This window comes from Rutidosis leptorrhynchoides, chromosome 1, assembly GCF_046630445.1.
Source record: "Rutidosis leptorrhynchoides isolate AG116_Rl617_1_P2 chromosome 1, CSIRO_AGI_Rlap_v1, whole genome shotgun sequence".
Classification (NCBI taxonomy): domain Eukaryota; kingdom Viridiplantae; phylum Streptophyta; class Magnoliopsida; order Asterales; family Asteraceae; genus Rutidosis; species Rutidosis leptorrhynchoides.
The window spans coordinates 544,498,518-544,570,606 of NC_092333.1; the positions used below are offsets into that span (position 1 = coordinate 544,498,518).

General features: G+C 31.8%; 2 protein-coding genes across 3 annotated transcripts; one reads left to right on the forward strand and one right to left on the reverse strand.

The window, feature by feature from the left end:
- The first annotated feature begins 25,675 nt into the window (after nucleotides 1-25,675).
- LOC139878713 (probable phospholipase A2 homolog 1) lies at nucleotides 25,676-27,363 on the forward strand. The gene is made up of 4 exons (XM_071865384.1): nucleotides 25,676-25,768; nucleotides 25,860-25,899; nucleotides 25,993-26,112; nucleotides 26,949-27,363. Exons 1-4 carry the CDS (start codon nucleotides 25,676-25,678, stop codon nucleotides 27,125-27,127), a joined length of 432 nt encoding a protein of 143 aa, XP_071721485.1. The 3' UTR covers nucleotides 27,128-27,363.
- Nucleotides 27,364-35,169: 7,806 nt separating this feature from the next.
- On the reverse strand, nucleotides 35,170-38,129 carry LOC139878729 (deoxyhypusine synthase-like). 2 transcript variants are annotated; one of them, XM_071865385.1, is made up of 6 exons: nucleotides 37,916-38,129; nucleotides 37,311-37,478; nucleotides 36,894-37,199; nucleotides 36,598-36,703; nucleotides 35,598-35,833; nucleotides 35,170-35,496 (listed from the first exon to the last, which is right to left on the reverse strand). In XM_071865385.1, exons 1-6 carry the CDS (start codon nucleotides 38,126-38,128, stop codon nucleotides 35,407-35,409), a joined length of 1,119 nt encoding a protein of 372 aa, XP_071721486.1. In that variant the 5' UTR covers nucleotide 38,129; the 3' UTR covers nucleotides 35,170-35,406. The 2 variants fall into 2 exon arrangements, with proteins under 2 accessions (XP_071721486.1, XP_071721487.1); XM_071865386.1 differs by having other exon boundaries at nucleotides 37,311-37,474; nucleotides 37,916-38,025.
- Nucleotides 38,130-72,089: the final 33,960 nt, after the last annotated feature.

Below are 72,089 nucleotides of genomic sequence, written 5' to 3' on the forward strand. Positions count from 1 at the left end.
GCATACCCATGAACCATACCCATTACCTCCATAGCTATAACCCATAATTTCCTTAGCTTCGACTCATTCAAAAAAACTATTTTGAAATCACTCGGACAGCACTCCGTCGTAATATTTTATGTATACTAATAATATCTCGAAATAATACAGAGCAAATATATTAATATATATATATATATATATATATATATATATATATATATATATATATATATATATATATATATATATATATATATATAAATCGATTGAGAGAGTTTAGAGAAATATATTTTCAAGTTTCTATGAAATAATGAAACCTATTGAATTCTATTTATAATAGATTTTTGAATTATTAAAGTGAATTATTAAAGTATGAATTATTAAAGTGGATTATTAAAGTATGAATTATTAAAGTGAAATATTAAAGTTAAAGTAAAAGTAAAGTAAAGGTAAAGTTAAAGTATAGTAAAAGTATAAAACTATGTACGTATAATACGCGTATAAATATATTTAATATTAATTTAAATCGTTATATCATAAAACATTTTAGAAAAGTAGAATTATATATATTCATAATAGGTTTTAAGTTTTTAAATTACAGTCTGTTGGTGAAGCATGGGATAAAGTCCAAAGATTTAATAAACGTATGAAATCATCTTAATGAAAAATGTCGAGTTACTTAACTTGTTGATATCCAATATCTAAGTTATTTACATTCCACGTTCTTACTTATAAATTACTTTACCATTTTCCGAATATTGTCAAAAAGAATAGATTTCTTAAATCACAGTGGACCTCATAACATTGGCCCGTAATCATATCATAATGTATCTGATAATTCAATCATTTGATATTATCTCTTAATTCTGTCGATAAATATATCAAAACAAATACGTTCATGTAAAGTATCATATATCTAATACTTTGTTAATGTTTTCAGTTAATATTATATATTATATATACATATCTATATACACATAATTGTTCGTGAATCGTCGAACACGATCAAAGGGTAATTGATTACATGAATGTAGTTCCAAACTTTTTGAGATTCAACATTACAAATTCAGCTTATCGTGTTAGAAACATATAAAGGTTAGGTTTAAATTTAGTCGGAAATTTCCGGGTCGTCACACCACATCACAATTTTTATTATTAACATTATTAAATCATTCATTTTTTTATTATTTTTTTATAACATTAAAATTAACTAACTTACAGTAATGTTAATTATCATTAAAATATTGGATGTTAAGTGCCCATGAATATAATAGATAATGATAAATGAGTTGGTAGACATCAACATTTAGATTACTCTATAAATATTATCATTAGTAGTTGAAAAGTAATTAATATTCAAGTCGTTAGTGTTTGACAACACAAACAAAATAGGTGCACCATATTGGAACAAATTATATTTATTGCACCATAACTCTTCAACTAATACTGTAATGTATTGAAGAACAAATATTTTCCATTATAGAACAATTTATCAATTAACTTGTAAAGATTTCAATGACCGAAATCCTGTATTGGAACGTAATAGTTAGGCATTCCGAAGAGAGTCCCAACCTTTTATTTGATAAAAGTTAATGATATGGGTTAATTTCCGGACTTTATGTCAACTTTATGTCAAGTTAAATAATACACTTCAAATATTTTAGTTCTTTAATAATTAATACTAGTAAAGTAGTAAGCAGTACTACCTATATCTCAAATTATAGTGCGGAGTAATTGAATAGGCTCTCTGTATTGTTTTGAGTTCTTTAAGTGAACATTATAGTACAGTTTCAATTTGGTCATCGATAATATATAAAATAATATGTCTAGCTTTTCATATATATTTATACTAAATAACCCAAATCCTTCAAATATAAAACGTCATTTTAAGTCGTCCATGTGCATGATCAGGTTGATTGCAAATTAAACAAAAAATGAATATTATGCCAATATCTTACATGACACATAATGGATCATCATCATATATGTTTATCTAAAATATTGTTTTATTCAAGATCAGGAAAAAAAATTTCATGATCTAAAAAAAAAACATATAATATACATATTTCAGATATAATATAAATATATGTGATTTATTTGCTCTGATACCACATGTTAAACATATCATAATATTTCATCATGTAATTCATTAGATAAAGATTAAGACATGAAGATGTAAGGCTTACTTGAATGGAAAGATGATGAAGCCATAAGAACAAAACTAGGATGTTTGATCTTCTACTTGATCCTCTCCTTTAGTGATGGACTTAAGAGTAATTGTAATGTGTTGTTGTTATTGTGTACTTATAGGTGAAGAATGAGCCTCTATTTATAGGAGAGGTCAAGGAGGGATCAACTCCAAATATTAAAGATTATGTAACTTAATATCTCCCATCAAAATTAGTTTAGTGCATTCATTATGGTATTTAAGTATGATCATAAAAGACAACATGTAATCTCACCATATCAATAAGATGGTGACTTGTTATTAATAATGATACCTTGTGATCTCACCATATCAATAAGATGGTGACTTATTATTAATAGGTTACAACACATTAATGTAGGAGTAATAAATAAGTCTAACAACTCACACATGTCAAATACTAACACGAATATATACACTACGAAATATCCTAAGTAGGACTCGAACCCTCAACTTCAAAGTTGTAAGAGTGACCTCGATACCCCCAAATCATTGGTTCTTTGGCAACAAACCGGTAAATAAAACATTTACTTAATTACAATGGTCACTTGTAAGTAAATAGAAGATTAGTGTAATTTTTTAAACGTAGACATGGTTTGGCAAGGAAGTTACATTGTAATGTGGGATCATTCTTGTTCACTTATTTTGGTTTATCTGTTGGGGGTAAAATGAACAAAATGGAGAGTTGGAAACTGGTAGTGTGTAAATTCGAAAAGCGTCTCTCAGAGTGGAAAGCACGTTCGATGTCATATGGTGGACGTTTGACCTTAGTGAAGAAGGTGGTGAATAGCCTACCGTTGTACTTTTTCTCGCTCTTTCGTGCTCGCCATGTGTGATTAAATTCTTGAGAGTGTAAGACGTTCATTTTTTTGGGTGGGTCAGGAAACAAATCTATTTCTTGGGTCACGGGAAGAATTACTTTTACCTTACGGGTTGGGTGAGTTAAATTTGGGTTTGTTAAATAGTAATAATTTGGCCTTAATCGGTAAGTGATGGTGGGGGTTTAAACCAAAACCGACTCCTTATGGGATAAGGTCATCTCGAGTATTTATGGCACTTCGGGTGGTCTCCTTGGTGATGCAAATCACCATGGTAGATCACACAAATTTGTTTGGTCTAATGTTATTGATACAGGGGCGACATATTGACTTTCTTATTGTTCGATTAAGTGACTCGTTCGTTCGGAAAATTGGGGATGGGGATTCTACAAGTTTTTGGGGGATATTTGGCTCGGGGAGGTTGCGCTAAAGGACAAATTCGGAAGACTTGCAAGGCTTGAATCAAATTCGGGAGGAAGTAGTATAACTATTTGTATTTATCAGAGTTTGCGATTATAATAACTTTAACGACGAGAAGCAAACTTAATGGCGAGCCTTATTATTTATATCTCAAAAAATTGTGAACTGATTTATGGAGTAACTACTTTCCGTACTAACAAAAAAAACACAACTTGGCCATTCATAAGTTTGGACTATTCTTGACTAAACAAACCGGTAAATAAAACATTTCAAACTCAGAGGTAAATGGTCAAACGTTGTTCATGTGCGTTTTCCACTAAGAAATGTAATTAGACCCCGTCGTGGTCCTCATTTAATTATAACCCACAACTTTCGACACTGGTATCTAAGAAGCGACCATTACTTACAACGGTAGTGGTAAGAAAAACTGTCTTGCGCTTTTATAACTTGTTGATAGAAGGGACAATCATATGAACATAATTAATGCAATTTGTAACGCTCACTAATGGGAACTGGGTAGGACAAACAATGGTCACTTGTAAGTAAATCAAAGAGGATTGATGTAATTTTTTAAACGTAAACATGGTTTGTTTAATCGAAGTCTTGACTTGAGTGGTATGGGGCGGTGGTCCAATTTGCGATATTGCCAATTCAGGTTTGATTCTTACTCAAAATCGGGACTTTCCAACCTTTGATAGTACTGTCAACATTAATGTTATTTTGGAAAAGTCTCGGGGGGTTTTCGCAACCGTCGAAGGTACCGCCAACATCATCGCAAATTGAGTTTTCTCATAACATGTGTGTGGGTGGGTGATATATGATCATGAAGATGGTTAAATCCTCTCTGAATTTAGGGTTTAGGATTTAGGCCGTTTAAAAAAAAAAAAAAAAAAAAAAAGAAGCTATAAACTACAAGTTATGGATATGATTTATTCTTGAGATTATCACTAAAATGCCCATTTTTATTCACCTTCTTGCGTTGGAGCCAAAAAAAAAAAATGCCAAATTGCCCGCGCAAGGACGCAAGGTTCCTCTTGCGACCTTGCTCCTCGGTGGACGCAAGGACGCAAGGTGCCACTTGCGACCTTGCTTCCAGGGGACGCAAGGTACCTCTTGCTCCTGCCTGATCGTTTTCTTTCAAACATTTCATCCAACACCTTATGTGTATGCATATTTTTTCAAACTTGGTAAGTATCATACAACATTTATCAATCTCATGATCAATAATTACATTTTGGGTCAGTGATTTTTTAAAGGAAATTTAAGGTGACTAACCAACTTTATTTTTTAGCAACTTGTAAAGCAAGGTAATGGACTTTTAAGCCCCTCAGAAGATGGAAATCGGGAGATGATTGGTATGAATTGAGGTTACATTTTGTGAATTAAATTTGAAAAAGAAAGTAGTAGTATTTATTAGACTACACTGTATTGATTTTATGTGTAGGCTTACTTAATGAGGGACTTGTAGAGGATGGTGTTTTGTTTCCTGAGCGTAGAGGAGGAAGAAGAAATCGACGACATAAAAATGCAACAAGTTATTAAAAGAACAACAACTTGTGTCACATAGGAAAGAGACAATCGAATCTGGACAAATTACATACATTGACCATCTCCAAGGTGAGTTTTGAGTAGATGTATATAAAAAAAATATGCATGCACATAAGCTGTTCGATGAAATGTCTGAAGGAAAACGATCAGGCAGGAGCAAGAGGCACCTTGCGTCCCCGGGAAGCAAGGTCGAAAGAGGCACCTTGCGTACTTGCGTCCCCGGGAAGCAAGGTCGCAATAGGCACCCCCATGTGCAAGGACGCAAGGCGCATGTCACCTTGCGCCTTGCGCGGGCAATTTGGCGGAAAAAAAAATTTGGGCTCCAGCGCAAGAAGGTGAACAAAAATGAGCATTTCGGTGATAATCCCTTTATTCTTTTAATTGAGAATTCTGTTATAAAATATCTAGATTGGATGTTAATTTTATTATTATTATATTTCTTGCATAGTAATATTTTATGCTATAAATAGACATGTATGGTAGCCATTTAAGGTGCACCATTTCTCTTGAAATATCAATATCAATATTTCTTCTCTCCTTCTTCTCTCTTTTTCTCTCTTTGTTCTTATAACCATTAAAGGTAGTTATAAGCCTACTGAATTATAACACGTTATCAGCACGAAAAGCTTAGTGTAATTAAAAGATATCTCAAACGATCACGAATCACTAATCAAGGTATGAAATTATTAATAATTTTCAGACTCGAATATATCAAATTTTGGACTACTAACATTTATATTTATGTTATTTAAGTTATATATGGTCGGTTATACCACCTGAATTATATTTCTGTAATCTAACTTTTACTAACTTCACTAACATTTATATTTATGTTATTTAAGTTATATATGGTCGGTTATACCACCTGAATTATATTTCTGTAATCTAACTTTTACTAACTTCACTAACATTTATATTTATGTTATTTAAGTTATATATGGTCGGTTATACCGCCTGAATTATATTTTCTGTAATCTAACTCTTATTAACTTCACTAACATTTATATTTATGTTAATAAGACCTCATGATTGTACGCAACACGTCATTTGACAACACGGTACTTTATGTACGCAACACGTCATTTGACAACACGGTACCATGGGTCGAGATTAATTCCGATCAATACGAATACGACGGGGTCTTTATATGTTATCTAACATTTATGATTACTTATGCAATTAATCATTATTTATTTCATGCATACTAATGTTTATTCTTAAATTTATAATTTTAAAAGTTAAAATAAAAAAATAGTTTGTATTTTTATTAAAAGTAAATCTTAAAAGTTAAAATACAAAAAGTAGTTTGTATTTTTATTAAAAGTAAATCTTAAAAGTTAAAATAAGAAAAAGTAGTTTGTATTTTTATTAAAAGTATATCTTAAAAGTTAAAGTAAGAAAAAAAAGGGGATGGTAAAATGGAATAGTTTTTTGTCAAAAAATGAAGTATTGAAAATGAAGTGGTAAACATTATTTATTTAATAATATAATCCATTTTGCTATATAAGAATAAGTTCAAACGTGTAAAAATATACTGATGTCTAGGATAAAAGTAAGAAAGGTAAATCACCTAAAATTGACAAATTTCTGATTTCTTCAACTTTCTAGTAAATGGTAAACATTAAATAATACTCCAATGATTATTCAATTAAGTATACATTATTTTTTAGAAAAAACGTGTTGGGAAATATAAAAAGCTGAATAATAATGTATAGTGCAATATCTTTAGACTTTTTCAACACCTAATATGTTACCAGCACTAATCATTTACATATACTTTATTCATTGTGTTATCAAACCTCCCAAATATGGTCAATGTCATTTTTGGCCACCTACCCATATCAACAACTTTTTATCACCAAATACCATATCAAACATATGTAGCTAAACTTTATAGATATTCCAGTATAGATAAATAATACGGAGTACAATAATTGATCATAAGGAGATATGAAATCTCCATGAAAATGCACTTGAAGTGGTCTCCTTCTATAACTAAAAAAAATATATACTTTTATCAAATGAATTTTTTTGTGGCCGACAATTTCAAACACGAGTCCGTGTTTAGTTTATCAAGAATATCTCTTGCTTTGGTGAAAGGTCACGATCACGATATCAGGTGTTGTGAAAGAATTAAAAAATTGGTCAAGTGGCCTTTTAAAAACTAGAAAAAAAATTTAAACAAAAAGTTTTTTTTATATATTTATAATTTACGGGTAACGTAAAAAAAAAGGAAGTTTTTTTTAAAAAAAAAAAAAACAAAGAAAGTGTTTAAATGAGTTTTACAGAAAGGGGGAAAGCAAAGTAAAAAAAAAACTTTTTCCAAACAAAGGTAAATGAAAGTAGGACTTAATACAAGAAAAAAGTAAACATCTCCTAGACATGATAAAATCTATCAATGATAAGTATTAGACTTGATGAGCTAAATGTGACAAAAATGTTTCAACATGTCTTATGTTAATTTTCTAAAATAAGTTATTATTATTCCGAGTTTAACACATATACATATGTTAATTAAAAACAATCTTTTTGTTCTTATGTAGTGTTGGGTTGCAATTTTGGTTGTATGCCATAATTCCATCCAGTAGAGTGACAATAGAAAACTTTTGATGATAATCAATAAAAAACTTTTTTCCAAACTTGTCAAATGTTTTGTTAAAAACGTGACCGTTGAAAAAAGGAGGTTGAATAATAAAACTTAAAAAACAAATTATTTTTTTAAGAGTGTGCATCAAAATGGCCCGTTTAATAATGGGGAGTAAAAATATAGTCAAATTGTTTCAACGAACAAGGGTTCAATTGGATGTCTCTTAAAAAAAATCCGCGGGTACGGGTGATGGATCCAATGGATCCGCATCCACGACCCGCGGGTGCTATCCCTAATTGTGACAAGTACAAATCAACTAAAAGTCTAAAAAATAAATGCTCTTATAGGGACCAAATGTTCACAATAATTGCCTAAGCTAGATATGAAACAAATAGTTCATAAAAAAAAAAAAAGGTCGTTGTGCGTTTTCGGGATGATAGCCGAAATACACTTACAAAAGTAGGTCAGCCGTCAATTCTTTATGGCCATATCAACGTAGATCAATAAAATCATTTATGGTTTTGATAAAAGATTAATTAAAAATTAATTGTTTTTTTGGTCTTGAATTCTCGGTAACAAAAGCAAAGGTTGTTTTTGGTTGCCACAACAAACAAGACAGAGGTTGTTGACTTTTGTTGTTAAACATGGCACAAGTGAACTGTAGTGACCCGAACTTTTCCATGTTTATATATATTAATTGAGATTGATATTTACATGATTAAATGTTTCCAACATGTTAAGCAATCAAACTTGTTAAGACTTGATTAATTGAAATAGGTTTCATATAGACAATTGACCACCCAAGTTGACCGGTGATTCACGAACGTTAAAACTTGTAAAAAAACTATATGATGACATATATATGGTTATATGTATAGTTAACATGATATTATGATAAGTAAACATATCATTAATTATATTAACAATGAACTACATATGTAAAAACAAGACTACTAACTTAATGATTTTGAAACGAGACATATATGTAACGTTTATCGTTGTAACGACATTTAATGTATATATATCATATTAAGAGATATTCGTACATCATAATATCATGATAATATTATAATTTAAAATCTCTTTTGATATTATAAACATTGGGTTAACAACATTTAACAAGATCGTTAACCTAAAGGTTTCAAAACAACACTTACATGTAACGACTAACGATGACTTAACGACTCAGTTAAAATGTATATACATGTAGTGTTTTAATATGTATTTATACACTTTTGAAAGACTTCAATACACTTATCAAAATACTTCTACTTAACAAAAATGCTTACAATTACATTCTCGTTCAGTTTCATCAACAATTCTACTCGTATGCACCCGTATTCGTACTCGTACAATACACAGCTTTTAGATGTTTGTACTATTGGTATATACACTCCAATGATCAGCTCTTAGCAGCCCATGTGAGTCACCTAACACATGTGGGAACCATCATTTGGCAACTAGCATGAAATATCTCATAAGATTACAAAAATATGAGTAATCATTCATGACTTATTTACATGAAAACAAAATTACATATCCTTTATATCTAATCCATACACCAACGACCAAAAACACCTACAAACACTTTCATTCTTCAATTTTCTTCATCTAATTGAACTCTCTCAAGTTCTATCTTCAAGTTCTAAGTGTTCTTCATAAATTCCAAAAGTTCTAGTTTCATAAAATCAAGAATACTTTCAAGTTTGCTAGCTCACTTCCAATCTTGTAAGGTGATCATCCAACCTCAAGAAATCTTTGTTTCTTACAGTAGGTTATCATTCTAATACAAGGTAATAATCATATTCAAACTTTGGTTCAATTTCTATAACTATAACAATCTTATTTCAAGTGATGATCTTACTTGAACTTGTTTTCGTGTCATGATTTTGCTTCAAGAACTTTGAGCCATCCAAGGATCCATTGAAGCTAGATCCATTTTTCTCTTTTCCAGTAGGTTCATCCAAGGAACTTAAGGTAGTAATGATGTTCATAACATCATTCGATTCATACATATAAAGCTATCTTATTCGAAGGTTTAAACTTGTAATCACTAGAACATAGTTTAGTTAATTCTAAACTTGTTCGCAAACAAAAGTTAATCCTTCTAACTTGACTTTTAAAATCAACTAAACACATGTTCTATATCTATATGATATGCTAACTTAATGATTTAAAACCTGGAAACACGAAAAACACCGTAAAACCGGATTTACGCCGTCGTAGTAACACCGCGGGCTGTTTTGGGTTAGTTAATTAAAAACTATGATAAACTTTGATTTAAAAGTTGTTATTCTGAGAAAATGATTTTTATTATGAACATGAAACTATATCCAAAAATTATGGTTAAACTCAAAGTGGAAGTATGTTTTCTAAAATGGTCATCTAGACGTCGTTCTTTCGACTGAAATGACTACCTTTACAAAAACGACTTGTAACTTATTTTTCCGACTAGAAACCTATAATTTTTTTGTTTAGATTCATAAAATAGAGTTCAATATGAAACCATAGCAATTTGATTCACTCAAAACGGATTTAAAATGAAGAAGTTATGGGTAAAACAAGATTGGATAATTTTTCTCATTTTAGCTACGTGAAAATTGGTAACAAATCTATTCCAACCATAACTTAATCAACTTGTATTATATATTATGTAATCTTGAGATACCATAGACACGTATACAATGTTTCGACCTATCATGTCGACACATCTATATATATTTCGGAACAACCATAGACACTCTATATGTGAATGTTGGAGTTAGCTATACAGGGTTGAGGTTGATTCCAAAATATATATAGTTTGAGTTGTGATCAATACTGAGATACGTATACACTGGGTCGTGGATTGATTCAAGATAATATTTATCGATTTATTTCTGTACATCTAACTATGGACAACTAGTTGTAGGTTACTAACGAGGACAGCTGACTTAATAAACTTAAAACATCAAAATATATTAAAAGTGTTGTAAATATATTTTGAACATACTTTGATATATATGTATATATTGTTATAGGTTCGTGAATCAACCAGTGGCCAAGTCTTACTTCCCGACGAAGTAAAAATCTGTGAAAGTGAGTTATAGTCCCACTTTTAAAATCTAATATTTTTGGGATGAGAATACATGCAGGTTTTATAAATGATTTACAAAATAGACACAAGTACATGAAACTACATTCTATGGTTGAATTATCGAAATCGAATATGCCCCTTTTTATTAAGTCTGGTAATCTAAGAATTAGGGAACAGACACCCTAATTGACGCGAATCCTAAAGATAGATCTATTGGGCCTAACAAACCCCATCCAAAGTACCGGATGCTTTAGTACTTCGAAATTTATATCATATCCGAAGGGTGTCCCGGAATGATGGGGATATTCTTATATATGCATCTTGTTATTGTCGGTTACCAGGTGTTCACCATATGAATGATTTTTATCTCTATGTATGGGATGTGTATTGAAATATGAAATCTTGTGGTCTATTGTTACGATTTGATATATATAGGTTAAACCTATAACTCACCAACATTTTTGTTGACGTTTTAAGCATGTTTATTCTCAGGTGATTATTAAGAGCTTCCGCTGTCGCATACTTAAATAAGGACAAGATTTGGAGTCCATGCTTGTATGATATTGTGTAAAAACTGCATTCAAGGAACTTATTTTGTTGTAACATATTTGTATTGTAAACCATTATGTAATGGTCGTGTGTAAACAGGATATTTTAGATTATCATTATTTGATAATCTACGTAAAGCTTTTTAAACCTTTATTGATGAAATAAAGGTTATGGTTTGTTTAAAAATGAATGCAGTCTTTGAAAAACGTCTCATATAGAGGTCAAAACCTCGCAACGAAATCAATTAATATGGAACGTTTTTAATCAATAAGAACGGGACATTTCAGTTGGTATCCGAGCGTTGGTCTTAGAGAACCAGAAAATTTGCATTAGTGTGTCTTATCGAGTTTGTTAGGATGCATTAGTGAGTCTGGACTTCGACCGTGTTTTCTTTAAAAATGATTGCTTAACATTTTTGTTGGAAACTATATATTTTTAACATATGAATATTATGTGATATATTAATCTCTTAACGTGTTTGATATTATGTGATAGATGTCTACCTCTAGAACAAGTCCCATTGACTCACCTAATAATAATGAAGAGTCAAATGTAAATTGGAATGATTTGTGGACTGATTCACAAGTTCCCGAAGAGGAACCGGAAGAAGAGTCGGAACCGGAAGAAGAATCGGAACCGGAAGAAGAATCGGAACCGGATGAAGAAATAGAACCGGTGGGGGAAATAATAAAACGGTTAAGTAAAAGAAAATCCTCAACCAACCGACCAAAGTTAATTATGGTCAATGGTGTTTCCGCCAAGGAAGCAAAATATTGGGAGGATTACCAATTCTCCGATAAATCGGATTCCGACGAGAATTCCGATGATGTTATAGAAATTACCCCAACTGAATTTAAAAAGGCAAAAGAAAATAATAAGGGAAAGGGCATAAAAATAGAGAAATCTAATTCCAACCCCGATGAACTTTATATGTATCGTCAACCCCCGAAGTCCTTAAGTTGTAACAATGACCCGGGAACCTCTAAACCACCAGGTTTTTCTAAACCAATGTGGACAACGACGGCTCGTATTAGGGGAACATCATATATCCCTAGAAACTTGGCAAAACGAACCAAAACCGAAGAAGAAGAAACGAGCGAGTCGGAATAAGATAGTTGTATTCGTGTGGTGTAATATATGGAATATAGTGTTCTTATGCTTTATGATATATGTAAAAATTGCTTGTATTAATAAGTATTTTTTTATGAATCTAACTCTTGTCTATTTTACAGTTTAAAAACACAAAATGGATAGACAACCCAATATTTTAAGAGACCTACCCGGAGACATGATTGATGAAATCTTGTCTAGAGTCGGCCAGAATTCTTCGGCACAACTATTTAAGGCGAGATCAGTTTGTAAGACATTCGAAGAACGTTCCAAGAATGTCTTGGTTTATAAGAGACTTTCGTTTGAAAGATGGGGGATATCACATTGGGAAACCCATAAGTTACGATGTGTTTACTTTGACGCATATATTGCGGGGAACCCAAATGCTATTTTACGCAACGGGTTAAGAAATTATTTTGACTCAATATATCCGAATATTGGACTTCGTGATTTAGAAAAAGCGGCTAACATGCAACATAAAGAAGCATGTTATGCTTACGGATTAGTAATGTTCGCTTCTCACCAAAGTGAGAACAAGAACATCGGGCTACAACTATTAAACAAAACGTTTCCACAAGTGACGGAGTCGGTAATTGGGGTAAGAAATGAGGTTTTTAGATTATTACGGGACTGTTGGACATTACGTAACCCTCGTCCCTTTGATGACGTTACAACACGCTGTCTTATCAACAGCCATAACGGTTATGTTGCACAAGACCAAGGATGGGAAGTAGTCCTAGTAAAACCAGAATGCATGACTTGTTTCTGGACGTATGAATTACGTGTCTTTATTGCCTTTGCTGAACGACTTGTGTACTAGCTAGAATTGTCTTCACAACTATCTTGTATCAAAGTTATTGTGTGCTATATTTCATGCTTTATGTAAAATAAGCGGTATTGTAAGTTTGTAAAATATTGTATAAAAGTTTGAACGCGAAATATTATTATAATCAGTTTTTCATATAGAATTGTAGTAGTTGAATTGTATATTAGCTACTAAGTATGAACTTAACGGGTAGGTACTACCCGAATTTAAACTTATAAAACGCTAATATGAAGAAAAAGCTTTTATAAATGAGTTCATATTATGCTACGAAATACTATTAACTACTCTTAATATTCTGTATGATTAACTTGTTCCATTTAACTATTTTGAAGGAAATGGCACCGACTACTCGACACACCGTGAATATGAATGAAGAGGAATTCCGTACTTTTCTAGCTTCAAACATAGCCGCAGTACAGGCTGCGCTACATACCAACAATAACCTTGGATCTAGCAGTACAGGAAATCGTGTAGGATGCACCTATAAAGAATTCACTGCCTGCAAACCTTTGGAATTTGATGGAACCGAAGGACCGATCGGATTGAAACGGTGGACCGAGAAGGTTGAATCGGTGTTTGCCATAAGTAAGTGTACTGAAGAGGACAAAGTGAAGTACGCTACGCATACCTTCACAGGTTCTGCGTTAACATGGTGGAATACCTATCTAGAGCAAGTGGGACAAGATGATGCGTACGCACTACCGTGGTCAGCATTCAAGCACTTGATGAACGAGAAGTACCGTCCCAGAACCGAGGTCAATAAGCTCAAGACAGAACTTAGAGGGTTACGAACCCAAGGATTTGATATTACCACGTACGAAAGACGATTCACAGAATTGTGCCTATTGTGTCCGGGAGCATTCGAAGATGAGGAAGAGAAGATCGACGCGTTTGTGAAAGGATTACCGGAAAGAATCCAAGAAGATATAAGTTCACACGAGCCCGCCTCCATACAACAGGCATGTAGAATGGCTCACAAACTAGTGAACCAGATTGAAGAAAGAATTAAAGAACAGACTGCTGAAGAGGCCAATGTGAAGCAAGTCAAAAGAAAGTGGGAGGAAAACGGTGATAAGAATCACCAATACAACAACAACAGCAATTACAACAATAATCGCAACAATTATCCCAACAATCGCAACATCAATCGCAACTACAACAAACGGCCCAACAACAACAACAACAACAACAACAACAGCAACTACAACAATCATCCCAACAACAATAATAACCGCAACAACAACAACAATCAGAAGCAACTATGCCAAAGGTGTGAAAAGAATCACTCGGGGTTCTGCACCAAATTTTGCAACAAGTGTAAAAGAAATGGTCATAGCGCGGCGAAGTGTGAGGTCTACGGACCAGGGGTTAATAGAACGAAAGGAACAAATGGTGTCGGAACGAGTAATGGCGGAGCAAGTAGTGTCGGAGCAAGTTATGCCAATGTAGTTTGTTATAAATGTGGAAAACCAGGACACATTATTAGAAATTGCCCGAACCAGGAGAACACGAATGGACAAGGCCGTGGAAGAGTTTTCAATATTAATGCGGTAGAGGCACAGGAAGACCCGGAGCTTGTTACGGGTACGTTTCTTATTGACAATAAATCTGCTTACGTTTTATTTGATTCGGGTGCGGATAGAAGCTATATGAGTAGAGACTTTTGTGCTAAATTAAGTTGTCCATTGACGCCTTTGGATAGTAAATTTTTACTCGAATTAGCAAATGGTAAATTAATTTCAGCAGATAATATATGTCGAAATCGAGAAATTAAACTGGTTAGCGAAACATTTAAGATTGATTTGATACCAGTAGAGTTAGGGAGTTTTGATGTGATAATCGGTATGGACTGGTTGAAAGAAGTGAAAGCGGAGATCGTTTGTTACAAAAATGCAATTCGCATTATACGAGAAAAAGGAAAACCCTTAATGGTGTACAGAGAAAAGGGCAACACGAAGCTACATCTTATTAGTAATTTGAGGGCACAAAAACTAATAAGAAAAGGTTGCTATGCTGTTCTAGCACACGTCGAGAAAGTACAAACTGAAGAAAAGAGCATCAATGATGTTCCCATTGCAAAAGAATTTCCCGATGTATTTCCGAAAGAATTACCGGGATTACCCCCACATCGATCCGTTGAATTTCAAATAGATCTTGTACCAGGAGCTGCACCAATAGCTCGTGCTCCTTACAGACTCGCACCCAGCGAGATGAAAGAACTGCAAAGCCAATTACAAGAACTTTTAGAGCGTGGTTTCATTCGACCAAGCACATCACCGTGGGGAGCTCCTGTTTTGTTTGTCAAGAAGAAAGATGGTACATTCAGGTTGTGTATCGACTACCGAGAGTTGAACAAACTTACCATCAAGAACCGCTACCCACTACCGAGAATCGACGACTTATTTGATCAACTACAAGGCTCGTCTGTTTATTCAAAGATTGACTTACGTTCCGGGTATCATCAAATGCGGGTGAAAGAAGATGATATTCCAAAGACTGCTTTCAGAACACGTTACGGTCATTACGAGTTTATGGTCATGCCGTTTGGTTTAACTAATGCACCAGCTGTGTTCATGGACCTTATGAACCGAGTGTGTGGACCATACCTTGACAAGTTTGTCATTGTTTTCATTGATGACATACTTATTTACTCAAAGAATGACCAAGAACATGGTGAACATTTGAGAAAGGTGTTAGAAGTATTGAGGAAGGAAGAATTGTACGCTAAGTTTTCAAAGTGTGCATTTTGGTTGGAAGAAGTTCAATTCCTCGGTCACATAGTGAACAAAGAAGGTATTAAGGTGGATCCGGCAAAGATAGAAACTGTTGAAAAGTGGGAAACCCCGAAAACTCCGAAACACATACGCCAGTTTTTAGGACTAGCTGGTTACTACAGAAGGTTCATCCAAGACTTTTCCAGAATAACAAAACCCTTGACTGCATTAACGCATAAAGGGAAGAAATTTGAATGGAATGATGAACAAGAGAAAGCGTTTCAGTTATTGAAGAAAAAGCTAACTACGGCACCTATATTGTCATTGCCTGAAGGGAATGATGATTTTGTGATTTATTGTGACGCATCAAAGCAAGGTCTCGGTTGTGTATTAATGCAACGAACGAAGGTGATTGCTTATGCGTCTAGACAATTGAAGATTCACGAACAAAATTATACGACGCATGATTTGGAATTAGGCGCGGTTGTTTTTGCATTAAAGACTTGGAGGCACTACTTATATGGGGTCAAAAGTATTATATATACCGACCACAAAAGTCTTCAACACATATTTAATCAGAAACAACTGAATATGAGGCAGCGTAGGTGGATTGAATTATTGAATGATTACGATTTTGAGATTCGTTACCACCCGGGGAAGGCAAATGTGGTAGCCGATGCCTTGAGCAGGAAGGATAGAGAACCCATTCGAGTAAAATCTATGAATATAATGATTCATAATAACATTACTACTCAAATAAAGGAGGCGCAACAAGGAGTTTTAAAAGAGGGAAATTTAAAGGATGAAATACCCAAAGGATCGGAGAAGCATCTTAATATTCGGGAAGACGGAACCCGGTATAGGGCTGAAAGGATTTGGGTACCAAAATTTGGAGATATGAGAGAAATGGTACTTAGAGAAGCTCATAAAACCAGATACTCAATACATCCTGGAACGGGGAAGATGTACAAGGATCTCAAGAAACATTTTTGGTGGCCGGGTATGAAAGCCGATGTTGCTAAATACGTAGGAGAATGTTTGACGTGTTCAAAGGTCAAAGCTGAGCATCAGAAACCATCAGGTCTACTTCAACAACCCGAAATCCCGGAATGGAAATGGGAAAACATTACCATGGATTTCATCACTAAATTGCCAAGGACTGCAAGTGGTTTTGATACTATTTGGGTAATAGTTGATCGTCTCACCAAATCAGCACACTTCCTACCAATAAGAGAAGATGACAAGATGGAGAAGTTAGCACGACTGTATTTGAAGGAAGTCGTCTCCAGACATGGAATACCAATCTCTATTATCTCTGATAGGGATGGCAGATTTATTTCAAGATTCTGGCAGACATTACAACAAGCATTAGGAACTCGTCTAGACATGAGTACTGCCTATCATCCACAAACTGATGGGCAGAGCGAAAGGACGATACAAACGCTTGAAGACATGCTACGAGCATGTGTTATTGATTTCGGAAACAGTTGGGATCGACATCTACCGTTAGCAGAATTTTCCTACAACAACAGCTACCATTCAAGCATTGAGATGGCGCCGTTTGAAGCACTTTATGGTAGAAAGTGCAGGTCTCCGATTTGTTGGAGTGAAGTGGGGGATAGACAGATTACGGGTCCGGAGATTATACAAGAAACTACCGAGAAGATCATCCAAATTCAACAACGGTTGAAAACCGCCCAAAGTCGACAAAAGAGCTACGCTGACATTAAAAGAAAAGATATAGAATTTGAAATTGGAGAGATGGTCATGCTTAAAGTTGCACCTTGGAAAAGCGTTGTTCGATTTGGTAAACGAGGGAAATTAAATCCAAGGTATATTGGACCATTCAAGATTATTGATCGTGTCGGACCAGTAGCTTACCGACTAGAGTTACCTCAACAACTCGCGGCTGTACATAACACTTTCCACGTCTCGAATTTAAAGAAATGTTTTGCTAAAGAAGATCTCACTATTCCGTTAGATGAAATCCAAATCAACGAAAAACTTCAATTCATCGAAGAACCCGTCGAAATAATGGATCGTGAGGTTAAAAGACTTAAGCAAAACAAGATACCAATTGTTAAGGTTCGATGGAATGCTCGTAGAGGACCCGAGTTCACCTGGGAGCGTGAAGATCAGATGAAGAAGAAATACCCGCATCTATTTCCAGAAGATTCGTCAACACCTTCAACAGCTTAAAATTTCGGGACGAAATTTATTTAACGGGTAGGTACTGTAGTGACCCGAACTTTTCCATGTTTATATATATTAATTGAGATTGATATTTACATGATTAAATGTTTCCAACATGTTAAGCAATCAAACTTGTTAAGACTTGATTAATTGAAATAGGTTTCATATAGACAATTGACCACCCAAGTTGACCGGTGATTCACGAACGTTAAAACTTGTAAAAAAACTATATGATGACATATATATGGTTATATGTATAGTTAACATGATATTATGATAAGTAAACATATCATTAATTATATTAACAATGAACTACATATGTAAAAACAAGACTACTAACTTAATGATTTTGAAACGAGACATATATGTAACGTTTATCGTTGTAACGACATTTAATGTATATATATCATATTAAGAGATATTCGTACATCATAATATCATGATAATATTATAATTTAAAATCTCTTTTGATATTATAAACATTGGGTTAACAACATTTAACAAGATCGTTAACCTAAAGGTTTCAAAACAACACTTACATGTAACGACTAACGATGACTTAACGACTCAGTTAAAATGTATATACATGTAGTGTTTTAATATGTATTTATACACTTTTGAAAGACTTCAATACACTTATCAAAATACTTCTACTTAACAAAAATGCTTACAATTACATTCTCGTTCAGTTTCATCAACAATTCTACTCGTATGCACCCGTATTCGTACTCGTACAATACACAGCTTTTAGATGTTTGTACTATTGGTATATACACTCCAATGATCAGCTCTTAGCAGCCCATGTGAGTCACCTAACACATGTGGGAACCATCATTTGGCAACTAGCATGAAATATCTCATAAGATTACAAAAATATGAGTAATCATTCATGACTTATTTACATGAAAACAAAATTACATATCCTTTATATCTAATCCATACACCAACGACCAAAAACACCTACAAACACTTTCATTCTTCAATTTTCTTCATCTAATTGAACTCTCTCAAGTTCTATCTTCAAGTTCTAAGTGTTCTTCATAAATTCCAAAAGTTCTAGTTTCATAAAATCAAGAATACTTTCAAGTTTGCTAGCTCACTTCCAATCTTGTAAGGTGATCATCCAACCTCAAGAAATCTTTGTTTCTTACAGTAGGTTATCATTCTAATACAAGGTAATAATCATATTCAAACTTTGGTTCAATTTCTATAACTATAACAATCTTATTTCAAGTGATGATCTTACTTGAACTTGTTTTCGTGTCATGATTTTGCTTCAAGAACTTTGAGCCATCCAAGGATCCATTGAAGCTAGATCCATTTTTCTCTTTTCCAGTAGGTTCATCCAAGGAACTTAAGGTAGTAATGATGTTCATAACATCATTCGATTCATACATATAAAGCTATCTTATTCGAAGGTTTAAACTTGTAATCACTAGAACATAGTTTAGTTAATTCTAAACTTGTTCGCAAACAAAAGTTAATCCTTCTAACTTGACTTTTAAAATCAACTAAACACATGTTCTATATCTATATGATATGCTAACTTAATGATTTAAAACCTGGAAACACGAAAAACACCGTAAAACCGGATTTACGCCGTCGTAGTAACACCGCGGGCTGTTTTGGGTTAGTTAATTAAAAACTATGATAAACTTTGATTTAAAAGTTGTTATTCTGAGAAAATGATTTTTATTATGAACATGAAACTATATCCAAAAATTATGGTTAAACTCAAAGTGGAAGTATGTTTTCTAAAATGGTCATCTAGACGTCGTTCTTTCGACTGAAATGACTACCTTTACAAAAACGACTTGTAACTTATTTTTCCGACTAGAAACCTATAATTTTTTTGTTTAGATTCATAAAATAGAGTTCAATATGAAACCATAGCAATTTGATTCACTCAAAATGGATTTAAAATGAAGAAGTTATGGGTAAAACAAGATTGGATAATTTTTCTCATTTTAGCTACGTGAAAATTGGTAACAAATCTATTCCAACCATAACTTAATCAACTTGTATTATATATTATGTAATCTTGAGATACCATAGACACGTATACAATGTTTCGACCTATCATGTCGACACATCTATATATATTTCGGAACAACCATAGACACTCTATATGTGAATGTTGGAGTTAGCTATACAGGGTTGAGGTTGATTCCAAAATATATATAGTTTGAGTTGTGATCAATACTGAGATACGTATACACTGGGTCGTGGATTGATTCAAGATAATATTTATCGATTTATTTCTGTACATCTAACTATGGACAACTAGTTGTAGGTTACTAACGAGGACAGCTGACTTAATAAACTTAAAACATCAAAATATATTAAAAGTGTTGTAAATATATTTTGAACATACTTTGATATATATGTATATATTGTTATAGGTTCGTGAATCAACCAGTGGCCAAGTCTTACTTCCCGACGAAGTAAAAATCTGTGAAAGTGAGTTATAGTCCCACTTTTAAAATCTAATATTTTTGGGATGAGAATACATGCAGGTTTTATAAATGATTTACAAAATAGACACAAGTACATGAAACTACATTCTATGGTTGAATTATCGAAATCGAATATGCCCCTTTTTATTAAGTCTGGTAATCTAAAAATTAGGGAACAGACACCCTAATTGACGCGAATCCTAAAGATAGATCTATTGGGCCTAACAAACCCCATCCAAAGTACCGGATGCTTTAGTACTTCGAAATTTATATCATATCCGAAGGGTGTCCCGGAATGATGGGGATATTCTTATATATGCATCTTGTTATTGTCGGTTACCAGGTGTTCACCATATGAATGATTTTTATCTCTATGTATGGGATGTGTATTGAAATATGAAATCTTGTGGTCTATTGTTACGATTTGATATATATAGGTTAAACCTATAACTCACCAACATTTTTGTTGACGTTTTAAGCATGTTTATTCTCAGGTGATTATTAAGAGCTTCCGCTGTCGCATACTTAAATAAGGACAAGATTTGGAGTCCATGCTTGTATGATATTGTGTAAAAACTGCATTCAAGGAACTTATTTTGTTGTAACATATTTGTATTGTAAACCATTATGTAATGGTCGTGTGTAAACAGGATATTTTAGATTATCATTATTTGATAATCTACGTAAAGCTTTTTAAACCTTTATTGATGAAATAAAGGTTATGGTTTGTTTAAAAATGAATGCAGTCTTTGAAAAACGTCTCATATAGAGGTCAAAACCTCGCAACGAAATCAATTAATATGGAACGTTTTTAATCAATAAGAACGGGACATTTCATGAACAATAACAATAGATTATTGTTTTTGAAAAGAATAATGATGCGTTAATTTTATTGTATAAAATAAAATTAAAGAAAATGGTTTTCATTGATGACTATGAACAAACGCAAACAAAGTGTTTGTGGTATTTGGTGATTAAAAAAAAAGTGCATCTAAAGCTTCTACTGAAAATAATATGCATCTAAAGCTTCTACTGAAAATTAATGTGCAAGGTACAACGTATAACTATATGGTCAAATTCATTTGAGCCTTCGGAGTCACAAGTATATGATGTATATATATATTACTCAATTAACAAAATAGTAAATCTAAATTAATTCATATAAATAGTAAAACGAAATTAATTAATTTACTATTCACATAAAAAAGCGCATATGATAAAAAGCGCATCGCATATGATAAAAAGCGCATATGATGAAAAGCACAACGCATATGATGAAAATCGCATATGATTAAAAGCGCATATGGTGAAAAACACAGCGCATATGATTAAAAGCGTATATGGTGAAAAGGATATATGATAAAAAAAAACACATATGGTGATTTATAAAAAAAAAAAAACACATATGGTGATTAATGAAAAGCACATATGGTGATTAATGAAAAGTATATTGTGAAAAAGAATCACAAATGTTTCTTGAAAGAATTCAAGGTAAGATATATGAACCAATTCATCCATCATGTGAACCATTTTGATATTTCATGGTTCTAATAGACGCATCTAGCGGATGGTCTCATATTTGTATGTTATCAAGCCGTAATATGGCATTTGCAAAGTTTCTTGCACAAATTATTAAATTGAGAACACATTATTCTGATTACACCATTAAAAGGATGAGACTTGATAATGCTGGTGAGTTAACATCTCAAGCATTTAATGATCATTATATATCTACAGGGATTGTTGTTGAACATCCAGTTGCTCATGTGCATACACAAAATTGGTTTAGCTGAATCAATAGATAAACGCTTACAGCTAATAACTAGACAATTGATAATGAGTACAAATCTCTCAATATTTATATGTGGACATGTAAATTTACATGCTGCGACATTAATTCGCATTATACCATGTGGAAGTCGTAAATATTTTCACTTAATACTTGATTTTGGCCAAGAGCAAAATATTTTCTACCTTAAAACATTGGTTGTGCAGTGTATGTTCCAATTGTATCACCACAACACAATAAAATGGTTCTTCAAAGAAAGATGATAATATATTTTGGATATAAAACATCTTCAATCATAAGATATATTGAACCCATGATGGGTGATGTTTTTACAGCACGTTTTGCTGATTGTCATTTTAATAAAACATTGTTCCCTAGATTAGGGGGAGAAATAAAAATAAAAAATAAAATGATGCTTCATGATGTGAACATCAATTAAGGTATATTGAACTCGCACAAAAGAATGTGAAACGAAAGTTCAAAAATAATGCATATGCAAGAACTTGCAAATTAATTACTTTATGCATTTACAGATATAAAAAAGTGACTAAATCATATATACCAGCGATAAATGCTCCAGCTCGAACTGAAATTCCAAAAGCTGGCAATAATGTCACTGTTGAGTCTTTGCCACGCATCAAACGTGGAAGATCAATTGGTTCCGAAGATAAAAATCCTCGAAAAAGAAAATCAGCTGATAATGAGGTAAGAGAAAGTGTTCAAGAAGAACCACAAATCAATATTCCTTCTGCAGAGGATATTGATAAATGTAAATACTAAAATTGCGATAAATTATGCAATATTATGGAACCGAAATGAAACTAAAATCTCTATGAGATATTTTCATATAATGTTACAATGACATCATGAATAAAGATGATGATCTGGAACTAAAATCTGTCATTGAATATACAAAATGGACATGATTGAGCTCAATGGAAAGGAGCAATAAGAGCTGAATTAGAATCGCTCGATAAAGGAAAAGTTTTCGGATCAATCGTTATCACTTTTAAAGATGTGAAACGTATGGGATACAAATGAATTTTTATCCGAAAAGAAATGTGCAAATGAAGTTACAAGGCAAAACTAGACTTGTAACTCAATATTTCCCACAAAGACCAGAAATGAATTAGGAGGAAAAATTATCCTCCTGTAATGGATACAATTACTTATTAGATACTTAATCAACCAGGTAGTTATTTAAATGCATCTCATGAATGTTGTTACTACTTATCTGTATGGATCACTTAATAGTGATATATATGAATATACCTAAAGGGTTAAGGTATCATAAGCATCTAATGTAAAACCCAAGGGAATATATTCCATTAAATCACAAAGATTTCTAAGTGGGTTTATACAAACGGGACGTATGTGGTATAACCGATTAAATGACTACTTGATAAAAAAAAGGGTATAAATATAAACTTATTTTGCACGTATGTTTTATAAAAACAATGTTCGGATATGAGATCGTAGTTGTTTATGTCAATGTTCTTAACATCATATGAACAAATAAAGAGATCTATGAAATCATTCAACTTCTAAAGAATTATTTTGAAATAAAAAATCTTGAAAAAACCAAGTATTACCTTGGATTGAAAATTGAGCATATGCCTAATAGTCTACTTGTACATCAAACAACTTATACTGAAAAGATTTTAAAACATTTTTTTTTAAAGATAAAGCCAATTGGTTGTTAGATCACTCAATATTGACACTGATCCATTTCATCCCCGTGAAGATCATGAAGATATTAATGGATCAGAAGTTCCATATATTAGTGCAATTGGGACTGTTATGTATCTTACAAATTGTACAAGACCTGACATTTTGTTGCAGTTAATTTATTGACAAGGTTCAACTCAGCCCTTACAAAAAGACATTGGAATGGGATAAACACATATTTTGATACCCTTGAGAAACTGCTAATTTAAAATTATTTTATTCTAACGTTTCAAAACAAGATTTGGTTGATTATGTATATGCAGGTCATTTATCAAATCCTCATAAAGATAAATCTCAAACTCGATATGTATTCCTAAATGGAGGTACCACAAAAATCATGACGTTCTTAAAATAAACACTTGTTGCAACATAATCAGATCATGACGAAGTGATTGCATTATATGAAACTACTCGAAAATGTGTTTGGTTGAGATCAATGACACAAATCATTATTGATTCTTGTGGACTAGAACGCTATAAAAGACTAACAACTATCTTCACCAACAACTATATATGAAGATAATGCAGCTTGCATAATACAAATGAAAGAAGAGTATCAAAAGTGACTGAACAAAATATAAATACTGACGAGGCGCCAAAGCCATAGACGGTCTTAACGGTCATAAGTTTGATGGAAAAGAATGGTATGTTGGTAAGGCTCAGAAAAAACTACAAGGGAATAGGAATTGAAACAAGGGTTTGAGCAAACCATGAAGGAGACTGTAGACAAATCACAGGGGCTAAACTTGTACATAAAAGATTTAGATGATACAGTTTCAGATGAAAACCTCAGATTCTTCTCATATACTCAAGATCTCGTAAAAGACAACCAGATTAAAATGAGATACGTTCAATCAACAACTCTGCTGATCTTTATACCAAAGCACTGCCAACTGCTATTTTCAGAACACACGTTCATAATATTGACATGAGGCATGTTCAGAAGATGTAACAACTCAGACGTTGCCTACTTGGGGAGTCAACTCTATGCTGCACTCTTTTTCCCTTAGCTAAAGTTTTATCCCAATGGATTTTCTTTAGCAAGGTTTTTAACGAGGCAGTACTAGTTATTCTCTAATAAAATTGTCATCCAAGGGGGAGTGTTATAAAATATCTAGATTGGATGTTAATTTTATTATTATTATATTTCTTGCATAGTAATATTTTATGCTATAAATAGACATGTATGGTAGCCATTTAAGGTGCACCATTTCTCTTGAAATATCAATATCAATATCAATATTTCTTCTCTCCTTCTTCTCTCTTTTTCTCTCTTTGTTCTTATAACCATTAAAGGTAGTTATAAGCCTACTGAATTATAACAAATTCATTTTATTATTTTAATTTCTTTTTATCTTTTCGTTAATTTGGTTATTCCATCCGAAAGTTTTGCTACCGACTAATTTCAATGTAACCGTCCACTTTGCGGGTAGTCTAGAATCGTAAGTGAACCTTTATTGGTCATATTTCTTTAAGGAAAAAAAAAATGTTATTATCATAATCTTAACTTAATTTTCTTCGAAATTTTTAGTTGTGGACCCGAAGGTGAATTTTACCACCAATCAGAATAAAGGAAACACGTAAGTGACCGATTATACCTGCAAGAAACTTAAAGAGTAGAGAAGCCATATATATATATAGATACAACTTCCCTATATCTAAATCTCTACATCATGATTTGGAGAAATAGCTCATCCACCCATTTCTCTATATTACTCATATCAATCGTCACCATCGCGATTGCTGGATCTTCAAATGCATCTCAGGTACTAGGCTTACACATATGCATCTGTACGTCAGCAATTTATACAAAATCAAAATCGATTTGTTAATGACTTAAAATATACTAATTCACAGGTCGGATGCAGCAATAGATGCGTAGCTGAAAACTGTAACTGTAATGTCCTTATCCTTCTTTTCTTTTTTTAAACATTTTTTAGTAATTTAGTTTGTTTGAATTATTAACTTGTTTATGTGATAATGTAATCAGCGATTGGGATTAGGTACGGAAAGTATTGTGGTGTTGGATGGACCGGTTGTCCAGGTGAAAAGCCCTGTGATGATCTTGATGCTTGTTGTCAGATTCATGATGATTGTGTTGAAAAAAAAGGTTTGTTTTTGAATTTTGTTACACTTTTAATTTTAATTGCGTGTTTTTGTACTGGTGTTGTTTCTTTTAGGGTTTTTGAGGGTAATTTATGATAATTATTATAGGATAGTTTGATGGAGGCGTAATTATGTTAAGTTAGGGAATTAAAATTGATTAATTACATTGTGGATTGAGGTTGAGCACATAGAACTAGGTTTGAGCTTGGAACAATTTGGGCTGTAAGAATGGAAGTTTGATTCGATTACCGTGCTTGCCTATTGTTCTAAAATGATAGAATCTGACGTTTTAGGAATCATGTTGCCATTTGTTTGCTTGCGTATACTTGGATTGAATTGAATGTTGTACATCTCAACTACTATGGTATATGGGTGCCATCTAATGTTACATATCTTACAATTTTATTGTCGACTATTTAAGCCAGTCGTTTAAGAAGTCGATATGAGCTAATGTGATCGATTTTATGCATAGGGTTGATCTTATAAGCTCAATGGTTCTAAGCATATATGATTAGAGATTGTAAATCCTCATGCTGATGATAATACCAAGAGGTGCCAATCAATAAGATGGCATCTAATTCACTATCATTTTAAAAAAACACAGAAAGAAAGATATGAGGGTTCAGTTAAATGACTTAACAAGCTTCTTTAATTGTACAGTCCAATATAGTGATTAATTCTGGTATATCCCAGATTGCTCTTGTTAGGCACCATATACTGTATGTGTTGTGAGCTGCATTAATTTTGTCACATTTGTGTGAGTTACATGTGATATACAGCTAATGAAGATGCATTTTCACTTTAATCTTATAGTCAACTCATGTAATCTGAATTGTGTAGGGATGACTAACGTGAAATGTCACGAGAAGTTCAAGCGCTGCATAAAGAAAGTTCATAAATCTGGAAAGGCCGGGTTTTCTAATGACTGCCCATACGACACTGCGGTGCCTACGATGCAACAGGGTATGGACATGGCCATCTTATTTAGCCAGTTTGGTAACTCTAAGCTCGAGCTCTAATTGAGTTAGCATTGGTAGTTTGTGTAAGATTGGACAAGAAATTTTTATACATCATTCTTTTGTAAACGATACCTCAGAGATTCAATTTTTTGAATAGAGTCTATGACACATGACTTCATTACAATGAACTTGATCATGTTGTAGCAATGAATGGGTCAGAATTGGGCTTAATTAGCTGTTTGTGTATTGATGGTTCAGAATTTGGGAAATTGGCTTGCAGTTAACTTTAACTTGGGTTGGGGTTAGTTTTTGTGTTTTTAAATTTGTCTCATTGTTTGCAGAAATGAATACTTATGTTTTGAAGTGTTACATTTTAGCAACTCATTTATAATATAGCTTTCTGAAGAGATAAAACTATATATGTTATGATACCACAAAGTCAAGATAAGGTGGCTATGTGGATGTCAATTTTGTATACAGAATTTACGCATGCATAGGAATAGAATATGGCACAGTAAAATTTATAGTATAAATATAGGATCGAATGTAATCAGTTTTTGCACCATTCATTTCAATAAGATTTATTACTCTCTCCTTTCTCCTTCAATATCAGTAGTCCAAGGCCAAGAGTCAGACCACTAAAGGTAGTTATAAACTCTTAAATTATAACACGTTATCAGCACGAAATGCTCCGTATAATCAAGGTTTATCTAAGCAAGCACAAGTCATTAATCAAAGTAAGAAATTCTTTAACGATATCTTCTATTATTTATTAGTAAGGTAAATATTATTATCATCATAAGTAAAATTATATTTTTGTAATCTAACTTTTATTAACTTCACTAACATTTATATTTATGTTATTTAAGTTAAATATGGTCGGTTATACCGCCTGAATTATATTTCTGTACTCTAACTTTTATTAACTTCACTAACATTTATATTTATGTTATTTAAGTTAAATATGGTCGGTTATACCGTCTGAATTATATTTCTGTAATCTAACTTTTATTAACTTCACTGACATTTATATTTATGTTATTTAAGTTATATATGGTCGGTTATACCGCCTGAATTATATTTCTGTAATCTAATTGATTAAACGTAAAAATACTAACATTTTATGGACTACTGGTATAAATCATAACCTTCTTGCTTCGATTCGATGATAGACGATTACTATTTTAAGTCTCAAAACTTTCCTATTTCATCATCAAAACGATGAGTTTAACGGTTGGTTTTGGTTACTTTCGATTAAATATGTGAACACTATATTATTGTAAAGCTTAATAACATATTAATTTTCAAATTAGGATAAAGAATACCTTTGAAACAAAACCGAATTAGCACCATAAATACGTTAAACTTCTCGTGCCCGATTCCATATATTGGTCTCTAGACTTGTGTTTACCTCTATGGAACATAAGAGGAAGTTTAATCGTTGTCGTCGTCAGTGTATTTTTGATGTTTTCTTTGAGGTAAATTAGTAGTACATACGTATAGATTTACTGATAAATTGAAAGATCACGAATTGATATGTGGGTGGAAATATACAGAGCTTTTAGGATATGTACCAAAAATCTCGGTTTATAAGGTTGATAAATTTGATCGGTTATTATTCGATCTGGATTAGACTATCAATTATTGATCAAGATATTTTAAATATTTTATTTCGTTAACTTTATGATTTGGTTTAGGTGACCAAAAAATTTTGGTGAATATATAATAATGGTAAATAAATATATATGGATGAGTTTTGGTGAATAATTAGATTCCTTTCAGTCCATGTTTACCCAAAAATTACTATTAAAGCAGGATACCGAATCACATATTTGACCAACTACTACCTCTAATTTCATAAATTAGTGAGGTGGCAGGCAGTGGCGGAACTTAAAGTTTGTGACTGGGAGGGTCAAAATAATGAATATTTCTTTACGAAATATATAATTTATACCGAGTATATATATATATATATATATATATATATATATATATATATATATATATATATATATATATATATATATATCCAATTTTCAATGGATCCACTAGAATAGCAATAACTATTGTAAATTGTTTATAATATCAACTTACATTTAAGAAATATATATAAAAGTCACTCATTTGGCTTAGACTTACCTTGACCGGAACTATGCTTTTATTTATAAATAAACTACAATTATTATTGCAATAAACAAAGCAACTAAATCAATCTCAAAACATATCGATGAAATGGTAAGTCAAGTTAATAAGAAGACAAATACAATAAGTCAAAAAGAAAGTGATGATTAGATCGTAAAAATTTAAAAAAAAAGAGTTAATATAACTAATATAATAAGTTAAGTATGATTAACTATTTTATTTACTATTTATTATTTTGTTGTGTTGTGTAACTTATTTGAGAGTAAATGATAAAGTTTATGGAGGAGTTGTGTGCATATGGTTTAACTAATTTGGCCGATATAATATTAATCGTGGGGTAGAAATTAGGATATAAATGGAATGCCGACATGTTAGGTGATAATGATCACTTGATTTCCAACTTGTTTGACTTAGTTTACATCCCAATAAAATTTATCTTGTTACTTTAAATTTTGATAAGTTTATCAATTTTCAGCATAGTTCTATTTATATCGTAAAATATAATTAACATATTAGATGCCTAACTTGTTATGTATCACTCATAAATAAATAGTTTTAGACCATAATGCATATGTTTTATTAAGTATTATCTTTTATGTACTTCAGATTGTAACTTGTTTGCAGATAATATAATTTCATTATCTTGCTGAAATATAACTCATTATTTGCTTATCTTATTTGAAGTTTTAGTATGAATCCTGCTGAAATACAACATCAATTAAATGGTACAGACCTATGTATTGCAGATAGTGGTAACATACACACTATGATCAAATCTAAGAAATATTTCATTGATTTAAATCAAATGAAGGAATTATAAATACTATATCAGGTCTTGCAAACTTGATATAAGGAACGGAAAAGGCAAAAATTCATATTACCAAATGGTACGAATTTTCTAATAAACAATTCTTTGTTTTCTCCCAAATCAAAGAGAAATTTGTTAAGTTTCTCTGATATATATCATAATGGATATGATTAAAAGCGCATACGATAAAAAAACGCATATGATGAAAAGCGCATATGATTAAAAGCGCAACACATATGATTAAAAGCGTAACGCATATGATTAAAAGCGCATATGATAAAAAGCGCATATGATGAAAAGCGCAGCGCATATGATGAAAAGCGCAGCGCATATGATGAAAAGCGCATATGATGAAAAGCGCAGCGCATATGATTAAAAGCACAGCGCATATGATTAAAAGCGCATATGATGAAAAGTGCATATGATGAAAAGCGCAGCGCATATGATTAAAAGCGCATATGGTGATTAATGAAAAAACATATATGGTAATTAATGAAAAGCACATATGGTGATTAATGAAAAGCACATATGGTGATTAATGAAAAGAATATTGAGAAAGAATCACCAATGTTTCTTGAAAGAATTAAGGTTATATATATAGATCAATTCATCCATCATGTGGACCATTTTGATATTTCATGGTTCTAATAGACGCATCTAGCGGATGGTCTCATGTTTGTGTGTTATCAAGCCATAATATGGCATTTGCAAAGTTTCTTGCACAAATTATTAAATTGAGAACACATTATTCTGATTACACCATTAAAAGGATGAGACTTGATAATGCTGGTGAGTTAACATCTCAAGCATTTAATGATTATTATATGTCTACAGGGATTGTTGTTGAACATCAAGTTGCTCATGTGCATACACAAAATTGATTTAGCTGAATCAATAGATAAACGCTTGCAGCTAATAACTAGACAATTGGTAATGAGTACAAAACTCTCAATATTTATATGGGGACATGTAAATTTACATGATGCGACATTAATTCGCATTAAACCAAGTGCAAGTCATAAATATTCTCCATTACCAACTTAATTTTGGTCGAGACCCAAATATTTTTCATCTTAGAACATTTGGTTGTGCAATGTATTTTTAATTGCACCACCACAACAAATGGTTCCTCAAAGAAGGATTGAAATATATGTTGGATATAAAACATCTTCAATCATAAGATATATTGAATCTATGACGGGTGATGTTTTTACAGCACGTTTTTGCTGATTAATGAAAAATTGTTCCCTAGATTAGGGGGAGAAATGAAAAAATAAATAAAATGAAGTTTCATGATGTGAACATCAATTAAGGTATCTTGATACTCGCACAAAAGAAGGCGAAACAAAAAAAATTCAAAATAATAATAATAATAATAATGCATATGCAAGAACTTGTGAATAATTGCCCGATGCATTTACAGATACAAAAAGAGTGACTAAATCATATATACCAGCAGCAAATGCTCCAGCTCAAATTGAAATTTCAAAAGCTGGCAATAATGTCACTCTTGAGTCTTTGCCACGTCAGAAACGTGGGAGACCAATTGGTTCCAAAGATAAAAATCCTCGAAAAAGAAAATCAGCTGATAATGAGGTAAAAAGGTGTTCAAGAAGAACCACAAATCAATATTCCTTCTGCAGAGGATATTGACGATGTAATTACATAAATTGCAATAAATTATGCAATATTATGGAACCGAAACAAAATGACAAATATTAATTTTTCATATAATCTTACAATGACATCATGAATAAAGATGATGATCTGGAACCAAAATCTGGCATTGCATGTCAAAATAGACATGATTGGACTCAATGGATAGGAGCAATACGAGCTGAATTAGAATCGCTCAACAAAAGAAAAGTTTTCGGATCAATCGTTATCACTTTTAAAGATGTGAAACAAATGAGATAAAAAATGAATTTTTATCCGAAAAAGAAATGAGAAAAAATGAAGTTACAAGATAAAGCTAGACTTGTAACTCAAGATTTCTCTCAAAGACCATGAATGAATTATGAGGAAAACTTATTCTCCTGTTATGGATGCAATTACTTTTAGATACTTAATCAGCCTAACAGTTTCTAAAAATTTAGAAATGCATCTCATGGATGTTATTACTACTTATTTAAATGAATCACTTGATAGTGATATATACATGAATATCCATGAAGGGTTTAAGGTATCAGAAACATCTAATGCAAAATCCAAAGAAATGTATTCCATTAAATCACAAAGATTTTTATATGGGTTGATGCAATAGTATAACTGATTAAGTGATTACTTGATAAGAAAAATGGTATACAAATAATCTTATTTGAACATGTGTTCTTATTAAGAAAACAATATCCGGATATGTGATTGTAAGTTGTCTATGTCAATGATCATAACATCATATGAACAAATAAAGAGGTCTATGAAATCATTCAACTTCTAAAAAAATTTAAATGAAAGATATTAAAAAAAAAAAAAAAAAAAACCAAGTATTGCCTTGGATTGCAAATTGAGCATATGCCTAATGGTTTACTTGTACATCAAACAAACTATACCGAAAAGATTTGAAAACATTTTTTAAAGACAAAACCATTGGTTGATATATTACTAAATATTGACACTGATCCATTTCATCCCCGTGAAGATCATGAAGATCTTTACGGATCATAAGTTCCATATCTTAGTGCAATTGGGGTTATTATGTATTTTACAAATTGTACAAGACCTGAAATTTCTTTTGCAGTTAATTTGTTGACAAGGTTCAGCTCAACCCCTACAAAAAGACATTGAAATGGAATCAAGCAGATATTTTGATACCCTTGAGGAACTGCTGATTTAAAATTATTTTATTCTAACGCTTCAAAACAAGATTTTCTTGATTATGTATATGCAGGTCATTCATCAAATCCTCATAAAGGTAAATCTCAAACTCGATATGTATTCCTAAATGGAGGTACCACAAAATCACGGCGTTTTTAAAACAAACGCTTGTTGCAACATCATCAAATCATGACGAAGTGATTACATTATATGAAACTACTCGAAAATATACTTGGTTGAGATCAATGACACAAATCATTATTGATTCTTGTGGACTAGAACGCTATAAAAGACCAACAACTATCTTCACCAACAACTATATATGAAGATAATGCAGCTTGCATAATACAAATGAAAGAAGAGTATCAAAAGTGACAGAACAAAATATAAATGCTGACGAGGCGCCAAAGCCATAGACGGTCTTAACGGTCATAAGTTTGATGGAAAAGAATGGTATATTGGTAAGGCTCAGAAAAGACTAAAAGGGAATAGGAATTGAAACAAGGGTTTGAGCAAACCATGAAGGAGACTGTTGACAAATCACAGGGGCTAAACTTGTACATAAAAGATTTAGATGATACAGTTTCAAGTGAAAACCTCAGATTCTTCTCATATACACAAGATCTCGTAAAAGACAACCAGATTAAAATGAGATACGTTCAATCAACAACTCTGCTGATCTTTATACCAAAGCACTGTCAACCGCTGTTTTCAGAACACACGTTCACAATATTGGCATGAGGCAAGTTCAAAAGATGTGATGACTCATCGATGTCTACTTGAGGGGGAGTCAACTCTATACTGCACTCTTTTTCCCTTGACTAAAGTTTTTATCCCGCTGGGTTTTTCTTTAGCAAGGTTTTTAACGAGACAGTACTAGTTGCACTCTAATAAAATTGTCATCCAAGGGGGAGTGTTATGATACCACAAAGTCAAGATAAGGTGGCTATGTGGATGTCAATTTTGTATACAGAACTTACGCATGCATAGGAATAGAATATGGCACAGTAAAATTATAGTATAAATATAGGATCGAATGTAATCAGTTTTTGCACCATTCATTTCAATAAGATTTATTATTCTCTCCTTTCTCCTTCAATATCAGTAGTTCATAGCCAAGAGTCAGACCACTAAAGGTAGTTATAAACTCTTAAATTATAACAATATACTCTTTTTTGCTAAGACAATAAAGTGAAAAAGAGAAATGGTATTACACTTTTGTCAATAACCAAAATTGAAAATTTCCTCAAAGTATGATATTACTATTACTATACTATCTAAAAGACAAAATCTGTAGCACTATTAATCAATAGTAACCATAGGTATTTTCGCCATTTCACCTTTTTTTTTGTCTCCAACGATAAACGAAGCAAGTTTCGTAAAAGAACCAACCCTTCAATGTTACCAAAAGATGTCGAAAAAAAAATTCTTTTTTACAAAAAAATCAACTACCTTTTTTTCCCCTCAACGATAAGAGAGACAACTTTCATAAAAGGAACAACCCTTCAATGCTACCAAAAGATGTCGAAAAACATATTTTTTTACGAAATAGATCAACCAAAAAAAAAGGAACGCTAAAAGAACTTTCACAAAAGGAACAATCCTTCAATGTTAGATGTCGAAAAAAAATTCTTTTTTACAAAATAGATCAAGATTTTTTTTAACTCGCATTCAAAACGGAACCCCCGGCGCGAAGCGAGAGCTCCACAACTAGTTTTATCTATAAGTGGTACCTGTTCAACACTATAGACTCTTCTGGATATAATCATATGAACCAGACAATGGATTAAACAGTTAACAGTTTTTGCTTTTCCTATTTGTATTCCTGAATGCTTATCAGTTATCAAAGTAGATGCACCCGAATCATGTGCTACTTTAAATTATTTATATCATATATTTAATGATCAATTATCAGCACATATATTTACAATTAAACGGATATGTTAACTACAAAGTGTGATTATCTTTTTCTAATTAATGTACACGAACTAACCAAGTTAATTAATGTACATGAACTAACCAAGTTATTCCGTGATTGTTTTTGACCTTTTTTAGGCTACCTCAAAATATGCAACTCGAATTAGTGAAATTTGAATCTGATCTCTCTTGCAAAAATATCAATTTTGACCAAATAAATCCAACTCCAATCGACCAAATTTGACTTTTGACCGATTTTGAATTGTTGACCGGTGTGACTCACTTGGGCCTAGTTGAGTCGGACCATTGCCCAAATCTGACTAGTCAGGGCTAAATCAGCGTAGCCGGCCAACTCTACAACATTGATATTACTTGACCAATAAGGCAATAACATGAAGATACTGAATTGCCCAATGCTCAGAAACACTCAAGACACGAGTACATGCATGAATTAAGCCTGTTGCATACAGCAGACACTGTCAACTTCAATCACACCGAATAGCGAATACCCACACTTATAAGTTTATAAGTTACAAGTTAAAAACAATGATCCGTATGGATGCGATCATACCAATATATGTCCACATTCAAAATACACTACATTTGAGCGTATATCATATTTCTAATCAGGGCGTAATATTAATGAATGGTACACGTATCAGGAATTCGTCTCAGCTGGTTTCCCTCTCTTTGCAGCAAATGTTTCTGCAACAAGTAATGGAAATGCAATAGTTGCATCACAATGCACCTGCATTAAACCAATTAACATGAACAACTTACAATAATTACTAATTACTTTTGCACATGTTGATATAAATGGGGTAATAAAGAAGAAGAGTGTTAAAGAACCTTGACGGATTTAGCGGAACCACGTATTTTCCCCCATGATACAGCTTCATCAGGACGAGCACCAGAATCACTACCATCAAACTCTTGAGCTGTGTTGAAGAAGACAGCATAATCAGCACCATTACGCATCATATTCGCATTGCAAATGTGATGCTTCGGTAACCCTCCTCCTAGAATAACCATCCCGGTCTTCCTAGGATTCGCATGCACAGCCTCACCGTTAACCGCCCGTATATCTGTTATAAAGTTGACAAATTATATACACATAATAAAGTAAAGATAATAATAATAATTACCAACTTAGTGGTAAACCTAGGGTGTGTTTGTGTACTTCTAAATTGAATGGTTTAGCATTGAACGTGGAACCATTCAACATTCAGCACGTTTGTTTCTGTTTCTGATCTCTTAATGACATATCATGCTAAATGGTTCAGCATTCAAGATTCAGTGTTTAACCGATCAGAGTTGAAACACTTTCTTAACCATTAACCACCTAGATATCCTACTTAAATCATATACTAAAACACTTATTAAACAAGTATATTGAACTTTTTATTCATTTAAAACCTTAATAAGGTAATTTTGACTCATTCATGTTGTTGATGCATAAATATTATCAAACAACTTATTATCATTCACAATCACTTACATTAATCATTCAGCGCTTAATCATTATGTTTTATCAAACACACCCTTAATCACTGTCGCATTAAAGTAAAAAACTGATTTGGCGTTTCTGTCTATTAGTCAAGCCGAGCATCTATTGAAAATTTGAATTTATAAACTGTTAATTGATCTTTCATAGATGATAAATTGCTTTAACAGCTAGAAATGCAGGAACATGGTGATAACTTTTTCTATGTTGACCATGTAAATATGATAAAAACATTTAGAAAAGCTTAAGTTAGCAACGAAAAAAATAGATCTTGCAGAAATAGATCAAATAATATCAGTAACTGTTAGTTTGACCAAAAAAGTCAATATAAGCTAACAATCTCACCTTGTACCACGTCAATCACAAGACCAGGATTGCGAAAGGAGTGAAAATATAACATGTCTCCAAGAGACCCGTCTGTCAAGCCCGGGCAGAAAACGGGAATATTGTTCTACAATATATATAACCACGTTATGTCATTTGTATGGTGAGATTATTAATAACATAATAAACAGTGTAAAAACTATGGCATAGTAAAAAAAAAAAAAAAAAAAAAACTATATTTGTGGTAAATATAAACCCTAAACTACTATTAACAAGATAGAATAAAGTACACAAAACAGAGTATAACTTTTGTGTACCTTATACGCCCAATATAAGTAAGAACTCTCGTTATTAATTTCCTTTCCCAAACGAGCTATTACTTTCGACGGTGTCCATAACACATGCTCTGTTTTTTGTTCTTCCAACATTTGGTCAAATATTGGTATAATCCAATCCTCAAACTTACAATAGTTATCATTAGGCACCAACAAATTACCAATACGGTTTAACCCTTTTGAACGCAATGCAGCACCAGGTAGCGAGAATTCACCTTTGTATGTGTCTGCAAGGCATTTTATGAGATCTTCTTCAATGCCACCTGTTGTTGTCACAATCACTTCAACCTAAATTCAAATGAAAATCGGGGTCACGATGCATACACTAAAATATAGTACATGAATAGTAGTATATAAATACATGTATTTGTAATTGTAAAGTTGTGAATTACTACTAACCATATGATGTTGACATAGATACCGAATAATGTCTCTTACACCAGACGAAATGAGGTTTGAAGTGAACCCTAAAAATATTTTGCACTTGACAGATTCTCTGTATTTAGGGTTCTTCTCGTCTTCACTGCAATCGTCTGTTAACGGCTCATGTGAAAGCCTCCAATCTAGCTTCATTCATCATATTAAAACCCTCAATCATTCAAAGCATCTAATTTCTAATTCACTAACGTATGAAGAAAAAAAAAAAAAAAAAAAAAAACCTATTTTTGAGTGAATAATCAAGTTTTTCATTTTTCTAAGCATGCCCACCGTAAATCAGTAGACAATCAACAAAAAGTTTACAGCTTTATAGCTTTCTTGATAAGTCTGTGTTTGCTAGCACTGAGTCATGATGTTTCACTTCACATTCATATTCAAATTAAGCACTTGTTCGTTTATTTTCTTTGTGTAGCTGAACAATTGTTTTTGGGCATTTATGTGCAAATACAAATAGATCTGCACACGGCCACATAGGGTTGAATTGAGTAGTTAATTAGCTAATCACAAACAAGTCATCTAATTTGTTGAATTAAGTAAAGAGTGAGTGTTTAAGCAATTAACTTTACCATTTGATTAACAGTGTCAATGGCATCACCGAGATTAGAAGCTTGGAAGCCGGTGGAAATTAGGGATTTAAGAATTTGTGAATAATTAATCCCATTGTTGAAATCATAACCTTGAATTTTAGCACATGTTCCTTCTAAACTCTCTGATTCTTTGAATACCGCTGACCTCAAATTCTCAATTACTGATGCTTCTTCTTTATTAGTTTCCCCCATATCTTCTGCTCTCAAAATCAAAAATATGCAGATTGAAATTATATAGAATTTATTATTTATGGACAAAAAGACCCTGTAATTAGTTAACAATTTTACTTAAAGTTCTTACGTAGTCATTTAAATCTTTAATTTAAATCTAAGAAATGGAAGCATAAAGTACCATAACATAGCATCTCATTCTCCGAAAAAAAAGGCTACCAATAATCGTATCATATTCATATAAAATTAAAGAAATACAAGTTATTAATGAAATAGTATTCGTTAAATTAAATGAACATTGAACATTGGCCAACTGTAGAAAGCTGAAACTATGAAACTAAAAACGTTCTATAAGGAAGATGTAAAGGAAATATGGACGGGAATATGGGCGACTTGGGTCAGTTCGGGTTCAGGTCAAAACGACAAAACGGATCATAAGTTTTACACTGATCAGGTCAAGTTGACCCGTTACTTTCCGCTGAATTCTTGAATTATTTCTCTGTCTCTCCAAAACACAATACACACATATCTAAGGGACCACAATTTCATATATACTTCTTACTTCGACTATCTATAAAGATTAGTAAACCGAATGTGTATCATGAACTAAAGCTATTAAACCGAAAATTCGGCTGTATTATAAAATTATGTGTAATTTGGTTCAAAGAGGAACAATGGCAAAAACAAGATCAAGTTTCATTCGTTAGGCAGGAACCAATAAATGACAAGTATATACTACTTTTGACTTTTAAAAGTCAAAATCAGTGATTTTTTTAACAATGGAAGCAAAATCATTTATATTTACGCATCGTAGATGACCAGAGTATGAACTAATATTGACTTTATAAAGTCAAAATTAGTGATTTATAAAAATTGAAAGCAAAATCGATTGAAGAAAGTGTAAGCATTCTACCTCAATGAACAAGCAGAGCTAAAACTAATAATAGTTGCGGAATATGATAAAGAACAAACCAAATAACTCTACATTAGCAAAATCATAGTTAAACCCTAAAAGAAGCAAGATTTAGCAGATGAATCGAAACCCACCTCTATACAACTCTGATGACAAATTCGAAGCAGATGAATATGATTTTGATTTTGATTTTGAATCGTCTTCCGTAACTGTTAAATCAATCAAAGATTTTAACTAGTGTTTACTGGACTTTTATATGGTTAAAAGTGGATCCGAAATTGTAAATCGACCCAACGGGTTAAACGAATGGGAATTGATATTTCCAGTTTTTTTTTTTTTTTTTTTTTTTTTTTTTTTTTTTTTTTTTTTAGATTCACTTAAATATTTTTTCTTTTTTTAAAAGGTAGATTGTATGTATTATATTATTATGCTAGTGAAATGACCCGTGAAATCACGGTTTTGTTTAAACGAAACAGTTTAATGATAGGTATTAAGTGAACGTAAATGCTAAAGTTATTTAGTTTTATAACCCGTGGAACCACATAATTCAACTAAGAAACTCGTCAGCTGAACATTTCATCAAAACACCTAAAATGCATGTGTAAATCAAAATATAAATGTAGAATTGATTTCATTCTGCCTAACTTTTATACCTTCTCGTACTCAATTCAATATAATTAATTAAAATAATTTAACTATTTAATTTTAATAATTAAAATAATTATTAATAAAATTTAATAATAATAATTAATTAATAAGATTTAATTTTAATTCAAAATTATTTAGATTAATGACATCACCCACAGTGCTTAAATTTTTTTCTTTTTGATTTTTTCTTAACAAAGGAATTAACCTAATAATGACATCATCATTTTAGCAATATAATAGAAACTATAGATAGATTTATATTATATTTATATTTACTATGAAAAACAGGAGCACAAACAAAACTCATACGTAAGTTAGAGCCTGTTTACTTTCTTTTCATTAATCTCCTATATGGATATAGATGGCAGAATGAATAATGAAGAGTTACATGTAGTAAGAAGAAATTAAAAATTGTTGTTTACTTTTTGTGCCGGATGAAATGACTGAATAGAAGTAAATTACCAATTTAACCCTTAAATATATTTTCACACCCACAAAATAGATTGGAAATGTAATTTCGATATCCTTGGCAAAGATCATTTTCACAAATTTCCAGGGGCACATATAAACCTTCAAATCCCTCTGTATATTTTTTTCAGTTTTATTTTCACAATATAAACCTTCAAATTCCTTCTGTATATTTTTTTCAGTTACATATTGTGAAGACCCGTCCTAATCCATCCGGACGAAGTCCATATCGATTATAAATGATTCACAACAGTTGATTACATTGCGAGGTACTTGACCTCTATATGATACATTTTACAAACATTGCATTCGTTTTTTGAAAAGACAATCTTTCATTACATCGAAAGTTGACGGCATGCATACCATTTCATAATATAGCTATCTATAATTGACTTAATAATAATCTTGATGAACTCAACGACTTGAATGCAACGTCTTTTGAAATATGTCATTAATGACTTCAAGTAATATCTCTAAAATGAGCAAATACACAGCGGAAGATTTCTTTCGTACCTGAGAATAAACATGCTTTCAAGTGTCAACCAAAAGGTTGGTGAGTTCATTAGTTTATCATAAATAATCATTTCATAACTTTTAATAGACCACAAGATTTCATATTTCCATTTCTCATAAACATACGTCCCATACATAGAGACAAAATAATCATTCATATGGATTGAACACCTGGTAATCGACATTCACAATATACATATAAGAATATCCCCATCATTCCGGGATCCTCCTTCGGACATGATATAAATTTCGAAGTACTAAAGCATCCGGTACTTTGGATGGGGTTTGTTGGGCCCGATAGATCTATCTTTAGAGTTCGCGTCAATTAGGGTGTCTGTTCCCTAATTCTTAGATTACCAGACTTAATAAAAGGGGCATATTCGGTTTCGATAATTCAACCATAGAATGTAGTTTCACGTACTTGTGTCTATTTCGTAAAACAGTTATAAAAACAGCGCATGTATTTTCAGTCCCAAAAATATATATTGCAAAAGCATTTAAAAGGGGAATAATGGAACTCACCATACTGTATTTTGTAGTAAAAATACATATTACAAAACTGAACAATGCAGGGTTGGCCTTGGATTCACGAACCTATATTAATCGTATATATATATTAAGATATATAATCGTAATCGAACAAAATTATATATTATATCTTAAATTATATATTATACTTATTTAGTTTGTATATATATCCAAAATGTGTAACATATATATAGTTATATTTATCTCATATATTAGTATTATTTTGAAAGTATATTATTTGTCATTTATGAATATTGATATACAAATTGTTATACGATTAATACATATTTATAATCTTAATAATACTATCGTTACTAACATGTCTAATACTTATAAATTTAAAGAGGATATTATTACTAATAACTATAATACTAACAGTATCGATGATAATGATAATTAATCATAATATTAATAACGATACTTAAAATGATAAAATTAGTGGTAATAATTATATAAATCATAATTATACTAATACTAATATTAGTGATGATACTAATAATTTTCAATGATAAATCCAGTAATGATAATGATAATGATATTTATAATAATACTAATTATTTTATTAGTCTTAATATGTATAATAACAATTGTAATTTTTAATAATAGCAATAATAATAACAACATAATAATAATCACTATAACAATAATAATAATAATAATAATAATAATAATAATAATAATAATAATAATAATAATAATAATAATAATAATAATAATCTTTAAAAGGAAGACTACCTTTAAAAGCCTCTAATAAAAAATGCACCCGGTGAGGATCGAACCCGAGACCTCTCGCTCACACGCAAACCTCTTTAACCAATACGCCACCTACTCGTTTCCGATTTACTTAGCTTGATATCTGTTTTTAACTCGTCCCCAGAATCAGAGTTGGGTCATAGTATCACAGCCCGACTATGAACCAAACTTGGCCCAATGCTTCAACCAACAGCCCATCATTAATTTTGAGATAAATCGGCCGGTGGTAGTTAGGGTTTTCATTCTACACAGACACGACACAGGATAGTTTCGATTGTTCAACGCTTCTCAAGTCAACATCTCTTCAATCGATTCACTAATCAATCGATTCATTGATTCAAGTAAGTAATCGTTTCATTGATTGGTGATGTAGATAATTTGGTTCTTTATTATTCTTTTAATTTATATACTCCCTTTATAATTTTCTGCGTATTTACATGATAGATCCATAGTAGCAATTACTAATGTTCTTGGTGTTTTGATGATGGTAATCGAACAACTGATGAGATTGTTTGTTATATTCGAAATTTTTGGGTCTAATTGAAAGAATATGGAATTTGACAGTAGAAAATCATGGGTTCCAGATTTGAATGAGTTATCGAGCAGGATAAATAAAATAAATATTTATAGCAAAATTTTAATGATGTTCTTGGTATTTTTTTTTTTTAATGGTAAAGATAGTTTTTGCAGATGGCGATTCTAGAGGATGTGATGAGTTATTGGGTTTGCTTCAAACCAAGTAATGAAATAATGTATTACTAGTGATAATACATCATGGTTTGGTCAGGGGAAAACAAGTAGCAGTAACAGCTTTAATGGTTTTCGATGATGTGGTGAAGCAAAAGGGAAAGTACACAGTTTCATAAAAGGTAATATTTAATCCACTAACCTTAAACTTATATGTAGTAGTAAATCTTAATGGTTCTTGTTTGATGATGGTTTTTATTTGTTGGAAGTTGAGCACTATCAGTAGTTGCTGCAGGTATCAACTCTCTATCGAACAGTAAAATTAGGAGTCATTAGTTTGAAGATGGTGATGGTGGTGGTTTTGAACTGTAACAACAACAGGAGAATTAAAGACATGTTTTTGGGTTGTTTTCATAATATCAAGGACAACAGTTTGGGTGACGGTTTGATTTGGGTCTAGTGATGGTTTAGTAAACTGCAATCATTCGAAACAGGTGGAGACTGGCTGCAGTAGCAGCTGGTTAAACGCGAGCAGCAGGTACGAATTAGATAGCAGTTGTAGTAGCTCGAATTTGAAGTAGAAATTGGGGTATCAGTCGAGCATTTAGCAAGTAGACTAGTTGGTGATTATGTTGAAGTATACAAGTGTTTGTGGGCCACTCGAATTTCAATAGAAGGAATGGTGTTGAGTACCTATGATATTCGAATAGGAATATAGAGAATGAGGAAGGAAAAACGCTGCAGTAGTTAGGAAGGTTTGCAGGTTTGTTTGACGTTTAACTGTAAAACAGAAAAAGAATTGTAGAAGCACGATTTCATCAGTCCTTGACTCGTGTTTTGAGATAGCAAGTTGTAATTATTTATGATTCATGCAGTTGTATATATATCTAGATAAAATTGATAGGTGATAAAGTATTCCAGTTGTGTATGTTTAAATATAGTAGTTAGTGGGAACTCATCTTATTCTGAACAAATAGATACAGACAAAAGATAGTACCATTTAATATATTAAATCATCAATTTGATAAAATTGGGAGACAAGGAAGATCTAATTAGTGAGAATAATACAAAAGCAGATTAGATTGATAACCTATTTTGTAACTATCTATCTTCATAATTTTATTTAATTAAAAAAGAAAAATCAATAATAAACATATTAATAATAATATTGATAACATTATTAATAATAATAAATACTAATAATAATAATATAAATGATAATAACAATAGAGTTAATAATAATATTAATAATAATGTTAATGATAACGATAATAAGTTGTATCTTAATAATAACAATAATTAATAATAATTTTTAATAGGAATAATACTTTTATTAATAATCATAATAATAACAATATATAACATTAATATTGCTAATACTTGATAATAATAATTTTTAATGTAACAAAATAATATTACCACATAACTATTTATATGAAATGAATTATCATAAATTTCTTATATACATATTATTTACAAATAATTGTTCGTGAATCGTCGAGCATAGTTTAAGGTGAACTGGATATATGAACATAGTTCTAAAAGTTTCGAGACTCAATATTATAGACTTTGCTTATCGTGTCAGAAACATATAAAGATTAAGTTTAAATTTGGTCGGAAATTCCCGGGTCATCACAGTACCTACCCGTTAAAGAAATTTCGTCCCGAAATTTGAGTAAGGTGGTCATGGCTAACAATAAAAATGTTTTCATGACAAATATGAGTTGATAAATTGAGTTTTATCATTATTGAGTAATATGGATAAAAATAACTCGATTATTCGAAGAGTCCGAATGAAGCTGTCATGAAAGAATAAATGAAGAAATAGAGATTCGTCTTAGCTTTTGACGTAACCAGGGTTGAATTTAGAAAATAAGGTTCGTCTTAACTTTTATCGTTGTCTCGGTTGAATTCCGGAATTCAAGCGATTTAAAGTAAATCTTTGAAATCTAAAAGATTTGATTCTTCAGCGAATAAGAAAATTAAGATCTCTATAATTACATACGGTGATCTTCCTCGATTACTCTGCCTGATATTTCCATTATAAATTAAACTCTTCCGTTCCATTATTCTCACCATTCCTATACTTTCTTTCTTAATTCATACATCTAAAAGATTGTGAAAAGGCTTAATCTCGTTCTAATCCTTGATATTTTCCTAATTATCATTTCTGTCATTCTTCTTTTCAATCTTCTTCCAGAAGAACCTGATTACTTCTACTATTACCTTGGGGTGATACTATTCTTAATTATACCGTGTCTTTATATTGCTATTCGTATTAATATCCACGGTTTGTAATCTTCGGGTTGTTATTGGGCTTTATATTTTCTCTTATATTTTGGATCTCTTTGCCTCTTTATTGTCTTCTCGATCTCTAGTAAAGCGAGTAACGGTCCAGAATTCGTAAATATGGAGTTTCGAATGAACTTAATGTTCTAAACTAGAAAGAACATAATCTCACATTTTGATTTGTCAAATTACCTGGATCACTGAGAATAGAACTATCAAGAATATAGTTTCTTGATATGTTCAGAAGTTAATCAGAATGAAAGAGTTATGTAACATGGCACGTGATGACGTTAGAGTCTGTGAATCATCACGTTTCATTAGAAACTCAGCATGACTTACTGTAATATAATCACGTTGATCAAGTGTCATTATATTATATTAATTCATGCATCAATTTCTTTACATTTCTCCAGAATTCATTCATAAATTAAATTTAGATTTTACAGAAGTTTCCAATATAATGAAACACAGGAATCACGAAGAGGTATATAATTTCGGACGAGAATATTTATAAAAATATCCTCAGAAATATCGAAGATATTGATGATGATATTTTGGAATTTCTAAGTTCGATGGTTGATGGAGAAAGATTTTCCGCACGATTTTAACATGACTTCGGGGCAAGATATTCTTTGAAGGTTTCATCGGATCCAGAATTACCTGAATCCTTTGAATATAGGGTTTGGTCCTTGTATTTGTCCTTGGTCTCCTTCATTGTTAGCTCAATCCATTTTCTAGTTCCAACGTTTCTGAGCTTTTCCAACATACTATTCTTTATCATCAAACTTCTGATGATTAGGGTCGTTTACAGTTTTTGTTGCTTCATTTAACTTTTCAAAATTCAGAGTATTGGTTCGCGGACTGGGTGCTTTCCAGAATTTCAGAATGGAACATCATTATTCTAAGATATAAATGTTATACATATAACTGTTGATGTGGATATGCTGTAAGTTTTCAAAGTACTGCTTGCCGATTCTTCTACATTTACTGCTATCATATCTGAATCATTGGTTATCGATCTGAGGTGATTTCAAGAGAATTGTGTTTTTTAGATGATTAAACGCTGTCGGTAATATGGTGGAATATAAAAGGTTCCCCGGTAACAATAAAAGAGCATACATATAAATCAAGGTGATAATAAGGTTGTTTCGAACGAAAAGTCGAAGTTGATTTGCTGGAGCTGTGACAAAATTTGCTACTTTGAAAGGAATTACCAAGTTATTTTAGGTAATAATAACATTAAGGAATTAGCACAACTATGTGTTAAACGTTTACTCAGTTTCCGAGAGTTTTTCAGATGCATAACTAAATGCATCAATCTTTTCTCCCGTAGGTGTAGTGCGGTTGATTCATCCTATCGATTGAAGTGCTTTCAAGAATCATGAAAGGTTTGAACGCAGATTGTAATTGTGATGATACGAATGGGGTTTAAAATGAAATCAAGTGGCAAACTTGAAGAATTTTTTTTTTGTTTCATATGTTATAATCAATATTTTAATTCATTTTAATTGTCCAGTGTTGGTAGTCCACAGTAACAGTCCAGTAATTCATATACAGTTTAATATATAATATTCGAATTAATTAATACGTTTCGTGACCCGTATACGTCTCAGACTCGATCACAACTCAAACTATATATATATATACATATAGATGGGTCGATATGATATGTCAAAACATTGTATACGTGTCCCAATATTTAAAGTGCGTAAAATAAATAACAGAAATTAAATAACGATAAATAAAGTGCGTAAAGTAAATAACAGAAATTAAATGACAAAAAATAAAATTGCGAGAAAATAAATTGCGATAAAATAAATTACGATAATTAAATTGCGATAAATAAAGTGTAATACGGAATTAACAGTTAGCTAGGAATAGTTAGCTAGGATTTTGTTAGCGTGGTTTCTTAATAAAATTTAATATTGTTAATTAGTCTGTTTCTAATCAATTTTTATTGTGTCCATTATTTCTTCATTATGCCACTTGTTGGATTCTGATAGGTCAAAATCCAAATATGAAATTGAATTTGAATGAAAATAGTTATTCTTTGGTGAACGGATACGTATCTCGGTGGTTGTAAATAGGATAGTGAATAACTGTTGAATCAGATTCGAAGAATATACAGTGTAACTTATTAATGTGAAATTTAAATATTCCTCGGGTATTACCTACCCGTTAAATATTTTCACCATTAACAGTTTGTACAAGAGAATTTTTAATTACAATCTTTATGAAAACATATATACATATATATTTTCTTCAGATGTATTCATGGATTTAATGAGTTAATATGATATTAAACTCATTTGCTTTTCGGTTGGAACTAGAATAAATAATCTCTAAAACTTTAGAGATTACATATTCGCCATGTCGAACGAAGATAAATGAGATAGAACGATACGTAGAACGAAGATCATACTCAAAGTACATATGATGATATTGATGCATGGATTGTTGATGGTACTGGTGCTGTTATTGATTGTACTGTTGGTGCCGGTGATGTTGCTGAAGCTAGTACATTTTGCACCATATTCTTCGAATTGATTATTCGAGCGCGAAGCTCGTTGACTTATTACTCTAGGATGATTGTCGGTAACGAGTGGATAAATAAGGTTCAGAATTGTGGATAGAATATAATCTTGTCGAGTTACCCTGAAAATGAGACTAAAAATGGTGTCTCGAACAGGTTCGCCGGTAAACACTTCAGGTTCATTGTCAAGAGGTGAATTCGGTTGGTGGAAGGGATTGCCTTCTGCGCGTTTCTATTAATTAAGTCGACTACGAACCCATCAGATTAATTGATAATGGCTGATTGGTTGATTCATGCCGATGACGCTGTTTTCGGAGCTTAGGTGAACATTATGTCGGTATAGCTGTCGGAATAACTATCGGAATAGCTATCAGAATCTGAGGGACTCGAACTGGTTGCAGGATTCATCTCGTACGATCAGATGAAGGATTTTCGATAAGAAATAGATTATAGGATGTAGATTAGTACCCTGCAATACATAATTTACATATGCATATATAATACTAAAATCCCATAAGTTACGGAGGAATCTACGGAAGCTGTCAGGCAAAGGTAACAATAACAGATACGCTAAGATATGAAATAGCAGATATGCTAAGATATGAATTTTGTCTATACACTATTTATGCAGTCAATGCAGTAAAATGTGTCTAGACTAAGAATGATAAGCAAGTGATTCTCAAAGAATGATAAGCAGATAATTTTTGACACAAAATGATAAGCAAACTTTTGACATGCAGACACGGTCGAAGTCCAGACTCACTAATGCATCCTAACGACTTATCAGTTAGACACACTAATGTAGACATGGTTCGCTAAGACCACCGCTCTGATACCAACTGTGAAGATCCGTCCTAATCCATCCGGACGAAGTCCATATCGATTATAAACGATTCACAACAGTTGATTACATTGCGAGGTACTTGACCTCTATATGATACATTTTACAAACATTGCATTCGTTTTTTGAAAAGACAATCTTTCATTACATCGAAAGTTGACGGCATGCATACCATTTCATAATATAGCTATCTATAATTGACTTAATAATAATCTTGATGAACTCAACGACTTGAATGCAACGTCTTTTGAAATATGTCATGAATGACTTCAAGTAATATCTCTAAAATGAGCAAATACACAGCGGAAGATTTCTTTCGTACCTGAGAATAAACATGCTTTCAAGTGTCAACCAAAAGGTTGGTGAGTTCATTAGTTTATCATAAATAATCATTTCATAACTTTTAATAGACCACAAGATTTCATATTTCCATTTCTCATAAACATACGTCCCATACATAGAGACAAAATAATCATTCATATGGATTGAACACCTGGTAACCGACATTCACAATATACATATAAGAATATCCCCATCATTCCGGGATCCTCCTTCGGACATGATATAAATTTCGAAGTACTAAAGCATCCGGTACTTTGGATGGGGCTTGTTGGGCCCGATAGATCTATCTTTAGAGTTCGCGTCAATTAGGGTGTCTGTTCCCTAATTCTTAGATTACCAGACTTAATAAAAGGGGCATATTCGATTTCGATAATTCAACCATAGAATGTAATTTCACGTACGTGTGTCTATTTCGTAAAACAGTTATAAAAACAGCGCATGTATTTTCAGTCCCAAAAATATATATTGCAAAAGCATATAAAAGGGGAATAATGGAACTCACCATACTGTATTTTGTAGTAAAAATACATATTACAAAACTGAACAATGCAGGGTTGGCCTTGGATTCACGAACCTATATTAATCGTATATATATATTAAGATATATAATCGTAATCGAACAAAATTATATATTATATCTTAAATTATATATTATACTTATTTAGTTTGTATATATATCCAAAATGTGTAACATATATATAGTTATATTTATCTCATATATTAGTATTATTTTGAAAGTATATAATTTGTCATTTATGAATATTGATATACAAATTGTTATACGATTAATACATATTTATAATCTTAATAATACTATCGTTACTAACATGTCTAATACTTATAAATTTAAATAGGAATTATTACTAATAACTATAATACTAACAGTATCGATGATAATGATAATTAATCATAATATTAATAACGATACTTAAAATGATAAAATTAGTGGTAATAATTATATAAATCATAATTATACTAATACTAATACTAATATTAGTGATGATACTAATAATTTTCAATGATAAATCCAGTAATGATAATGATAATGATATTTATAATAATACTAATTATTTTATTAATCTTAATATGTATAATAACAATTGTAATTTTTAATAATAGCAATAATAATAACAACATAATAATAATCACTATAACAATAATAATAATAATAATAATAATAATAATAATAATAATAATAATAATAATAATAATAATAATAATAATAATAATAATAATAATAATCTTTAAAAGGAAGACTACCTTTAAAAGCCTCTAATAAAAAATGCACCCGGTGAGGATCGAACCCGAGACCTCTCGCTCACACGCAAACCTCTTTAACCAATACGCCACCTACTCATTTCCGATTTACTTAGCTTGATATCTGTTTTTAACTCGTCCCCAGAATCAGAGTTGGGTCATAGTATCACAGCCCGACTATGAACCAAACTTGGCCCAATGCTTCAACCAACAGCCCATCATTAATTTTGAGATAAATCGGCCGGTGGTAGTTAGGGTTTTCATTCTACACAGACACGACACAGGATAGTTTCGATTGTTCAACGCTTCTCAAGTCAACATCTCTTCAATCGATTCACTAATCAATCGATTCATTGATTCAAGTAAGTAATCGTTTCATTGATTGGTGATGTAGATAATTTGGTTCTTTATTATTCTTTTAATTTATATACTCCCTTTATAATTTTCTGCGTATTTACATGATAGATCCATAGCAGCAATTACTAATGTTCTTGGTGTTTTGATGATGGTAATCGAACAACTGATGAGATTGTTTGTTATATTCGAAATTTTTGGGTCTAATTGAAAGAATATGGAATTTGACAGTAGAAAATCATGGGTTCCAGATTTGAATGAGTTATCGAGCAGGATAAATAAAATAAATATTTATAGCAAAATTTTAATGATGTTCTTGGTATTTTTTTTTTATGGTAAAGATAGTTTTTGCAGATGGCGATTCTAGAGGATGTGATGAGTTATTGGGTTTGCTTCAAACCAAGTAATGAAATAATGTATTACTAGTGATAATACATCATGGTTTGGTCAGGGGAAAACAAGTAGCAGTAACAGCTTTAATGGTTTTCGATGATGTGGTGAAGCAAAAGGGAAAGCACACAGTTTCATAAAAGGTAATATTTAATCCACTAACCTTAAACTTATATGTAGTAGTAAATCTTAATGGTTCTTGTTTGATGATGGTTTTTATTTGTTGGAAGTCGAGCACTATCAGTAGTTGCTGCAGGTATCAACTCTCTATCGAACAGTAAAATTAGGAGTCATTAGTTTGAAGATGGTGATGGTGGTGGTTTTGAACTGTAACAACAACAGGAGAATTAAAGACATGTTTTTGGGTTGTTTTCATAATATCAAGGACAACAGTTTGGGTGACGATTTGATTTGGGTCTAGTGATGGTTTAGTAAACTGCAATCATTCGAAACAGGTGGAGACTGGCTGCAGTAGCAGCTGGTTAAACGCGAGCAGCAAGTACGAGTTATATAGCAGTTGTAGCAGCTCGAATTTGAAGTAGAAATTGGGGTATCAGTCGAGCATTTAGCAAGTAGACTAGTTGGTGATTATGTTGAAGTATACAAGTGTTTGTGGGCCACTCGAATTTCAATAGAAGGAATGGTGTTGAGTACCTATGATATTCGAATAGGAATATAGAGAATGAGGAAGGAAAAACGCTGCAGTAGTTAGGAAGGTTTGCAGGTTGGTTTTACGTTTAACTGTAAAACAGAAAAAGAATTGTAGAAGCACGATTTCATCAGTCCTTGACTCGTGTTTTGAGATAGCAAGTTGTAATTATTTATGATTCATGCAGTTGTATATATATCTAGATAACATTGATAGGTGATAAAGTATTCCAGTTGTGTATGTTTAAATATAGTAGTTAGTGGGAACTCATCTTATTCTGAACAAATAGATACAGACAAAAGATAGTACCATTTAATATATTAAATCATCAATTTGATAAAATTGGGAGACAAGGAAGATCTAATTAGTGAGAATAATACAAAAGCAGATTAGATTGATAACCTATTTTGTAACTATCTATCTTCATAATTTTATTTAATTAAAAAGAAAAATCAATAATAAACATATTAATAATAATATTGATAACATTATTAATAATAATAAATACTAATAATAATAATATAAATGATAATAACAATAGAGTTAATAATAATATTAATAATAATGTTAATGATAACGATAATAAGTTGTATCTTAATAATAACAATAATTAATAATAATTTTTTATAGGAATAATAGTTTTATTAATAATCATAATAATAACAATATATAACATTAATATTGCTAATACTTGATAATAATAATTTTTAATGTAACAAAATAATATTACCACATAACTATTTATATGAAATGAATTATCATAAATTTCTTATATACATATTATTTACAAATAATTGTTCGTGAATCGTCGAGCATAGTCTAAGGTGAACTGGATATATGAACATAGTTCTAAAAGTTTCGAGACTCAATATTATAGACTTTGCTTATCGTGTCAGAAACATATAAAGATTAAGTTTAAATTTGGTCGAAAATTCCCGGGTCATCACACATATTTTTCAAATATTCTTTTCACAAAGTTCTTGAAGTGCTACCAAAGATGATGACAATGAAAGAAAAAAACACTAGTGCTTTGTATTCATTTAAATCTAACAAACAACACCCACTTTGAAAACATTGTGCAATTAACAAAATCACATGATATAAAAAAAACCATTCATCACAAACCATAAATCACTGGGTTTGTTTTCATCATTATTTTCATTGTGGCCGGAGCAACATGAGGTCAATCAAGATCTATGACGACCGGCGTCATCGACGGAGGTCTCTCTGGTTCACGTTGTTAACCATCGCACCGCACCGCTAACATTTGGAACTTGTGACTTCCAGCAACTCATTTTTTTCACTAACTTGCTCTCTTTTTTCAATTGAACAAAATGGATCCAGAATTGAAGAAAAAAAAAATGTGAAAGATCATAGGAGAATTATTTGGAACAAAACACCGATCTATTGTTTGTAATTGATTATGAAGTGGATGATGGGTTCTCAATTTGGGGGTAAATAATACTCTACAAGTTAAGTAATGAAAGAGAAAATGGGTATATCAGTAAAGAAATGTGATTAATCCCATCTATATGGGGAGGACACATGTTTTTTAGCTGACTGATAATCTATTGGTCCAGCTTTCCAGACAAAAATAAGTCAAAAGTAAACATCTAAAGATGGTGACCGAAAAAGACAACCATAACATTCAGGCCATTAAGCAATTAGTAAACAGGCCCTTAGTATGAGCAACAGGAGAAACAATACTCAATTACTCATACATAAGGTTAGTATGAATATGTAAACAACATAAAACAACAAATAAAAATGCAACGACTATACTAAAATTGAAAGCTCGAGACACGGTCAGATTCAGTTTCTATCCTAAGGTTGAGATGTTTTGCCCAATTTGAAATCCACTTGAAGCTTTGCACTTGAATATCTTGCAGGATCATCGGTACCATTGATATCTTGTTGCGAAATAGCTTGTGATTTCGGTTGTGCCAAATGATATAAGCACTTGCCCAAATGCAAGCTTGTCGAATACTCCGAGCTCGTTCACTTAAAAATAATAAACTATTTCTTGTTAGTAAGTATTGGAAAGTATTTTTGGAAACTAATATAAAATTGTAGTTGATTTATAAGAAAAACAAGTGGAAATATCATCTCCCTAAACTAATTACCCCAGATGGACTGTACTAGACCACCCCAACCAGTGATAACAAGTATCACCCGATTCAATAAATATTCATTTAATTAACACAATTACTATTGAATATGGATGACCTAGATAGATAAATAGTAGATATAGATATCAGTGAATAAAAAAAATGGATATAATTATATATGAAAATTTACATCCATAAATATATTCATTAGCACTTAAAATACATATTACGAACTATTTACATATATGGATATACAATTAGGGATGGCAATGGATATCCGATCCATCGGATATCCATTCGATCCAATCCATTTACATGGATATGGATGATCTAAATAGATGATAAACGGATATGGATATGGATATGAATAATGTGAAAAATTAGTGGATCGAATATGGATGTCAATTAACCATCCACGGATATATCCATTTACCACCCGAAATACATATATATGTATAAATATATACATATTTGTTTTAATATATGCATATATATTTACATATCCTTGTACATGTAGACTATAAACTATTAAAATGTTATCAATAATATAAATTATGAAGATATAACTACATAACTAGTATTAAATTCACATATCTTACATATATTACATAGATTTGTTAAATATCCTTTGATAATTTCATTACAAAATAAGAATATCTTTATAAAAACTTAACATCCAACGGATATCCATTAACCCGCTTAATCCAGCGGATATGGATATGGATGGATGATTTATATTTAAATGGATATGGATATGGATATGGATTTAAAAAATTAAATGGATATGGATGTGGATATGAGACCACCCGATCCATATCCGATCCATTGCCATCCCTATATACAATACACATTTACAATTACATACACATTTGTTATCTATTATACAGTATTTAATAATAACTCTTTATAATGATAAATGTCATAAATAAAGATTATTTAAGCTTAAAAATTTAAAAATAAAAAGTAAAATTATAAGCCCATCGTGATGATGTCATCAAAATAATTAATTAATTGTATTTAATAAAAATATTAACATGTTAATTGTATAATATATGAAGCATTATTTACAACCTTATGAGAAAACACTCACATGATATGTAAAATATTTGAAGCATTATGTACAACCTTATGGTAAAACACGTTCATGACCATATGCACAATATTTAAAGGGAAATGGTATATCCACCATTCAAATTACGCTTTTCACCAAACATATACATTATTCAATTATACAGTACCACTTATTAATGCACAATTTGTGGTGGAAGAAGTAATTTGGATGGTGGATATATCAATTCCCATATTTAAAGCATTATGTATAACCTTATGATAAAAAACTCACATGACCATATGTATAAACTTTAAAACAAATTGTACAATCTTCTGCAAAATACCTAATGAACAAATATAAAAATTTTGAAGCATATTGTACAACCTTCATATAATAATTGTATTTTAATTTTTAATAAACTTTTAAGAGACATTTGTTGTTATTAATAATTATTATTAAAAACATAAATACTTGATATTTAAGCAAATATTTATTATTATTATTATTATTATTATTATTATTATTATTTTTATTATTATTATTATTATTATTATTATTATTATAATTATTTATTAATATTATTATATTATTAATATGTTTAAATATAGATTCTCTTTACGAGATTAATTACGTTATATATGTATGCGAAAATACATATCTCTATATGTGTAACACCCCGTCAGAACACACTAACGAAATATTAACTTCTGGTCCAACGGTTAACGGTCACGCCCTCTATTTGTGACGACCCGAGAATTTTCGACCAAATTTAAACTTGATATGTATATGATTTCAACACGATAAGCAAAGTCTGTTAAGTTGAGTCTAAAAATGTTTGAACAGTTTTTCATGAATGCATTTGACCTTGACTATTCTCGACGATTCATGAATAATTATTTATAAATAAATATGTATATATATATATATATATGTATATATATATATATATATATATATATATATATATATATATATATATATATATATATATAAATGTCAGTATGTATAATAATTTAAAATTATAAAATATAATGTAAACATTAGAGATAAGTATGAAAAATAAGATACACAATAAATAAGTATAATCTAAAATGAATTTGTATACATATGGTTTCTATTAATAAATATTATATTGAAATATATATATATAAATGATATATATTCAAATATGTTATTACATAAGATAAGTACTACATAACTAATAATATGTAATATTAATATAATAAGTTTAATTATGAGTTAAATTATAGTTGTTACATTAATATTTTTTTATATTAACATTTACATTAGTATTAATATTTTTATTTTAAATATATGACATATAGATATGAAAATGAATATATATATATATATATATATATATATATATATATATATATATAATACATATATTATCATGATTAGTATAGCATTATGATTATTAACATTAATAAAATTATTATATTCATTGTTATTATAATTAAATATCGTTATCATTAGAATCATTCTTATGTATTAGTTGGTATTATTATTATTATAAATATTATTATCTTATTTTCTGTATTAATAGAAATAAATTATTCTTTATGTATTTATATTATTATTATTATTATTATTTATTATTATTAAAAGTATTATTATTATTTATATATAGATTATTAATATTAATTTGATTAAAGCAAGAATGAATTGAATCTGTTAAACGTATCCATCGATTTGGATTGAGTTTTTGTTCTTGGCCACAACTTGTTACCTATCCTTATCGATCGTACAATTCAGTTACACATCCATCTCAATTTTTCTTACTTTCTTCTGTACGCTAGTTCCTTGTCGACCACCAAATCACTACACAACAATCATCTTACTGCTTCAATTATTCGATATAGATTAATATTATAGGTTATATATCGTTATTAGTTGCAGTTAATTGGAGGAAAACAGAAAAATTAGATGGGAAAGGGAGAACTTGTTCGTTTCACTCTGTTCTTGAACATTTTTTTCTTTCCAAAACTCAAATTTCGAATCAAATTCAAAATGTATAATTGTAGTCTGGTTAGGAAACCTTCATTTAATCTATCTGCAAATTTACAAGCTTCATTTTTTAGTATTGATTATCAATTTTGGAGTCAAAGTTCTAAAGTAAAAAGTCAACAGATTTGTTCTTCAAGGAATTCGAATTCGTTTTCAGAGTTTTTGGATCAATTGTTGATTTGTAAAGTTTCTAATGGTAATTTGAAACCTATTTCATGTTATAAGTATAATGTAAAACATCTTTGAAATCAAAATCATTAAATTTTTTTTTTTTTTTTGTTCTTCATACGTCGAATAGCAACAGTATTCTTTATATGATTTATTTTTTTTATCTTCTTTTAATCCAATTAAACCCTCAATAAATGTTTTCTTTTCAATTTCTAATATAAGTCAAATTTTAAAACGTGTTAATCTCTGTTGGGAATGATCTCCGTGTGATGGCCCCGTCAAAACACTTAACGGCTCCGTCACTTGGTCCCACAGCTTGATCGAACTTAAATGAATTTAATAAATGACATTGCATTCTTTTATATCAAAAGTTTCCCAAAAAGAAAAGCATACCAAAATATGTAGTTTAAAAGTAACCCAACATATTAATAATCCAAAGTTGACACCAAAAACATTGTCAACAACCCACAAGTATTAATTATTCAAAAACCGAATGTAAGCCAAAGTTTCATAAATTGTTTCATAAAAATCTGCCCAAATGCATGCAGACTCTTCTAAACACAGCGGAAGCATTACATAAACTCAAGTACCTGTGAAAACATGCGAGTAAACTGTCAACACAAAGGTTGAGTGAATTATAGGTTTAAATAATTGAATAAACTTTAGACCACAAGATTTAAAAATGTTAGAAAACATTAAACATTATTCCATTATCAATGAGCCACCTGGTGACCACTTAACCCTTTATTTACCCTTGCCAATCACAATAAAAATATACACTGGACATTATATCTACAACAAAATACGAAGTACTAAACATTTCGATTATAAATTGCTAGCGAGACTAGCTCGAAATGGGGTTGTCAAACCCGATAGATCTATCCGTAGGATTCGCGTTCACCGGTAGAAACCAATGATTACAGTTACCAGACTAGGGAATATTTTTGTCCAACTCACAATGAATAATTTAAATTTAATTGTCACTTGTGTCTAAACGTGAATAAAATGCATGTAATCACATCCCAAAAATATACTTTGAAAAGTATGTAAAAACGGGACTATAACTCACCTTAATAGAAATGAAGTAACCAACACAATTAAGTGAACAACAAATGTAGTACAGTGATCAGGAATGATCACAACGCCGACCTATAAATAAAGCAGGTCGATATAAATAACTAACTTAGGTCAAGTCTTAGTATGATAGCTATTGTACATGTTGCAAGTAGTCATAGAACAATACTCAATATGCATCGGTTTGATCGAAACAGCTTACGGACACACACTTTCTATTTTTAGAAAGTTTCTATTTTTAGCAGGTTTCCATTTTTGGAAAGTTTCTATTTTTGGAAAGTTTCTATTTTTGGAAAGTTTCTATTTTTGGAAAGTTTATAAGTTAGGAAAGTTTCCTTAATTAGAAAGTCAACAAAAGTCAACTGAAAGTCAAAGTCAATCGAAAGTCAACTCAAAAGTCAACCTTGGTCAAACATGGTCAACGTTAATTTTAAAAGTGTAAGTTATAATAATAATATAAGTTATAACGTTTATTAAAGTTAAATATGTCTAATTATGTCATAACATAAGTTTTATTAAATTAAAATGAATTATTAAAGTTAATATAAGTTTAAATGATATAATTAATATAACATAATTATTTAATTAATTAATTAAATATTAGTCATAATATAAATATTATTAATTAATAATAAATTTTAAATCATATCATAAGTATTATTAATTAATAATGAATTATTAATCATATCATAAGTTTCTAATTATAACTATTAAATTATAAGTATTTAATAATTAAATTATAATTAAATAATAACTAAGTCTTATAATAATTAAATAATTATTTAATCCTTATTATAATTCTTATTATAATAATCTCATAATATAAGTTTAATACTTATCATAAGTATTTTTCCATTATTAATGAAGTATTATTAATCATATGTTTAATTAAAAAGTTAATTAAATCATAAATATTAATTAAATGATATAATAAATATATATATCATAAGTTGTAAATAATAATAATTACTTTTTTTATCATAAGTAATTAAATGATAATGAAATCCATTATTTATATCATAAGTTTCATAATTAGTCAAAAGTTTTAAATCAAAAGTTCATCGGGTCGTATCCTGAGCCCCGGGTGTTGGTTTTCGGCGAGCCTTACATATATCTCCGCCTAAGCAAACCACCTGACACTTTGGTACACTCAAGAACATCCCAAGAACAGTCCACACGTCATGATGTACAGCCAACACACTACTTGCAACTTCAATTCAATCAAAAACGTGTTTTAGACGTAACGGGTGATTCGTGGCTCGGATTGAGATGACCCGAACATGAAAGTTCGCCCCACCATTAGTAATAACACACTAACACACCCTAAAGTCACCAAATATGGTCACAAAGTCGGACCAAACCTGGTTCATACCAAAATCACATTTCAATCTTAACAAAATACCATTTTGATCATAATTAGGGTTCCGAGAATCGAAACGACATGAATCCGGAGTCTAAAATTAATGTCTTGATGAGAGGAACTCATTTATATACTTTATTTTATGATCAAAATCAGTTACAAAGTCAGAAACACACGAACAAGCTGCTGTCCCAATTTTATCAAACCGAAAAATATGTTTACGAGTAATTCTACGCATACAATCAACATTACAACAACTAATAATCATCATACTAATAATATAAACATAAAATACAGAAAAATAAATAGAAATTAAAAGTTCTAGGGTTAGAGTTTATACCCTAATCAAGAAACAAAAAGTGTAATCGCGTAGAGAACGGAACGAGGAATGCGTTTATGTAGATGATCTCTTGATCCAAGCTTGAAAAATGATGAAGATGATGATGTATGGTGTTGGTGGCAACGGCAAGAGGAAGGGAAAAAGGGAGGAAGAGAGCAAAAATAAGATTAGGTTTAAGTGATAAATTGTAAATGTTTTAGAATTGTAAAAAAAATGGGAAACAAGTGTAAGGTTCCCCCCCCCCCCCTTCAAAGGGGTCAGCCGAATATGGGGAGGGGTGGGCCCCTTAGTGGGACATTTTGTTAAATGATTAATTCCTTGTGGCCCGAAAGCCCGAACGAGTCCCGAAACGCGAAAACGCACTTACGCGATTAAAAATTCGGAAAGATAACAAACGCGCGACGAAAAATAAATATAAATACCCTATATAATTATATGATCATAAAATATCATAATTAAAATAATTAGGATTGAAATATCCCAAAAACGCGACCGTTGGTTTGAAAACCGAAAAGATTCGCCGGATAGAAATCCGCGATTCGTATAAACGTACGATTTAAAATATGAATACATATATTCACATAACACATAATAATTAATATATTATTACTAAAATAATAATATAGGTCATGAAATGACGTAACACAATTAACAGTTAACGGTCGTTAAATAATTAACGGAAAAGATAACGGAAAAAGTAGGGTCGTGACAGTACCTTCCCGTTACGGAAATTTCGTCCCGAAATTTAAGCAGGTGCAGGGGTTGACTCAGCATCTGGAAACAAATGCGGGTACTTCTGCTTCATCTGATCTTCACGCTCCCAAGTGAACTCGGGACCGCGTCTGGCGTTCCATCTAACCCGGACAATAGGAATTCGGCTTTGCTTAATAGTCTTAACTTCTCGATCCATAATTTCAATAGGTTCCTCAATAAAGTGTAGTTGCTTATCAACATGAAGTTCTTCCAAAGGAATAGTCTTTTCAGCTTCGGCCAAACACTTCTTTAAGTTCGATACATGAAAAACATCGTGAACATCACTGAGTTCTTGTGGCAACTTCAAACGATAAGCCGCCGGTCCAACTCTCTCAACAATCTCAAGCGGTCCAACAAAACGAGGACTTAGCTTTCCCCTTTTACCAAAACGGATCACACCCTTCCAAGGTGAAACCTTTAACATAACACGATCACCAACTTGAAATTCCACATCTTTCCTTCCCCTATCGGCATAACTCTTTTGTCGACTTCTAGCAGTTCTCAACCTTTCCTTAATCTGTACAATCTTCTCGGTAGTCTCGTGAATAATTTCTGGACCTGTGAGTTGAGCATCCCCAACCTCATTCCAACAGACAGGAGACCTACACTTCCTACCGTACAGAGCTTAAAACGGTGCGGCTTGAATACTTGCGTGATAACTGTTGTTATAAGAAAATTCAGCTAGCGGCAAATATTTATCCCACCCATTACCAAAATTGATAACACACGCTCGTAACATATCTTCTAACGTCTGAATGGTCCTTTCACTCTGACCATCCGTTTGAGGATGATAAGCGGTGCTCATATCTAACCTAGTTCCCAAGGCTTCCTGTAAAGATAGCCAAAACCTCGATACAAATTGACTGTCTCTGTCCGAAATAATGGATACAGGAAAACCATGCCTAGAAACAATCTCCTTCAAGTACAAACGACTGAGCTTCTCCATTGAATCTGTTTTCCTGATCGACAAAAAGTGAGCTGACTTAGTGAGTCGATCTACAATCACCCAAATAGTGTCATAGCCACCCGCAACTCTCGGTAACTTAGTAATAAAATCCATCGTAATTCCTTCCCACTTCCACTCGGGAATCTCGGGTTGTACCAACAGTCCAGACAATTTTTGATATTCAGCTTTAACCTTAGCACAGGTCAAACACTTAGCCACATATGTAGCCACATCACCTTTCAAATTTGGCCACCAATACAGCTCCTTAAGATCATGATACATCTTTCCTGAACCAGGATGAATAGAGTACCTAGACTTATGAGCCTCATCCAAAACAAGTTGTCGCAGTTCACCAAACTTTGGAACCCAAAGACGTCCTGCAAAGTACCTAGTACCATCTGCTCGAATCTCAAATTTCTTAGCCATATCTCTTACGTTCTCTTTCACAAAATTCTCTTCCTTTAAGGCTTCTTGTTGTGCCTCAAGAATCTGCCTTGCGAGGTTTGTTCTATTTGTCATATTCAAGGCCCTAAACCTGCGAGGTTCAGCCCTTTCTTTACGACTCAACGCATCAGCCACAACATTGGCCTTACCCGGATGATACAAAAGTTCACAATCGTAATCGTTCGACGTCTCAATCCATCTTCGTTGTCTCATGTTCAACTGTTTCTGATCGAGGATATGTTGAAGATTTTTGTGATCTGGGTACACAGTACTCTTGACCCCATACAAATAATGTCTCCAAATCTTAAGAGCAAAAACAACGGCCCCCAACTCTAAATCATGAGTTGTATAGTTCTGCTCGTGAATCTTCAACTGACGTGATGCGTACGCAATAACTTTCTTTCGTTGCATCAAAACACAACCAAAGCCTTGACGCGAAGCATCACAATAAACAACAAAATCATTATTACCCTCAGGTAGTGACAATATCGGAGCAGTAGTCAACTTCTTCTTTAAAATTTGAAAAGCAGTCTCTTGTTCATCCTTCCACTCGTACTTCTTCCCTTTATGCGTTAAAGCAGTCAGAGGTTTTGCAATACGAGAGAAATCTTGAATGAACCTTCGATAGTAACCTGCCAATCCTAGGAACTGACGAATCTGGGTAGGAGTTTTCGGAGTTTCCCACTTTTCGATCGCCTCAATCTTAGCAGGATCAACTTGAATCCCTTGCTTACTAACAATGTGTCCAAGTAATTGAACTTCTCGTAACCAAAATGCACATTTAGAGAACTTAGCGTACAACTCTTCTTTTCTCAACAGATCAAGCACTAACTTCAAATGTTCCTCGTGCTCTTCATCACTCTTCGAATACATAAGGATGTCGTCGATAAACACAATAACGAACTTGTCCAGATAGGGTCTACACACACGGTTCATGAGGTCCATGAACACAGCAGGTGAATTCGTCAATCCGAACGGCATAACAAGAAACTCAAAGTGACCGTAACGGGTGCGAAAAGCAGTTTTCAAAACATCAGATTCTTTAACACGTAACTGATGATAGCCGGAACGAAGATCGATTTTTGAATAAACAGATGAACCCTGAAGCTAATCGAACAGATCATCAATTCTCGGAAGGGGATACCGGTTTTTAATAGTAAGCTTGTTCAACTCACGATAATCAATGCACAAACAAAAAGAACCATCCTTCTTCTTAACAAACAGAACAGGAGCTCCCCAAGGGGACGAACTAGGACGAATAAAACCTTTGTCTAACAACTCGCGGAGTTGACTTGATAATTCTTGAAGTTCAGAAGGCGCAAGACGATAAGGAGCACGTGCTACGGGAGCAGCACCGGGAACAAGATCAATTTGAAATTCTACCGCGCGTTGCGGCGGAAGGCCAGGTAAATCTTCAGGAAATACCTCAGGAAAATCTCTAACAACATGAACATCTCCAACACTCTTCGTTTCTCTTTCGGAATCAACAACATGGGCTAGAATAGCATGACAGCCTTTGCGAAGATGTTTAAGAACCTTCAGACAGCTAATAAGATTTAACTGTCGGCACCTCTTATCTCCAAAAACCATCAGCGGCTCTCCAACCACATTAGTAATACGAATAGCTTTATCATAACACACAATCTCAGCACGATTCGCAGATAACCAATCCATCCCAATAACAACATCAAAACTACCAAGTTCAATCGGTACCAAATCTATCTCAAAATCTCTACCAGCTAAACTAATGTTACACTTACGATGCACAGTCTTAACAGTGAGTACCTTACCATTAGCTATTTCAACAACATAAGTATTGTCTAAAGGAGTTAACGGTTGATATCATGCGAGGTGTATATAAAATAGCTTTATATTTTAGCAGAAAATACTATTAAATACGATACAATTTTACACAAGATATTTGATGTGTGCGAGGTGTACTAGGAAATAATATTATATTTTTGATACGAAAAGTGATACAGATTACACAAGTTATTTATTTATTTATAGAATGGATATACTTAAACCTTCCTACAACACTATAGGCAGTGTACCTAATCGTACAGTAGTGTAGTTTTTAATAAGTCCGGTTCGTTCCACAGGGAAAATCTTTAAACAAAGCTTAACGCTATATTAGTTTACTTTTATAAAAATGCAAATATATATATAAGTAATATTTTTATTATAAAGGGGGGTTTTTACCGTTTAATGACCGATTTGTCGATTTTAAAACTTTAGTCGCAGTTAAAACCAAATGTAAAATAATAAATAAATACAAGACTTAATTTAAAGCGTAAAGTAAATAACGATAATGAAATTGCGAATAATAAAAGTGCGATAAAATACTTGCGATAATTAAAAAGTACGATAATTAAAAGTGCAATTAAATATAATAAATAAAAGTGCTATAATTAGAAGTGCAATTAAATATAAAATAAAAGAAATTAAATATGAAATAAAAGAATTATGCTTATTTAAACTTCCGTAATCATGATGTTTGACGTGTTGATTTTAGTTTATTCCCATGGGTTAATTGTCCTTTGTCCTGGATTATTTAATATGTCCGTCTGGTTTTTGTCCATAACAGTCCATCAGTCATAAATATAAAGTGCGAGTGTCCTCGTTAAATTATCCTTATACCCGAAGTTAAATATTCCAACTAATTGGGGACTTAAACTGTAACAAGATTTTAATACTTTGTTTAATAATTACACCAGGATGTCGACTGAGTGTAACCCAAGGTTTTAATATTTTGTTATCAATTATACCAAGTGTCCTTGTACATAATTTCGCCCCTGTTTTAATTATTCTAGTGGCTATTAATCCATTCCCGTGTCCGGTTAAATGAATGATTATTCGTACATATAAATACCCCGCCCATCGTGTTCGATTGAGTGTATATGGTAATTTGTAGGGACGCCCAATTGTAAATCTTTATATTAACATTAACAAACTATCATTTAGTTAAACAAATATAAAGCCCATTAATAGCCCATAGTCTAATTTCCACAAGTGTCGTTCCTTTGTCCAAACCCCAATTATGGTACAAAGCCCAATTACCCAATTTTAGTAATTAGCCCAACATCATGATTACTTCGGATTAAATAAGCATAATAATAACTTAGCTATGAGACATTAAATTAAAAAGGTTGAACATAACTTACAATGATTAAAAATAGCGTAGCGTTACACGGACATAATTTCGACTTACACCCTTACAATATTCGCTAACATACCCTTATTATTAGGATTAAAATTAAAATTAAAATTAAAATTAAAATATAAATATAAATATTTACGTATAGATATAGAGAGGATGGATATATGTTGGTTTTTGCGATCAGAATTCGTTTGCTTTTATAGGGAGTTTCAGAATTTGGGGCTCCGCGACTCGCGGCCCTTTTTGCCTTCAAACTCCGCGAGTCGCGGAGTTTGTAAATACAGCTCACTCATTTTGGAGTCTTTCTTGCCGACGGATTTTTATTATTTATATAATATATAAATAATTATAAGAATTATTTAAATATTATATTATATTTATGTGCATAGTTGACTTGTAATTTTTAGTCCGTTGGGTCGAGCGTTGAGAGTTGACTCTGGTCCTGGTTCCGGATTTTCGAACGTCCTTGCGTACAATTTAATATCTTGTACTTTGCGTTTTGAATCTTGTACTCTTGTAATTTCGAGACGTTTCTTATCAATAATTGGAACCTCTTTGATTGTATTTTGTACTTTTGAGCTTTTTGGTCGTTTGCGTCTTCAATTCGTCGAATCTGTCTTTTGTCTTCACCTTTTATTATTTAAACGAATATCACTTTTAAATAGAACAGTTGCAACTAAAAGCTTGTCTTTCTTGAGGAATAATGCTATGAAATATATGTTCGTTTTTAGCATTATCAAATATTCCCACACTTAAGCGTTGCTTGTCCTCAAGCAATATCGTCTTGAAATACTAGAATCACTTCTTTATTCTTCACACTTTGTACATCAGTGATTTCTATACGGCGGTATAAACAATGGTAGTAACGATATAGTTTACAGTCCCACATGACTATAAAAATTTAAATCCATTAAGGAAATTGGATCTTTATGAAAACATTTGATATTTTGAAAATTAAATCTAGTTTTTACCCTAGATAAGTTTTCCGGAATAACCCTTTACCGGTGTTTGCAAAATATTTTTGTGGGTTTGGTGGGTTTCAGATTTGAAAATTTTAGCTCAAAACTTGCGGTTTTGTGTCACCCACTTGCTAACCTTGTATTTGGAAAGCAACACGTCCACTTTACTTGTCCCGTATATTACCTTTCGGTAAACTACCGTCCGGTTGTAAAGGAAAGCGTTGAACAAGCAACTGTTAAGGCAATGTCCCCTGACTTGCTTTTAATTATGGTCTATAACGTGTCAGACGCAATTACTATCCTTGGTAGGAGCAATAGTAAAGCTCATCCTTATAATTTTTCGGTCTGGCACAAGGTCCTGTCTTTGACCATGCTATGCAACCACCGTTCTTACGGTTGACACCCGATTTGGTTCAGGTGACCTAACGAATTCCAGGTGAATTCCTAGGATTTTACGTTCAATGGTAATGAACGCATTGAAAATAGGGTTTTCAGAAAACAAATCGGTTTTATTTTTGATCAAAATATTTTCTCGTTCAAGCTCGAGTTTAGATATCATTGAATTCCATGAGTTTGAATTCTCAATCTTTAAGGTCAATCTCTAGGATTGAGTAATATCAGGCTTTAAAAGCTGATTTTTAATCTTTAAGGAGATTATCCTTTCTGGGGATCTGATTCATTAGTCTTATCAAGCTAATTTGCATGGTGCCCCCCCATTGTATGAGATAAATCCTTCTCATGGTTAGGATAAATCTGACCACTTGGCGACCCTGTTTAATGCTGAGGTCCGTGGATTTCCTGCTGATTTTAGTGATGACTTTTCTAGATTTTTCGTCAACCTACAGCTGGTCTGGACGACAACTTCCTGACTTAAATCAAGAAGCACGTTTCTTTTTCGGAAGACTTTACTTCATTTTAATGATGGAATTGATTCATCGTGTAGATCCATCTCTCTTACAGTAAATCAGGTAAAACTTTTTAGTTTAGTCCAAAGCAAAAGTATTTTCGGTTATTTGTACAAAAATATGTGATATATGTTTTGAATAACTTGGAGAATTTTCCCACACTTGGCTTTTATTTTCCTTTTTATTGTCCTCTATTCCATTTTAAATGAATTTTAACATTTTGGTTTGTTTCTCAATTTATGTCCTTTCTGAGGTAATAATAATTTCGGTGTTAAAACCTAGTTTTATCGTTCATAAATATGTATAAACATGATTTTGAGTTCATTTAATTGAAAATTTTGAAATTTTTTACTAGAAATGGGTAGTCAGTATATAAGACTAGGGCTGTTCTTTATTATCAGAGAGCACTAGATTCTAATACAACTACTGCTTTACTAGTATTTTTAATGGTAACCAAGTGTTTAAGATAAAAATTATAAAATCCGAAAGAATTTAACCCCTTCCCACACTTAAGATCTTGCAATGCCCTCATTTGCAAGAAATCAGTAACAATTTAAATTATTGAGGGTGATTTGTGTGAAAATGATTAAATTTTTACCAAAGTTTCCAAATATATTGGCGTTTGTTTGCTGAATGATAAATGGTGCACATCATTTGTTCATTCCGTCTTGTTGTTATTTCACATATATTTTGCATCTTATCGTTAAAATTAGTTGCTTTTGCTGAACTTAATGCCAGTTTTTGAAAATGCGTTGTTTTACCCTGTTGTGTACATAAGATAAACTGCAAACATATATATATATTTTTGAAGTTTGGTATATTACCCCACATTCAAAAATTATTAAAATCTAAGAATAAAAGTTAGAAAATTATAAAAACTATTACAATATTAACATAAGTATTAAACGTATCAACATAACAAATTACAAAATAAATAAAACTAAGTAGACTAGGGATGATACTGATACCAATAGGGGTTCCATGCATAACCATAGGTGCTATAGAATGCTTCGGCTGGGTTATACGTAGGATACGGTGGTTGCATCTCTGTAGACAAGGGAGGGAATATGGGTTTTGGAGTAGGAATATAGTTTCTACCTATATGTTGGCAATGAGCTATGATTTGGTTTTGATGAACTTGCCAATCTTCAAATGCTCTCTGTCTAGCATTTTCGTACTCCTGTGAAGCTATAAACCTTTGCATTTCTTGCATTTCATTTCCCCCTCCTACATTACCTTGCTGTTGGTTTCTCTCAACCTGTGGATGTCTACCATGGTATTGTACTACGGCGTTATTTCGCCTCTTCAAAACTTTCGCACCATGGTATACATTTAAACCTATAGTATCGCGGGGTTCTGGTTCTTCGACTAATAATCCCCCCGACTTATATCCACACCGAGATATTCAGCAATCAAAGTAATAAAAATACCACCTCCTATTATGCTATGCGGTCTCATCCCCCTAACCATAGCTGATAAATAATAACCCACACAATAAGGTATACTTACAGCGCTTTGTGGGTCTCGAATACACATATGGTAAAACAAATCCTGTTCATTTACCTTTTCCTTGTTCTTACCTCTTTGTGTAATCGAATTAGCTAAAAACCTATGAATTACTCTTAATTCAGCTCTATCTATATCCAAATAAGAGTAATTTCCCCCTTTGAATCGGTGATGGCTTGTCATTTGACTCCATACACCATGTGTATCAAAATTTTCACCTATCTTTCTACCATTTAGTATCAACCCTCTACAATCGGCAGATGCTAACTCCACAGGCGTATATATACGTAAAGCCTGAGCCATGTCTAGTAAAGACATGTGGCGCATCGAACCTCCTAACAAAAATCTAATAAAAGATCGATCAGTTAAACTAGCTACCCGATCATTTAATTCTATACTACACAACAATTCTTCACACCATACTTTATATACAGGTCTACGCATGGTGAATAAACGTACCCAGTCGTTAAAAGTAGAATTACCATACCTCTGTGCAAGTAATTCCCTAATTGGCCCGGCCAATTCTACAGCTTCTAATGGTCCCCATTCTATGACCCTCGGTACCTCAACACCTTTAGAATGAAGAGTATGCAAACCCCTTTGGTATTTTGGATAATCTATCCAAAGTCTGTCAAATCTCAGGTTCGGGTGCAAATCTTCCAAGTGCATATCAGAAAATGTCATGACTAGATGAGGTATATCTTGCTTGTAGTAGTTATCCACCTCCTGTTGTTCCGCATTCTCAGCAGGAGCATTGCGAGCTTGGGATGAAGATTCACCCCTTTCAGTCTGCAAAACACATCAAACACAATTTTTGTGCATCCAAATATGCATTAGTGTCAGCAAAATCATCAATCAAAATAATTACAATGACATGATCAATTTATATCAAACTTAAGCTCATTTTCATATTTTTATCAAATCTACACTTTTTCAAATAAGCATATACGAAAATGTTCGCCAAGTTCATAAGCATTCAACTCAAATAACATGTCAAAATAATCATTACTAGCAATTAAACAAGTTTCAAATGGCATTATCTTTCAAAAATCAAGTTCATGAATTTTAGACTTGAAAAAGTCCACTTTAATTCTCAAAATCATGTTTAGGCTCAAAGTTTGGATCATTTAACTACCTAAACATGTTACACTACTTAATTTAGCAACAATTCATTACAAAAATCGACCATAACCTGTTTATATCAAAAAGCCCCAAATTGCTCAAGAACACAAACCCTAGATTACTCAAAATTTGAAGTTTAAGGCTTCTAATCATGTTAAATAGCATCAATCTAGGTTATACAAGCATAATACATAAGCAATTTAAGCATAATTACACTAAAAAGCAACAAAATCAAATTGGGGAAAAAATTGCTCAAGAACACTAATTTTCAGATTAAATGGTGTTTAGGTGTAGAAATTTATCGTTTTTCTTGAGTAATTCATTGATAGCATCCTTCTCAACATGATTTTAGTAAAAGATTTGATGATTAACGGTTAAAAATTGTGATTTTGGGGGTGTTTTTGCAGGTTTTTTCGGCAGTATTTCGCAGTATTTTTCGTGTGTGGTGTGCAACTGATCAGTTCGATCAGTATATATTTTTTTCTGGATTTTTCATCCTCCGCGAGTCGCGGTGGATTTCTCTTTCAAACTCCGTAACTCGCGGAGTTTGTATTTTTTTTTATATATATCTTATACTAATTAAAACAATTAAGTAATTAATTTTAAAATTTTGTTTCCCTTGTTATTTAGGACGAGGTCGTTTCGGATCGATGTCCTAGTCCGTCCCTCGACAAAATTTTAAAATTTGTCTTTTTGTAGCGATTGTTTTAAAAGCTAAGATTTTTGGGTTTTTTTTTAATGTTTTTGGCATACTTTAATTCAATAAGATTAAAAATAATGATAATAAAAGTTCTCGTCCCTCCCTCGGGTAAAGCAATTTCGGTTCAACGACCTAGTCTTCAACTTACGACGAATTTTAAAAATCATATTTTAAACTTAATGAGATAAAGTAAATTTTTGTTTTTAAATTCACACAATTTAAATATAAAATTCAAAATTAATATTAAAAATTCACACCAAACTTAAAATTTGAAATGCATAAAATTAAAAATTCATATTTTAAAAATTAAAAATTCACACCAAACTTAATTTAAAAATTCATATTATAAATTCACACCAAACTTATATTAATTTTTCAAATATTTACAATTTTAAAAATATTGTTTTTACAAAGTTTACAATATTAATTTAAGATTTAAATATTAATTTTAAAAACATGGTAAAAATAAAATTAAAAATCTTTTTGGCTTTTTATCCCACTTTAATCAATCAAATGTTATCAAAAATATGCGCCCCTCTTTTCGGTAAAGTAATTTCGGTTCCAAGACCTAATTTAACTCATGACGAATTTTTGAAATATTTTGGGTTGATTGATTAAAGATATTTATACCTTAAGAATAAACGTTAAATTTCGCAGTGATGTAATAAATTTTTGAATGATATCAATAATTTCAGTCGCCAAACCTAATTTTATTCAATACCAATTTAATACTTTATAGCGAACAAATTAGCGTTTATTATCAAAAGGTTAAAAATAAAAATAAAAAAAATAAAAACTGTACAGACATACCTTTGAAATAGATTTCTTAGTTATATGATCTATCCCATTCATAAGATAGTCGGTTTAATTGGTTTTCCATGGCTACATAGGCGTAACCTCGAGCATTCAGTGTCTTTTCTTCTAAACATATGAACGGTCCGTCTCTGCATAAAGTAACAAATTCGGTATTTGAATAGGTTTGATTATTTGAACATTTACCTCCATGTGACCATTTTCCGCATTTGTGACATCTTTCTAGGTGTCGTGCTCTTCTTTTCGCTGCGGATTTTGATTTTCTTTTACCAAATTGTAACTTATTATCTTCGCATCTGGATTCTTTTCTAACTCCGTCCAATCTTTCTCTGATTACTGATACTATTTCACTCGGAAGTGTGTCATTATTACGTTTAGTGATCAAAGCATGTAGCATTAGACCATGGTTTAGTTCACAGGCAGTCTTCATTTTGTAAAAACCTAAAAAAATAAAAATTCAGAATGGGGGGAGAAGACTAGTTCTTTAGGGTATGCTAGGGAAAGACCATTCGGGTTCCATTTTCGAGAACTACACGAAAATATATACAATCTAACTCTAACAGAAATACATATTATCCTTTAAAGACTTGATTCTCCCCACACTTAGTTAGCTGTGGTGTCGAAATTGTGATTAACTTCGTTGTCGACTTCCATCGGACTATCTATGTAGTGTTTAACTCTGTGACCATTAACTTTAAATTCAATCCCATTTGAATTTATTAATTCTATCGTTCCGTATGGGAAAACTCTTTTGACTATGAATGGTCCATACCATCTTGATTTCAATTTTCCAGGAAATAGCTTGAATCGTGAATTGAAAAGAAGAACTCTGTCTCCTTCTTTAAATTCTTTTGAACTTCTGATTCTTTTATCATGCCATTTCTTCGTTCTTTCTTTATAGATTAACGAATTTTCGTATGCTTCATGTCTTAATTCTTCTAATTCATTTAGTTGACTTAATCGTAGACGTCCGGCTTCATGTAAATCAAGATTACATGTCTTCAAAGCCCAAAATGCTTTGTGTTCAATTTCTACTGGAAGATGACATGCTTTTCCATAAACAAGTCTAAAAGGTGTGGTTCCAATTGGAGTTTTGTAGGCTGTTCTAAAAGCCCAGAGTGCATCCTCCAATTTAATGGACCATTCCTTCGGATTTGATCCTACGGTTTTCTCTAGAATACGTTTTAAAGCTCGGTTGGTATTTTCAACTTGTCCACTTGTTTGTGGATGATATGCGGTGGAGATTTTATGAGTTACTCCATATCTTTTAAGAACTTTCTCAAGTTGATTATTACAAAAATGAGTACCCCGATCACTTATTAAAGCTTTCGGTGTTCCAAACCTTGCAAAAAGATGTTTTAAAAAGTTGACTACAACTCGTGCATCGTTAGTTGGGAG

What these genes read in the sequence shown, in the direction of transcription:
- LOC139878713 (XM_071865384.1), top strand. Translation starts at nt 25,676, where the DNA reads ATGATTTGGAGAAATAGCTCATCCACCCATTTCTCTATATTACTCATA. An exon ending in GATCTTCAAATGCATCTCAG is followed by an intron (nt 25,769 to 25,859) that starts GTACTAGGCTTA and finishes ACTAATTCACAG; the next exon opens with GTCGGATGCAGCAATAGATG. An exon ending in TGATTGTGTTGAAAAAAAAG is followed by an intron (nt 26,113 to 26,948) that starts GTTTGTTTTTGA and finishes TGAATTGTGTAG; the next exon opens with GGATGACTAACGTGAAATGT.
- LOC139878729 (XM_071865385.1), bottom strand. Translation starts at nt 38,128, where the DNA reads ATGGGGGAAACTAATAAAGAAGAAGCATCAGTAATTGAGAATTTGAGG. An exon ending in ATCTATGTCAACATCATATG is followed by an intron (nt 37,200 to 37,310) that starts GTTAGTAGTAAT and finishes ATTTGAATTTAG; the next exon opens with GTTGAAGTGATTGTGACAAC. An exon ending in TGTGATTGACGTGGTACAAG is followed by an intron (nt 35,834 to 36,597) that starts GTGAGATTGTTA and finishes ACTTTATAACAG; the next exon opens with ATATACGGGCGGTTAACGGT.